At 38.5% G+C, this 72,089-nt stretch overlaps 1 protein-coding gene across 1 annotated transcript; it reads right to left on the reverse strand.

Moving 5' to 3' along the window:
* Positions 1–4,527: 4,527 nt before the first annotated feature.
* Positions 4,528–51,938, reverse strand: LOC139711539 (uncharacterized). The gene is made up of 17 exons (XM_071623415.1): positions 51,719–51,938; positions 44,339–44,525; positions 42,399–42,614; positions 33,008–33,373; positions 32,439–32,568; positions 31,749–31,922; positions 30,041–30,443; positions 29,718–29,829; positions 24,626–24,772; positions 23,757–23,923; positions 23,085–23,164; positions 12,902–14,392; positions 12,152–12,373; positions 10,921–11,408; positions 8,023–8,322; positions 5,782–5,884; positions 4,528–5,333 (listed from the first exon to the last, which is right to left on the reverse strand). Exons 1-17 carry the CDS (start codon positions 51,877–51,879, stop codon positions 5,311–5,313), a joined length of 4,770 nt encoding a protein of 1,589 aa, XP_071479516.1. The 5' UTR covers positions 51,880–51,938; the 3' UTR covers positions 4,528–5,310.
* Between the last annotated feature and the right edge of the window lie 20,151 nt (positions 51,939–72,089).

Below are 72,089 nucleotides of genomic sequence, written 5' to 3' on the forward strand. Positions count from 1 at the left end.
TACACACCTTTACAGTATACACCATATGTGACCCTGCATCACAAAACCAACAAAAAGTCTCCAGACATGGATTTTTAGTTGAGGGCAGATTCTGAAAGAGCAGACTCTAAGCTTTACAATGATATACATATTATATAACTCATTTCAAATGGACTCTCTTAATCTATCTAAATAACGGAAAGAAAGCACAAAATCTGGAAAAGTGTGATCTGAGAAAAGAGGCTCTGAAGTACATGGTCTATTCAAGCTGTTAACCTTTACCAAGCTGTGATCGCTGTGCAATGAATGGGACAAAAAAAAAAAAGGAATGTAAACCACTGTAGCAACACAAATGAAGGGACTATCAGATTATGCTGAAATTGTGCATGCTGTATTAACACAATCTGTCTATAAATAATGCCAACTTTCAAAGCAGTAGCATTATCCTTTCAAAAGTTATTAGAGTTAAATCGTAAGTGAAGAGTGTGCACAGGATTTTCAAGAAATGAAAAGGGACCTCTAAGACATACCTGTCATGATCACACTACTCTATAGACAAAAAAAAAAAAGGTTGTAGAAAAACTGCTGAAGACACACTTTCATTTCATTTGGTAGAAGAATAGCTCTATGATAAACTCAAGATTGACTTGGCTGACCGGTTTCACCATTTTTTAGTCCTCACATAAAATCAAGGGGTGCAACTTTTTGTTGGTTTTGTGATGCGCACAGTCACAAATATTTTATGAGTCTACATGTATTTATCCTTTTTGGTGAATTGGGACTTCCCGAAAATTTTGTGAGTACATGTAGTTAAATTTGCGATTGCCAAGTACAGAATGGAAGGGAGACATGTACATGTGCATGCACCTCCCATTCATGTCACGGTCAGAGTAAATAAATTTGCATGCCGAGTAATTCATGAATAGCACCCAACTGGCAAAATTTGTGAAAATAAAAACCTCACAAAATATACAGCCTGTACAGTACATATTCCTGTCGAAGAACCACTGTACTGGGGCTTCGATCTGGTAGTTAACATCAGATAATAAAGGTCGCATGTTCACAGTCTCCAGCTAACACAGACATCAGGAAATTAAATCCAGTGATACAACAGAAACTTCCCATCTCACCAATCTGTTGTTTGATTTTATTTTATGATATAATGCAATGAAAACATTTCTTATATACAAGGACAGAAGGTCACTGAGATCGACACACACAAGATGCATGTACACTACACAGCATGGTTAGAATACAAAGTCACTTCGTTCTCACTGATGGTAAATGATAAATGTGATCTTCAGCTTGCAGTTTGGAGTGGATTCCTATAAAGTGGACAAAAAAAAAAAAAATGGCGCACGATATTTCCACTGATATTTTGTCATTACTTCTGACAATAAGGTCAAAATTCAAGGCACTCGTGTTTTACAGATCAACCCCAAAAGCCAAGAATGAATAACTTTGCTCTGAGATTCCCGCTTCACAGTACTGTATCAATCACAATGCTAGAAAACAAACAAACAAACAAAAAACTTGTGTAAAAAAGTTTTCTCTCTTCTGTATATTGTGAGAAAATATATAAATTGGTACACTGTGATTGATAATTTTCTGATTGTAGCACAAAAAGGAATGGATGTTTTTTTTTTTTTTTCCCCTTTCTCTGTCAAAAAACATACTCGCAGCCAAAACATCCTAATAAAGTGGCTCAATTGAATATCAAATTGTACGGTTGGAAGTCACAATTTCAATGGGAATGCATGAACAAATATCGAAGGATCAAACTCAACCTCATCACCTGTACACTGGGAAAGAATACATATTGACATGTCTATGAAAAAAAAAAGGTGCAGTATATTGTATGTAAGTGTAGTTCTATTCCCTTAGAAATATATCAAAATATTGACTGGTTAAGCAAAGAGCACTACATGTATCATACTGATTATTTTCTGACTTGAGGCTCAAGTTTGCATTGTGCATCTTTCTTACATTTCTTTCGATCTCTTGGCAAAACGTGGTTAAGTACAAACCAACATGATTGGTTGATTATCTTTCACGCATGGACATTTCGTTGGTGGTTGGAATACAATGATGGAAGACTTTACAGAATCTACACTACAAAGAGCATGGATCAGGACTTCATACAAACATTCATACACAATTATACTGACATGCCTTTGAAAAATCAAACTATCACAACATGAGAGAGGGAGAGATATGTACAAATTGATAAAGAAATATACACAAGTAAAAATCTACCTCAATAATATGTTAATATATAATTTCACTTCTGTGATTAACACCCAATTGCAATTTTTGTGGATGTGATGAGTTTTACAAATGAATAAAAAAAAACACACAAAAGAACTCAAAATCCCTCTATACATAACAATATCCATTGGTAGCACTAAAACACAAAATATAATAATGGTGTGGTTTTTCTTTTCACACTGATCACACACGATATACAGTCATGGATAATGTGAATAAGTGGATATTTGACCTTCATTTCCCATAAATATTGAGCTATTTAAGCTTGATTGCTGAGCCAAATTCAAAACATAAGCTGGTGAATGTCATGTCTAACATACCTTCACAATGTCTCTACTTTCATTAAAACACATCAAATTGGATACATTGCTCAATTTGCAAAGCAAATCTGTACAAACAAATGCTGTAAATCAATATTTCCAACCACCCACTACAATACACTACTACTTCTTTAAATCAACACTTTCTTGCAACTTCACATACACAGAATCATCAAAACTATATAAAAACCAATATAGTCATAAAAAATGACAAACTTTACCGAAACTGTTTTCTCAAATGCAACACTTTGCAAAATAAACATGTAATTGATAAATAGAAACATAACTATTATCCATATCAGAGGCCAATTTCAAACATATGTCTGCAATTGTTTCAAGTTATGATAATTGCACTTATCACAGCTCAGAACTGAAATGAGGCTGATAGATGGTTGCCATGGTAACTGCAACTATTCTAACTCACAATAATTGCAAACACCTTTATGAAATAGCCCTCTTAACTAATATTACACCATGCCATATATATATTTTTTCTTGGTTTTGTACACATCATCCCTTGTGCTATTCATTAAATGATAAATTGCTACCACTACAGGAAATTGATGAAAAAAAAAGTACAAAGCTTTGGCTTTTCTCATAAAGGATGAAGAATACAGACTGGGATATTCAACTATCCAAGGTATCAATAATTTGCTTGCGATATGAATACCCACTTGCACAAAGGTAAGCTACCTTCTGAATACTTAATACGTGCTTCTCATTCTGGTTATACAACATAGCTCCTTCAGGTGGAGTGAATATGTAAAGGAGGTATCTATGACTGTGCCCACATCAGGAAGTGACAGCAAGAACAATTCTGAGACTGCAATGCATGGTGTGTGTAATCAGCATCAACACACACTCTGAGTCAGCAATCTCAGTGCCAAAAGCTGGTATAATCTGTTCAGTGTCTAGATAATTATGGAAATCTTTTTTTTTTTAAGGAATATCTCAGGACTATGTGACATAGGATTACCCTACGTCTGCATGGCATGTGACCCACATAAGGGTCATCATATCCTACATGACCGTTCATATCACTGCATGTTTTTGTGAGTACAGGCAACAATTTTCATGTTTTTCAAGAACTCTGGAAGGTGCTAAAAACCCACCTGCTAATTTGCCGAGGGCAAAAATTCACAGACAGCTAAGGACTATGAATGGGCCCTTGATACCCATTTGGTCAAGTTGGAGACCACTTGCAATCAAAATACAAAGAGTAAGATGTGACCACTGTTTACAAAACTCTTTAAAAATTTCCATTCATGACATAGCTACCCCACGTAGCATCATTGTATAAAGTGACAAAAGCCAGGAAATTATGAGATCTGAATACAAGTCATGAATACAGGACAATGTCAGCACATAGATACTCTGCGGGACTTGGCAGACTCCTATTACACCTGACACTGAAAATGACAATTGGCAGTTCAGCATATTCAACCTTAATAAAATGCATTATTCAACTCAAAGCAGGCTGTCATGATTTTTATGATGACTAAAAGTACTTCAATGCTGGAATATTGTGGATAAAGCATTGAGATATTAGCTCCACGGACAAGACAAGTCACAAAATTTCCAAACATCATGTAAACATGTAAAGGCAACAAGGTATAAAGTACACTTCAATTCTTTACTATAGACACAGGATACGATTTGGTCAGTCTGAATAAAGGAAATATGCAGGCCCGAATTCACAAAAGCAGCTTAAATCAAATCCATGGTTTAAATCTATGGACTAAAACAAGCACGATATAAGTACATGTTGGTGCACGTCCATTATTAGATGTCTGTTGACATAGGTGATATGTCATGTGCATTTATGCAATCAGGATTGGCATAAACCACAGACTAGATTTAAACTGCCTTTGAGAATTCCTGCCATAAGGTTGTTGTTGGGTTTTTAGCATCATGAAATGAAATGAGGAATGAGCTAGATTCAACTGAGCTTTCACTCATAGAATGTGCTGAAGTGTGTAAAACAAAGTACCTCTTTTGATAATACAACTTTGTGCTAAACGGATTCCATTCATCAAATACACTACAAATGTTGGGAGGTCATATTGGGTACTACTCCTGCCTAATGAATACACACTGGATTTCAGTCGATATATGAAAAACATTGTAGTTTGCAGCCACTTGGACAAAAATTACACTACACAACAAACAGACAAAAAGCCAACTGGATGCTGACACATCCACAAATCTCAAATTTGCACCTCACCATGTATAAACTTTTACCACGCCCATCCTTAACAAAAAAAAAATCAGTCAATCAAAAACCACTCAGAATCTTGCATGTTTATGATTTGAGAGTGCAATTTTACTGATGTTCATTGGAACTTTCACATTAATGACTTATTTCCATAATGATGAAATGTGTGCAGACTTTGTACTTCTATCTGTCGACGGAAGAAAACAGCTGTGAATGTGTTAGTGTTGATGACTTTCCAACGGCACGAAACCTACGTGTTCTACTAGTTAACTCCTAATACCTTATAACTGGCAAAGAAACACCTGGCTGAGAATACATCTTCTAAACATGTGAAAGTTCTTTCTGAAATAAGCATACATTTGTGTGTCTCACATTTGCACCATCACACACATGTTAAAAAACAGGACTCTGTGTCCCTCGCTCTCATTCTTTTCTCAGTCGATCTAGACTATCCTCGCAGCCTTCTCACTCCTTGAGGGCGCCCTTTCCTTCTTCTTTAACTCCAGCTGCCTCGCTCAGTGTTTTCTGTCATACTTCTGTGAACTCGAAGCCTGCCAACAAGAAATTAAAATGTGGGATGTGTAGAAACAATGGTTATTGGAACTGAACCTTATGAGATATATAGTCATAATTTGAAGCCAGAGGGCAAATTTAACTTGGATGAAAAAGTGATTGCAATAAATCAATGCTCTTCGCATTTTTAAAGAAAGATGATGCAGCAGTGACTCAATGACTTGATTGCACTAATCTAATGTGATTTTAATAAGTCATCCATCTTTCCACTATAAATGAACAGTACACCATCAGCGACTGAATACAATGTGAATGGTATGGCTGTTATCCCCACCAGTTTCTCTTCTATAAATATGGTGCTGCTTTTGAGATTGATATCTAGGTCAGTTTCATTCTCAAACTTGGAGAGGTGTGGGATTAAGACACTGCGAGGCAAGACAAGACTTGGGTGAATGTGGGGGGGGGGGGGGGGGGGGGGGGCCTTACCGGCATCGTTGCTGTAGCAGTTTTGGCAGTGTAGCTTGTTGGCTCGGATCCGAACGTCAGTGCCCTTAGTTCCATTTCCGAGCTGGATGTTGCAGACGCAGCACTGTGGGCACACAAAACAGTGTACATGGGTGAGGAAACTCGTCATGATGGATATTTCTCAAATATCTCTTCTTTAAACTTATAGGCAGGTAGTAACCTAGGAATGTTCACATAATGCTTTGATTTATGAAGACATTAAGTATGCTTCTATCAACAACATTCACTAGACACACTGTTGCTGAAATCTATGAGGGATACAGATTGAGATAGAGTTGAGCATTTGTATTTTTAAACAGCTTATGAAACATACGCAACAAATTTAGTGATTTCAAAATAAATTACTGACAAAACATGCAAACAAACCAAAAGATCTGGATTCCTTGGTAGTCAAACAAACCTAGAATTGCCTGAAATTTGCTTTTTTTATTTCTTTTCATGCAGGATATAAGATAGCTTACTTTTATTTAGTTTTCCTTTTTGCTTATGGTTCTACAACACCCACATCAGAAATTATTGTGATAATTAATGAAAACTTACCCCGGACCCTTCTCCTGACCCTAACCCTAACCCTAATCCTAATCCTGAACCTAATCCTAAAACCGTAACCCAAACTCTAACCCTAAACCTAACCCTAATCTTTATTTTAACCTTATCACTAACCAGTATTTAACTGGGGGGTAATTGCCCTGATAAGGTTTTCTCATCATTCAAATAACCTTCCGCAACAGTTTTTGTGCCATAAATATTACATATAATGAGCACAATGCAATGATCACAAAATCCATTTCACTTGTATCCATAAAAAGTGCACGCAACTTTGGAATGTTTTAATTTCTCATGTTAGTGAGACACACAGGTGGTGAGATCTCAAAACATGTGTGTTATTTATTGACAAATGAAATCCAGAGGTAAATTTTGTGGAAAGAGATAAGGCTGGCAAACAAGCGCACTGTGTTTCAATGATTAATCGAGCACAATGTTTGCACAGAGAATTTAGAATTGAAAATCTAGCAGCAAAAGGGGCACCAAGTCTAAGTTTGCAGTAAGGGAGAGCAGAAAGTACTAAGGCTTTTCATTTATGTCTTTTCTAATGATTTCTACAATTTCTTTTTTTCTAAACTGGCTTTCTTGCATTGCTTTTGGGAATATGTCAAAACCAGTAGCATAATAGAGCATGAGTGTTAAAATCCAAAGCATTTGGAAACAACATACATATACTTTAAGTATCTGCAAGGCCAACTTCACTATATTCTGCTAAAATGGGCAAATTACATAGAAATTGTTGAAATCAAGAGAATTGCACCATCCATGGAGATATCCTTATTTAGAATTATGCAACTGCTTACGACATTATTTATAAAATATTTCATCAGATTTGAAGGAAAATTGAGAGGAACCTCTGCACAAAGAAATAGTTGCTCTGCATTCAGAAGAAAGATAAAAGGATCAATTAGTCAAGCTTACTATTTCAAAGACACCAATGTTACATGAATTCTTTGAGAAGTGTTTTCTTTTTTTTTTATTCCATTCTGTACAGCCAAGAGTAGTTTAACAGACATTAAGAATTTGCAGAAAAATAGATTGAGTCGAGAACGAAGGCTGCAAATCAGGAAAACAATCCACAAACACACAGCATCAGAAATTGCAAGAAATGAATTTAGCATGTGAACATTTGCAGTGAATTGTAAACAGAATCTGTTCTATATTCATCATTCTTTTCTTTTTTTAAAGTTCAAATTACAAAGGATGCTTGCAAGATGTAGTATCCAATGATGAAAATCAGAATCACCGCATTTTATGACATTGTTTTGCTTTGCTTTCAAAATGGTTGTTTTGTGTTTGGTGCAGTGTACGTGACAGGGTGATAAGGATTGCATGAAGTATGAGTGACACTCCAGAATTTGAATTCTTGGTGACATGAGGTGCTTTTATGAGTGATGCAAAAAAAAAAAAAAAAAAAAAAAACTACCTTGCGTGAAAGCCTGGCATTTTGTCATTAAAGAGACGCAGAATCAGTCTTACAAGTTCTTTACTGAAACAAAAAAAACACGTCACACTGGGATTTGGTTTACAGTGACTGCTTGAAAACCTGCTGAAAAATTCTATTTTGTTAGGTGTATGAACAGTCAGCAGATACTACAGAAGAGATGTTGCATGTTAGGAACCTTTATTAACTAGCATTTTATTTTTTTTACCCACCCTAAAGCATTCAAGGTGAAAGTGAAGGCCCAGCGACTCAATGATCATAGCAGCGCCCCGCCCCAGTGATTTGCCACAATTGGAGCACTGGACTTTCCCGCTCACTGACCGCCCCGGAGGGGGGTTCTTATTGGGCTGCTGGAAGGCAGATGATCTGGGGCCAGGCTGGCCCCGCCCTGGGGCTTGTGAGTGAAGAGGCTGTTGTTGCTGCCGGGGTGGGGCACGTGACTGGGGCGGGGGACCTCCGCTACCTCTCACCTGGACCGGTGGGCTCTTTGGCCCCCTACGATGGTCATGGGGCTGGGATGTGGGAGAAACGGAATGAAGAATTGAGGTAAAGATTATCCTCTTAGATTTTGTTTCGTTTCATGTTTCTCATGAGGGGGAAATGCCTCGTTTTTCCTCGAACTTTAGGAAGGCATTGACGCCATTTGATTCAAAGTCACATTGAATCCCTGCTGGGATAAAAACAGACAGGTTAGTTGTGTCAGTAGAACAAAACAACTGTATAAGCTGTTAGATAAAGGGAGAAACCATACTTCGGGGGCATTGTATCTGTGTTCCCCTACGATACTTGTCAACACCTATAAACTAATGTTTACGTTTTAGCTCTCCATCCATGCCTCAGAAAGAGATATACCCCTGTGATATTAGTAAGGGGAAGAAGAAACTACATGCAACAAACGAAATGCAGCTAGGTTTGAAAGCTCACCTCCTTTGCCTGCTGATGGAAATGTATAAATAAGCTAGTGTATGCGAGACTGGAAGAAGCGTACTTTGGAGTTATACACTTTGCAGGAGAGAAAAACAAGCTACAAAGGCTGCATGATATTAAAAAGAGGGAGCCGGCCAATTGGGTTAAAGTGTAGACAGAGCCAGCTGCCATTGGTTGAGGTGTGTCTACCTGTCGCTGTGTGAGGACAGGGAACTGGGAGGCCGGTGGGGGGACTCCCTGCCACCGAGGGCCTTCTTCTGGGCAGCTCGCTGCACGATGCTCTGGTCCAAGGAAGAAGGTGCACATTGGGCAACATCATTCCAAATACACACAAAGATATAGAGTCAGACGGCAATGCATTCTCAGAGGATAAGATCTAGCAATTATGCACAGTGACGTGAGAAATATCAATCACGAAGTTCCTTTTCATGTCACAGTTGTCTATCGTAAAAATCTGTACTTTTGAAACCAGGGCATTACAGTCTGTAAATGGTTACTTTTCTGTTCATCTCTAATAAAACATCTCTTTACCTGTTGTCCCATGTACCCATATGCACATTGTCAAGTTTCTACATAAGTGCTCTGTTAATACATCAATACAATGTTAAATTACAGTTGGTGTAGTATTAAGTTAATGGATGTAAGGTGGGTAACTTGCCTCGTTATAGATGGGTGGGAAACAGTAATTTGGGATAATATAAAAATTAAGGACAGTCTTCTGCATGCTGTAACTGCAGTAGTTAACACAACGGCAAAAATTGTCAATCCATGTAGCACGCAAGCTAGCTTGTCCAAATTTATGAATTGTAGGAATTAATCCATTTCAACACCAAATGAAATAAGTGGTCATACTGTAAGTGTATTTCATTTCTTTTTTTAAGGAAATGTGTAACCAAGAACAGAAATTGAAAAAGAAGAATGATTTGCTTAAATTTAGAACACAAAAAGCAGTGCAACCTCAAGAAATATTGACCACAAAAAAAGGGGAGTTAGAGATTCTTTAAATCATAGTATCTGACATGACAACCTACTGGCACCTCATTACAGCCAATTATATCACAAATAACACTGACTGCATTTCTCCCCTTTCAAAAATGAAACTAACTCAATTAGTCCTCAAAGGTTTACAAAAAAACATAACATTTTTAACATATCACAAAAGAGCAATTTTCTTTTCTTTTATAAAACTTTTCTAAAAGAAAAAAATGTGGGCAAAAATTTGACAAACAAACAAAAATGGAGTTTTAAACTTGCGATATCCCAGAAACATGACAAAAACTTCCTTGAAGTGCCCATAATACACCACACTGGGTAATTCATGTCATTATTCTCACTAGTCACATACTGGTATACCCCCAAGTTATCTTAACACTTCAATTATCAACTCTGTAGTAACACTGACGTCATTTTTTACCGTGCATTGACAAATAATTAAGTGTACAGTGCAGTATATACAGCATGTGTAGTGTTACGATGCATGCTATCGTGACATACAAATATAAATGAAAATTACAGAAACAAACATCCTTTTTTTCTTAGTGTCCAAATCATAAGATCTCTACTTGATAAGATTATGGTGGAGAGATTTAGTATTATACATTCACCGCATTAGACTTCTAAAATGATTCCAAAAGAAATTGGTACTTGTATGCGCACTTGTAAGCTACAAATTGAAGATCAACTTGACACAAGACAAAAAAAAAACCCCCAAAAAAACCCCATCAAAATCTATGCTGATGATACACTTTCATTCTTGTCTTGGTGTTGACTTTTTGAAAATGACATGTGTTTCTTTGGACAGATCTAAAATAAAATTTGACAATCATGACAATAAACAAATAAATAGATAGATGAGCAGTTATTGTGCATTGCCACTGTTTGAACAATTTTCCATAGAATGTGCAAAAATACCCCCCCCCCCAAAAAAAAAAAAAAAAAAAAAAATCTGACATGCAGTTGATTACAGTGTGTGCTTGTTGAAGGTGAGGAATGAATCACTAGAAAACAAAAGCTCCCATGAGTTTAAATTGGGTCTCATTCATGCCCTTGATGTTAGTCTTTTGCTGGGAAATCTTTTCCTATTCTATGCTCATAGCCAACTGGCTAGCAGACACCATCATATGCACACAAACTCTTCCATGCTTAAATGGGGGGGGGGGGGTCATTTTGTTTCTGACACTCACCTGAATCAAGCTATCTGGACCTGGGGCTGGTCCCCCTCGCCTCTGGTCCCCAGCTGGTCCCATATGGTGTGGTGGGCCACCCCTCGCTCCAGGAGGTCCCGCCCGCTGCTGCTGCTGTAGCTGTGGCTGTATGAGACCCCCTCTGGGTGGGCCCCCGACAGCGGATCCCCTGAGCGAGGACGGCTCGTCCATGATGCGAGCAGTGGGTGCCATGAAGCTCCGCTTATCACTCAGGTCCGGCATGGAGCGGCGGTGGTGCATCTTCTGCTTGCGCTCAGGGTCGGGCTGGCCGTGCATGCGGCGCTGAACTTGTCGGAACTCCGGCTGTGTCTCGTACTTGTGGCGGGGCGCATCCCAGCGGTTGGTGTCCGCTGACGTTGGGGACTGCTGCGATTCATGAGGGTGCTTTGCAGGGCGGGGAAGAGATCCTTGATCCCGATGAGGGGGTGGGATACGAGTGGGAATCTCTTGCTCAAATCCTGGGGGCTCTGGAATATGTAACATAATTTCCAGTGATAGTGATTTTCTTTCTGAATATTGCAGTTGAGAAAGGTAAAGATAGATAATCTAACCAAAAGGATTCTACTTTTGAGTGCTTACATTTAGATATTTACAATCTGGTCCTCACTTAAACCAGTCTGGCACTTACTTCTTAAAAATCTAATACCATATGTCCCACCCAAAAAAAATACAACGGGACCCTCCGCAATGATTACTTTAAAAATAGTGAATCAATCCAAACAAAATATCAGGGTATGAAACTATAACTTATTACCCACATCTTACAGAAAACCCCATCCGATTTGCTTCAGTGGTCACAAAGAAATTTGGAGTTTTGTAGGGCATGTCAGGAATCCCTTCCCTCAAAGTTCTGTCCATTGTGTTCACACATTATGCAGATCCAAGAGCATCCATGTGCTACACTTTGAAGAATCAGACCCATGACATGATTTACAACGATCCACATTTCTCTGTGACCACTTAACCAAATTGAACAGGGTTTTCTGCAAAATATAGCTTAGATGTCATATTTCATGACCCTGAAGTAGCTTTTAGACAGTTTAATCATATTGGTATTTACGAATGCAATAATCCGATTGTAATTTTTTGGGGGACATACTGTATAATGAAATCAAGGCAAAGTGCATTCACATTTCCTGTGAAAAACTTACAAGCTTACATTGTATGTGCTACAATGTATATGTGTTAAAGCATATTATGGCAAATGCACCTGGTTTTCTGTAGTCTGTTTCATAAGGCTTGGTGTGGTAGATGTTTGGGGTGGGGGCGGCATTCTCTTCACCGTAGAGCTTTCTCTCCAGAACTGGCTCGTGATCCAGGCTGTCTTTCCTCGGCTGAATCACCAGGGAGTCTGTTGATTTTGAGATGTAGTTGTGGTGTCTCCTCTTTGCCTCTTCCACAAGCCAATGCTTCTCTACCGGTAGACTGTCATCTGGGGAAAAAAAGGGATATTTTGGCAAGAGACATATAACAATGCAGATTCTACAATATGGGGTCATGGAATCGTGATGTGCCGTTTGTTGCTAGAAGTAGACAATGCTAATTTCCTTTTTGGTACATGCAGCATGTATACCACAACTCTCTCTGACTTCTGCATTTCTGAAAATTTGCAGACACAAGACACGTCAACAGAAAATACGAAAATCTGCAAGAGAAATTTTGAATTTCCAATTGCCTTAGGAGAGAAACCATTCTCAGATTATGCATGAAATATCTGATGCAGCATGATATCAGCATATAAAAGACTGCATGAAAATTGAGGTGAGGGCAAGGAGGGCTACAATTACTGATAGCTTGGTTAAAAGCAAAGAGTGCATTAACTCTGCAAGTCTTCAATATGACGGACAAACTTGGCATACGACATATATCTACATAAGATTTACAAAGACCGCATTTGTGTGTATGCTCATTTGGCTGACTCCTGCTGATTGAAATGGAGATTGAGGCACACTGAACTCACCCCTGTGCATGGACATGTAGACTTGTCCTGGCTTGCTATCCCTCTCTGGAACCATCCTCCTATCAATGATGTCCTTCCCTGGAGCCTGGAGGTGAGTAGCCTTCAGGGGCGGGTCCTCCTCAGACAGCTGCTTGTTCTTCTGATTGATGCTGTTCATCTTGTCCAGGTTGTCATCCTGGAAGACCTCGTCGCTGGAGGACTTCAGGAACGCCTCCCTCTGCCTGGCCAGTCTCTCCTTCTCCTCCTTCTGCTGCTGCTCCAGCCGTTCCCTCTCTCTCTGGAGCTCTGCCTGCTCTCTCCTCAGGCGCTCCATCTGCTCCTCCTCCTGTTTGTGCCTCTCCTGCTGCTGCAGCTTCTCCTGCTCCAGCTGCTCCCACTCCCTGCGGAGACGCTCCCTCTCCTCCTGCCTGATGCGCTCCCGCTCCTCTTCCCGGATGCGCTGGTACATGTCGTCCTCTGATGGCTGTCTCCTGTGCGGACCACTCGAAGGAGGGGCAGATTCCTGCCTCTGCTGCATTTGTGGCTGGATGATTTCGCTGGCAAAAGGTCGATGTGAGCTGGCTTTCTCCTGCCTCTCTGCCTGTTCTTGCAGCAAGCGTTGGCGTTTTTCTCTTTCCCGCTCAATACGCTCCCTTTCCTGTCGTTGTCTAGCAAGCCTCTCTTTCTCCTCCTGCTCCCGAGCCTGTCTTTCGCGTTCGTCTTTCTCCCGTGTTGCTCTTTGTCTTTCCTCCTGCTCACGAGCGATCCGTTGCATCTCCTCTTCCCTCTCCTTCAGTAGCTTTTCATATTCCTCCTTCTCTTTCTGTATTTTCTCTCTGGCTTTCCGCTCTCTGGCTTCCCTTTCTTCCTGAATGCGCCTCTTCTCTTGCTCCTCTCGGCGCTTCTCCTCTTCCTTTCTCCTCTTGACGAGCATCAGCTCCTCCTCTCGTCTCCATTCTGCCTCCTTCCTCTCCCGCTCTTCTTGCTCTCGCCTTTCTTCCTCCTCTTGCTCCAACCTTAACCGCTCTTCTTCTTCCCTCCTGATCCTCTCCTTCTCCTCCTGCTCCATCTGCTGGATCCGCCTCCTCTCTCGTTCCTGTCGCTCCTTCTCCAACATCTCCTCCTCCCGTTTCTTGAGCTCCTCCTGGGCCTTTTTCTGCAGCATCCGTTTCCTCACTTGCAGGGCTTTCAACTCCTCCTCCTGTTTCCTCCTGGCCATGATCTCAGCCCTCTGGAGGTCCTTCTCCTGTTCTTCTTGGAGTCTCCTCTGCTCCTGCTCGTACTGCTCCTGCCGGAGTCTCTCTTGCTCTTTCTGCCACTTCTCGAGGCGCTGCCGCTCCTCATCAATGTTGAAACTCTTCCGATAGGTATTATCCCTGCCGCTTGCGGGTTTGGAACGCATCTGGACCTCATTCTCCGAAGCAGGAACAGTCTCCACGTTAGGCTGCTCCACCCGTTTCCACAGATCTTCCACGTTTTGCTCCTCTGGAGTGGATTCCTCTTGCTCAGCAGCTAATTTAATGGAGGAAAATGACAAACAGTGAGATGTATACTTGTAGGCTGAATGTTTGATTCTTTTTTTTTTTCATGCAGAAGGTCCACTTATACCTTTTTGTTAAGCGTCCTGATACGCAATGGCCACTGTAACATACAATTTACAGAATATATTTTACATCTCACTCCCCCAAAATTAAAACTGAACAAAACAAAACAAGCAACACTGCAAGTTATCAAATCAAAGGATGCTGCAATACCTCATCTCAAATTAGTAAATTTTCTGAGCTCTTCACAGCTAAGGAGTGTAGTATAGGGCCTTTAAAGGGAAATGTTATCACTTTAGGCATCACTTCGGGGGAAAAATGGGAGAAGGGGATGGGACGGAATCAATTTTTTTTTTTTTTTTTGGATATCTTTTCAGGCAAGGAATATATTGTTTCCCAGCGCACTCAGCTGAAATTCTTTTTTAATGCGAAATGTCATAAAACAAAATACATCTTTCACAAAAATGTACACCAGGGGGCATAGCAGGGGCAAAATGAGTTGAGCAAAATCACACAGGGGTAAACACAGCAAAAAGACCCACAGGGTTTTGTTGAGGTGCCCATCCAAATTCCACGTTTGATGATTCATTAACATTCATTGGCATTCATTATGTAATTTGATGTTTTTTAAAGTGAACTCGAAATTTTATCAGTTTTGCTGATTGGATCAAATTACACTGTTCGAATCTCTCCTTGGATACATTTCCATGAAGATACTAGACAATAAATATAATAAGTTTTGATATTCTTCAGTGGCACCAGAATACGATCAATATCAGCGACGTCAAGCATGTGACTTCCCTCTAAAAGGTGAAAAAAAAAATATCCCCACATCCACAAATGATTTCTTTTTATCCCAAAATAGAATATACATGCCATAACTTCACACGTCCAAACATGACGTGGGAAACTGGAAACATGCAAATTATGACAGTAGCATGCACTCATGATCTGACATTTGAGGAAAACAGATATTGATCTTATATGTAGTGTTGTTTAAACATGCAAGCATTTGCAAATGAAGTCAAGCCTTCTATAAATTTTGGCCATGTATAAGCGAGGGTAGTTTTAGATGACTATAAAAATGATGCAAAAAAAAGACAAAGACAAAGAAGAAGACAAAGCTGCACAATGGTCAAGGCCAGATCTGTACTAGACATGATGCAAAAAGTTTACTATTATCATTATTAATCATTACAATAGCAGAATAAAAATCAGATTTTAAGCTCTTTCTCCAGCACATTTGCAAAATTTACATGTCATTTTCCTGGCCATAAGTTCTATTGACAATTTAAGAAGTCACCTGCCAGTGTACTTATCAGAAGCAAATTATCCAGCTTTCATCACAGGGAATGTGACAGAATTTACTGCAAATTGCACATTGCTTCACTACAAATTTAATTTTGATCGACTGCTTTCAATTTCATAAACTTTTTCCATATCTGGTAAATGATTAATGATATCAATGTTTCTTTACAACCACGATATTCAGAAAGCATTTCCATGCAGAAAGACGTTCTTACTACACAGAATACTATCAATTTCAATGACTGCATTACAAAATTTAAATAACAATTCCAAACATTACCATATTCAAGTAATGAACTGAAATCTACACCTGTACAGCAAACTTAATGAAGTATTTGAGTATTCACGGTGAAATTACATAAAAAATGATGCCAACCCAACATATTCATAACTAAAAGTAACAAAGAGCACTACAAAATATTATGACAATCATTTAGGATGATTACAGACATGCTTACTTGCTTCTTAAAAATAATATTCACACCAAACTACACTAAGAAAATCAAAAATAATATTTACCCTGTCTCTGGCTCAGGTAGTTAGTAGAGCATGCAGTGTGTTTGATTTCATATCGCATTTCTAATGACAAACTTACCAGGTGGAATCCAGTTGCTATAGCTACAGAGATCATTGTCCCGATGAAATGGCTCATGGGAAGGAAGGTCGGAGAGATGGCAGCTGTGGTATTATGGGTAAAGCTAAGGATTCTGGGTATTAGGTTGGCAGGGTACTAGTGACATCATCTTTGGGGATCATGTTGGAACATAGATGTGGTAATGGGAGTGTTGTTTGCAGCATTGCAAAAGATGCTGAATGTGTCTTTAAATATGCAATATATTTATCTGAAGGGAAGGGGTGGGGTGGGGTGGGATGGGGTGGGGTGAGGAGAGGGGAAGAGGAGAGGGGGAGGGGTGGGGTGAGGTGGGATATGGGAGGAGGGCATGCAATGGGGTCATAGGTCAGGATGGATGATGATACCTCACATACATCCACACACATTCACTAACAAAGACCCACATAATCTCCATGCAGGATTCCCACACATGCCAACAAGAATGAACACAAAGGCATTGCCAACAACCTTGGAGGATGTATGTATTATGTGGCAAATGTAAACGTCAATGACAAGGTAAGAGAAAATCAAGACAAAACTCATGTTCTCATTCTGTGATGAATATTAGTATCAGAGAACTCTTTTCAGGATTCATCATTGCATTCATGAACACTTCCAGGATTTCTTCCAACACAACAGGAAAATCTTTGTGTCAACTGTACAAAATTCCACATCACTGTTGCTGGTATTTGATCCAATCAAACTCAAAAACACATATAACACAAATACACACACACACACACATGCACACACACGCACACACACACAAAGCATGCATTCAGTTGCATAACTTCACACTGCATGGCAGTTGTATGTGAAATATTGGTATCTATCTATGGCATAAATTGGGTGTTATGTGTCTTTTTTCAAGCATTCCATTTTGTCCTATAGATGTCCTCAGTCAGGTCCCCCCCCCCCCTCATTCGCACACACACATACACACACATACACACACGCACACACACACACACACACACACACACACACACACACACACACACACACACACACACACACACACACACAAACATACACACCAAAGCTACGGTTGTAAGACACACAGATACACAGATAAACATACACATTTCACATCACAAGTACCACAGATACAGTAACAGCATTCTACATGATTACACAGGAGTCCTCTACTCGTTTGGAGAAGTTACTTCAGTGTTTCTTTTTCTATCTAATTTTGCTTCCCTAAACTCACTTTGCAAAGGTACTTTCATGGCAAGGAAAAGAAAGAAAGAAAATAAAAGAATTGTAGAAAAGTGAACAAGCAGATAAGTAATATGATGCCTGCACAATGAGAACTTATGTCATTGTCTAATTGCAATGGCTTTGCAATATAATCAAAAGAAAATTTGGAAAATTAAGATGGCCATTTTAATAGAGAAAAGTCATGTCCCGAAAGGCCACAGCTCCTATTGTGTCTTTCATTCTACTCAATGCATGATCATGTCAGTTTTATGCATATCTCAAGATTCTGAACGTGAATACTTCACAAGAAGGCTGATCAGTAACAAAAGTTGTGATGAGTGAGCTTGAATACATCGAAATATTTCTTTTAAAAATGGAAAAATTATGCCATGAAGGGAAGAAATGTGATTATAGAGATAGAGTGTGAAGCTCAGAGTAATATTCTGATTTGGTGCCCTTTTCTCATATCATGCTTCAGATGACTCCAAGAAAGGACATTAATGTCCTTGCTATGTTGTGAAAGAATTCCTTGAGATAGATGGCAGGAAGATTAATATCTTCCTTGTTCTGGACAGGTATGTACAGTATATGGTCATGTAGAGATGAAATCAGCAGCAATGCACACAGAAAATACAGAGGAAAAATCCAAAAAAAGCATGACCAGCACCACAAACACCATCGTATGGACACCAGAGAGGCAAGGTACCACAGTGAGCTCCCTGATACACGGTGTAACACCGGGCATGGCTTACACCATGTACAGGTCACACTATGAATGGCCTAAACCAAGTATGCCTTACACCGAGCAAAGGCTTATTGTAAGCATGGTTTGCTATGAGCATGGCTTTAAAAGAGGCTAATGTGCATCACAGGGTTCCATAATTTTCATAAAGCCGCATTGCTTCCTGTCCTATTCCTTGTACTGCTGTTGTCAAATCAATTTTTAATTGTATTTCCTCCAATTGGTGGCAAATTTGAATTAGTCATTATCAGAAGGTGTTGACACTGGTGCACTTCAAACAAGTTGATGTCAAATGTCATATCAGAATGAGTCTCCCACATTATGTCACACATGTAGTATTCACAGTGAGTTTCTCCCAGATTGGGTCACACATATAACATTCACAGTAAGTTGTGAACTATACAGTTTAGCACATTAGAGTTCTTAATAGTAAACCAATTTTGGGCATCTACTTGGGAAATGATATTCATTGAATATTGGCATTAATTTCTGCCTCCCTCAATGCAATACTAGCCCACATACAACAATATTTCACTATCCGGCTCTCAGATCAGGTCTCATTATGTAATCCCAGGGAAAGCACTCCTCAAACAAAAGTTTTTTCATCAATGTTCTATTCACTGAAGTGTGATGTAAAACAGAATCTGGGTTGTTTTCTTCCTTTCTTTGTTTCTTATGCAGCAGACAGATGCTGCTAGTTTTGTTTAAGTGCCAGCTGAATCAAGTGATGCAAATTGAGTCCCTTATGAAAATGAGATATCCCAAGAGAACCTACCCACGATAAGATAACTAGGTATATGCTGACAATTTCTTTCTCTACATTCAAATACTCCTACTGCACTGGGGGTGTGGTTAGTTTCCTTGGGTTGCGACAATGAAGAAAGCACTGCTGAGTTTCTTGACAGGCATAAGTTAAGCGCTTATGAAAGCAGAACTAATTTCTACGTGTTAAAGTGGTGGGACCTTACCTCTTTTGAGAACAAACCAGAATTGAAATATGTGCAAATTGTCCTTTTTCTTCTCTCTCTGGTTTTCAAGGTAATGGTTTATTACAAGTAACATATCGATGAGAAAGACATATAAGTGATGGCAGTCCATGAAAGTGAGCAGTCAGTGCATGACAGGAAATTGTTAAAACTTTTGCTATGGAGATTCCTACTAGTAAATAGCAGAGGATACTAAATTACACATGTAGGATATTACAAATACTGGTACATATAGGTCAAGGAGCAGCAAACATTGTGTTTGGTCCCTATCTCTAGTATTAAACTAATATAACAACCAAGTTCAATTTTTTTTTTCTCTCTCTCTGTTGTATCAATTCATGGTCATACATGTATATACTTCTAGATACATCTATTGTGGGAATTCTACAAGGCAACTTGAGTATTTGGAATGAATGTATAATGGAATGAATGACATAATACTCAATGCACGCTTTCACACTACACAATGATTCTTTGGAAAAAGCACTGCAGTTTCATGTTTCTCCTTCTTCAAGCAACGAGGAGTGACAGTAGAGGAGACATATAGTATGTACAATATATCAGACGCAAATCAGGTCATGCAGCAAATTCACTGAAGGAAAGAGTTTCAACTACTGGTTAAGAGGGGAAAACCTGGAACACATTCATAGCAAACTTCAAATGTGATTTCTACTTGAATGCTATTATCTGTACATGAAATATCAAGAAAGAAATACACAGAACTCTAAAAATCAAACAACACCACAGTAAAAATGTTTCACAGAAGTTATTAGATGAAAGTAATTGATATTTAGTAAGATCATAAACTCATCAACTCTGGACTCTCATGAAATCAGCTAGTATATGTGGCAATAAACATTTTCTCCTCTCACTCAAGCAGAGGATACTTTTGGAGATGGAATTTGAGGCACTCTTTCATTTCGACCATGTAAACCGACTTCTTATCAAAAATACCCATCTTATTCGACTTATCTTGCATTTCATGTACAGCATAAAATACTGGTACAATATCGATCATAATCCATCATGATAAAGATATCTATTAAGAACTATCTTGGTGTATCAAAGTTCACCAGTTTAAAAAGCGATTGCATATAATCCTATTTCACTATAGTTTACTTCATACATAACACTTGAATCACCTAGGATATATCAAGACTGTTACAGTGTTAACTAATCTGTGATGCAACAAAGAGATCAGACGCTGTTAGGAAGAAGGATAGAGAGCAAGCTATTACTCAAAGTGAAGGAATGTGTCGAGTGAAGAAGATAATTTAAAAACCCCTATGTTACCAGCTCATGCAAAAATCTAGCCAGCTGGTATTACTTTCTTCACATCAAGGGTATTGAACAGTCTCAGATTTCCTGGAACATTCTGCCACTTATTTTTCATTACCTATCAACGCTTATCTTTTTTAAATTCAAACTATATCAGTGCCATTAAATCTATGCCACAGAAGCCCAAAAATCCCCCTTCATCTGTTTGGTGGGCATGTTTGTTTGTCTGATTTTTACTTTGAACAAAAATGGGATAATATCAAAGGGTATATTCATGGTGCTTGTCCCCGTTTCATTCAAAGAAGAATTGCAGAATATAAACAGCCAAAAGTAAAGGAAATATGCAGCAGTTTCCCCAAATTATGGTAGGAACAAGAACTTCTTAAAAATCGAAACAAAGTTCATGCTCTTTTTTTGAGGGGTGCATTTAAAGTCCTTATGGACTGTGCTTGTTAAGAGATAACAGAAGACCACTAAAATACTCCAATGATTAGCATTCATCATTCAGATCAAACACAATATTCAAGAGTTGATTATCTAACAGGGGCTCAGTGCATTTGAAAAGGAACCCTAAACACCATTTCATGAAAGTTGTCGGTCTCTGACAATTTCAGTAAAATCTTCAGTTTTGATTGGCTGAGAAGCTCTGGCCACTGACTGTTACTTTGGTAATTGTCAGATACTGACAACTTGTCGGGGCTGATTACTTTCATGAAACGGTGCCTTGGAGCAGTTTGTTACTTGCGACAGAAGGACAAAGCAGGTAGTTGGAGCCATGAACAGGAAGAATGGTGGGTATGATTATGTTTGTCTGACCCTGTTGCCCAAAAGCTCGGCAATGAGTTGTTTTATTTGCTTCATTTGAGCAGCTGCAGGCAGATTGGTCATTACTGATGTTGGGAAATGACAGTGCATTCATGCTTCAGTACAAGAGTTTAGTATCAGCCAGCAACAAACACATGCTCACTTTACACACACACACACATTCATACACAAACACACTCACACAAAGAGCGACATACATACACGCAAACACACCTTCAAATGCCTTCAAAAATGGACTTGTCCGCCACGTCAAATTTTACAAGCCACTTGATTGTGGACCTCACTTTTTGAAGGGTTACAACTAACTGTAGATCTTCATGTAAGCCATACTTTTTTAATTGTGTACTGACACCACACCTTTTGGTCCCTATGCACTTAATTCACATGCCTTTTACATGATCTGAAGCCTAATGTACCCATGCAGCAAGAACATCACAAATTCCAGTGTCTACTGCAAGCTGGTGTGTAAGTGCGAAATGTCCATATTGGAAGGCACTGCCAACTGAACATATAAATTGACACAAACAACTCCCCCCCCCCCCCCCCCCACACACACACACACACACACTCCAATTTTGGTCTACTAAAAAGTTCCATCTGACAATTTGTAGAAAGTTGTAACTAGTATTATTGGGGAGAACCTCACTGTACAAAATCCTTCACAAAGGAAACAATGGCATATATGTGATGCCCGAACAGAAATCTTTCCTGCACAGTTACAAGCACAGTGAAGGTGGCTTTTGGGGGGTTGTTTTAATATAAGAGTGGATTTTTTGATATCATCAAGAGATTTTGAATATGACATGTATAGACAATGAAGCCTGAAACAGATTTACGTGCAATATAAAATGTTTAAACAATGAGTGGATCATTTGGAGTTGAAAGGGGCATCCATCTCATGATAATCCCCCTTGGACTGGGTCATATTTTCTTTTCTTTTTCTCTCTATCATAAATAGCACTTAAATTATTTGTAGCACTGCATGAAAGCATCAGAATGCACTCTTTCTGCTTTTTTATCTGCATGAAGGATTTTTTTACTATCTTCAGTAAAATTAACATATGGCTCAATAAGCCCTCCTCTGACATTAAACTTTAAATCATGGCTTGAATTTCTGCCAAACTTCCGATCATCAATTCTTACAATATACGGGGCAAGAAGTCAGGTATACGGGACAACTGACACTTGCGTTTATCATCACATTTCTTTCCACTCATACATGCTCACAGACACATTTTTTAATAGCTCTAGTTGTATCCCCAAAACAAACATGCACTCCTCAATCACCTTCGTGTATATGCAATATCACTTCCTTCTTCGTCAGTTGCATGCTGTTACGCACCAAGGAAAGGAGAATAAGTATTATTTGGGTTCCATCAACACAGCTAATAAAGAGATAAAGTTATGTCACAATCCGAGAGCACACATCCTTCTTCACAATTCTATTCTTGACATCAACATAGCACACAGAACACACAATTTGCAAAGGGTTGGTATAGGTTGTGTGACTTTCCAGTGCACTGATATCTGAGAGCTCATCGGCACGATGTATATCTTAGGGGGACGGGGATAGGTTGTGGGTCATGTGAGCCAACACATGACTCTGTACTGCGTTCACCTGACTGTTTGGCTAGGGTAACACATCTGCATGACTCTTAGGGACTACCTGAGTAACCAAAGACGGGCATGTCCTTTGGGTCAGGGCTCTTACGAAAGAAGTCGGAGCGGTCCTTCTTCACTTTCTCCTTGATGTCGGTGCCATGGCTAACAACAGAGGGCACAGCCTGCGGTCTGGGTGCATAATGAAACACAAAATGAGACATAGCAATGAACCTGTAAAGAACAGACCAATGGAGCAAAAAGCACACCAACAAATAAGACATAATGTGGTCATGGGCCAACCCAGGTGGTATAATTTGATTGTAATATTTGGGCCACAGAGATAGATAATGATGGAACTCGGAGTTATTCAATCTAACAACAACTGTGACAGAATACCGGAAACAGAGCACACTCTAATCTACTCTATTCTATCATATAATTATATTCTTTATTTTTTTGTTAACAGGAAACAACAAAACAAAAATAAAAACAAAAAGCATTCTTCATAGTCTGCCTGCAAGTGCTATAATGTGCAGCATGATTCACCAAGTTTGTGCAGTACTTAAAATGTACAGCACACATACTTTGGGGATTTTATTTGCTTGTATTTTTGTTACTTTGTGGCATCACTTCTGGATTGGCATGCATACCAGCCATGTGATCTGCTGTACACACCACATGAGGATCCCTCCTATGTATGTCCAGTCACTGCATACAATATGTTCAGAATTGACGAGATTTCACAACATCACACAGCATTCTGCTGGAGTTGATGCCCTACCTGAATGGCTGAGGCCCCTTGTTGGCTGGTATGAATGGCTTGGGTCCCTTCACACTCCTGAATCCAGTCGGCTTCATCTTTAGGGATGAGGAAAAGCTGGGTGGTGGAGGCGCTGATTCTTCAGTCGTCTGCACTGTGGGGGCCACGATGGACTCCTTTATTGGCGACTAAAACATAGGAACAAATACTTTTTAATCTCGGCAAATGATTCATTACAGTATACAAGAGGTGAATAAACTTGAGCTATTTATAATCTACTGAAAAATAGACAGAGGTGTGCACATACCTTTAAGAGAATCTCTTCAAAAATCATCAGAACAACTTTGTCCACTCACACAAACATACATGCCAAGTCTCATTTGGACACCTCAAACAATTCTTTAGTTACGCTGCCCACAAAACTGATTATGGATGGAAAGACAGAAGGAGGGATGGACGGACAACCCAAAAACAGAACGCTTCCAGCAACACTTCATGGCAGAGGCATGGAAAAAAAAAATCACTGTAAGGTAAGTCAAATTGAATGAAACTTGGCAGATCAAGCAGGAGGGAATATTTTGCTTCCATGGTAACCTATTATGTCAGACTATACAAAACAAATTGATCTCATGTTACAAAATAAAAGTGCAGAAATACCAACACACAACTTTATCTTTAATAGCATACATACAAAGTGAGATACACTCTTTTTGTGTAATCACATTCTATTACAAAAAAAAATTGTGATAATTAAATACTAGATAAATATGAGTCAAGTTGTGATATCTACTCACTTTGACTATTCAATGAGATAATATAAAATGACGGAAAGATGGGAAGATTTCAACATGTTGAGTCATATCTCTGGCACCATGATGAGGGTGGCTTACCTTATCCTGCTCATCTTTCTCAATCAACCGGTGGACCTCTTCCCTCTGGTCCTCCTCCTTCTCCTCCCGCTGGAGCCGATCCATGATAGCCTCCTCCAGCTGCTCCTCCTTGGTGAACTCTTCCTCCTCATCCTCCTTTGTCTCCTGCTTCACAGAAAACACGGAGACGGGAAACCCAACACAACATGAGACCCTGATTTCAACATACATGGATATGCCTCATATACTGCTCTACAATGCAGTCCATCAAATGTTTCATCCATTTGACCACATTTTAAAATTATCTATGCACTATAATAGCCACGACCTCTGCGTAACTGGCATATGCATGCTCATGTTTCATTAAAATATCCATTTGATTTATTTTTTTTCGGGAGGGGGGGGGGGGGGGGGGAGAAGGATCAAAGATACATTGTGTGTTCTTTTTCCCTTTACCAAAAACATTAAGTTACTTCTGCAAAATGTTCTCTTATGACTTTGATTGATCTAGCCCATAGGACTGAGCCCATTCATTTTATTTCTTTGAAACTGTTTGGCACTTTAATATGAGGAGGTCTTGATGAGAAGTTAAATGCACAATCTACAAATGCTTGAATATATGCACAAATCAAATATGATCAGGAAATGGAGTCAGTCATATAAAATTTCCACTGACTGAACAACAGTTTCTAAGGATAATTTACTTTGTTATTGTTGTTGTTTGTTTTTAGTGCACCTATATCAACATTGATTCACCAATGTTTTCAAAGACCATATAATTGGTCTGGTAGGAGATGAATGGCACCAAGGCTTAATGGAGCACTTCTTGTAAAAGGTAGGAAGATAATAATAAAGTCAAACACTCATCGTGAATGCCATTCATTAAACATGTTATATACAAAATCAGTTAGTGGTTGACAATACAATGACAATGATAAGTGGTGGAAGAAAACATCACAGAAATTTCTAACTGTGGGGTCTGAATGCTTACAACATAGGACAATTTGAAGTCCTGTGACACACTCAATAGATTCATCGCCAAACAACATTGGCACTTCAAACCCTGCGTAAAAACCTCTTAATGTGACATTATACAAACAGTGAATGGTCACGAGTGCAATGGCACAAGATTTTGCCCGAGGTGAAAGATAGAGGCGCTCGATTCAACGAGGCGAAGCAGAGTTGAATAGACGCCTCATCTTTCATGGAGTGTGAAATCTTGTTCCACTGCATGAATAAAGACCATACATTATTTGTTTTATACAACACCTCAGACTTCAACAGATTCTTAAATTTAGTACAGAAATGGCAACCATTTTTTGATCTTGAAAGGCGAATTGGTAGCAAAGTCAAACAGTCTCTGGTATGCAAAACTGATTGAAGTTGTATACAGTACTGATCGAGTGACCAAAATGCGTGTGTGGCAAAGGTCTGTTTACTGTGACATCAGAGCTGTGCAATGGAACAAAAACTTTTGAGTCAATCGTGGAGTTTAACATGGGAGTCACAGGAAATTGGTGATGTCAGTTGTGCGACATCCATTTTTGCTTAAACAAAATTGCATAGCTGAAAGCGACAGCGTGCAATGGAACATTTAACTGCATGTCACATGATGAGCAATCGACCAATCGGATAGCTACATTCTTTTTAGGTGTTGTATAGTTGAAAGTTAGTGATTAGTGTACATGTAGTGTATGGGTTAATCAAAGAGTAACAGAAGAATTCATGACCATCCTCAGGGCCTTGATCATGTTTCCAACACCAAGGTTAAATTGTACTCAAACAGACAGGTGGTAAATCAATACAGATACTGTTCAAAAACAAAAACCAAACAATCTCATCAATGATGGTAGCAAATACAAATATCTGCAAAGATCTTTACACATGAAGAATGTTTTTGTTAGAGTCTCATCAATCCATGTCCCCTCACCTTTGATGTGATAAAAGAACCATTCTCTCGAAAACGGCAAGAACATGCTTATCAAAACGTCGGGAGTGGTTAGGCCCTTTTCAGTGCCACATAGATACCCAAGAAAGAATATGTGGTGCACCATCAAGCCTTCCATTACCCAAAAGAACACACCATATCAAGTCCAAACCGCGTGACTGTACATATCCAGTCAGTGACACATAATGGATTATTAAACCCATATAATTAGGCACTGTTTCCGGGTTAAAAATAGTTTCAGCCAGTGGTCAGTCCAACAGTGGATAGCTAATATTAGCTTCCAGTGATCTCTTGATATATCGTATGCCAAGACACGGCATGTGAACACTGTATGCAGGGCCCATGCATTTCCAGACATCAAAACGATTGTTAATTTCCCCAGACCACACCAGGCGGAGTGTAAGACACACTCATACACCTATTTCCAAAGAAACAAGACACTTGCAGTCGACAAGCCTGAATGAATCCAATTAAATTTCACCTATTGTTTACATGTTACATAAGAAGTGGACCCCAGGGAAGATGAACTGTGCCAAGTTGGCAAGACTGTTCAAAGCAAAGCATACTCGAAACCAGCCATTTCATTTCCCTTTCTATGCTTGTATTTTGTGTTTGATTGTGAAAAAAGTGAGTAGTAGGTACCACTACTACTTTTTGATGTCAGAACTTATGGTTGTATTCATTAAGAATATGTATACCATTGTTGCTCTCTCGTGCAATCAGTACAGGCCAATGAAGAATAAAGCAATTCCAAAGAGGGAGATATTTGAAGTGAAATCTTCAAATGCAGAATGCAAACAAGTTAGACATCAAACAACATCAAACTATCACTATGGGATTCATGACTATACAACAGTCAGTGTACCAACTTATAAAATAATATGACAAACCCGTGGGATGACTATGAAATTTCCTCTACATTAGTCCAGCATTGACATTATACACAGTGTAATCGAAGATTTTATGGGCAAATAAATGACTGCAGTTTCTGAAAACCAATAATCCACATATATATCATGGATATAATCATTTAAAATTGTTATATTTTAGAATAGATAGAATGTAATATGTTCAAGAACAAACTGATGGATTTGCACTACCAGACTTGCATTTGATGTAACAGTGGATTTGCACTACCTGAGTAATTGTACCATTTTTTATTGACAATGATCAGACTCTGAATGGCCAATATGGCCTATTGTTGATTCCCCCACATTTTAATGAAATAATAATAATAGAGAGACTCTTATAAAGCACTCATTCTACCTAAAAAGATACTTGTGGCGCTGTAGAACAGAGTACATATGGTACATACATTTTATATATTTATTGCATGTTGCATGATGTAAGTTGCACATATTTTAAGTTAATATTTCTTTTTTATTTACCCTGTGGAAATAAAATAAATAAACTGCATTGCTATTTCACAACAGAAGCTTGTATTTCACGATCTTTGATAGGAAATTTTGGTTGTCGAGGTTCATCCGACCAGCCACAATGAATGTTTTTATCAGATATTATTTAAAAGTGGGGTGCGCTGTCCTATTAAGAGTTTGCATGACTAAAAACACTTCTGATGAAAGATGGCAACAAAATGTATTTGTGAAATGATACAAGACAGAGGCTACAAACCACACAGAAGGAATTTCTGTCTTTTCAATAGAAGTGGAGAGAACAACACTTGTCAGAACTTCAGAACAAGAACACACTGTAACACTGGTTTAGTTTTTCCCACTCACTGCAAAGGACACTGAAAGAAATTGCACTTGGAATGCAAGACAAAGACACACTACGCAAACACCAAAGTTTGAAACATTTGCTGAAACTGCACTAATTATAACACAAAAACACAGCAAGCAAGATCAAGGGATGGAAGTGGGCAAACACCTTCAAGGCTCTTGGAACTCACCTCGGAGGCAAAGAATGAATCTTCAGTGCCGAATGTTTCATTTAGGTCATCCCGGCCCTTAAGAGCCTCCTCCTCCTCCTCCTCCTTTTCCTCATCTAACTCCACACCACCATCCACACACTCTTCCCCACTCGGGGTCGCATCGCCTTCCCCGGAGTGGAGGGGGTGTTGGTGGTGGGGTGGTTGGTCTCTTGGGGTGGGGCTGCTTGCATCAGCAGGGGGCATATCTTGAGGAGGTGCATCGGAGAGAGGGAGGGAGGGAACAGGCGAGGATATGGGAGAAGGAGGTGGCGAGGGGGACTGAGGGAGGTTCTGGGGAGAAGGGGGGTTAGGAGATGATGAAGACAGTGCATTGGTAGGGGGCTCATGGCACTCTACACTACCATCCTCATGGAGAGGCTGAGGGGTGGGGAGGTGGAGGAATGATGTTTGTGGGGAAAGAGAAATGGAAGAGTTGCATACATATATACAAGGAACATTTGGCATGCTCATCACAATATTTCATGCAAAGTAGAGAGGGCATCGGGATAATATGCAAATATTTCTAGCAGCAAAGGAATTGACTATCTGATGGCTCATGCAAGAAAATGAAGGCAGAAGACTTGACAGAGTAACAACTAGTTTTTTACACAGTTTTTTTTTTTTTAAAATCCAATGAAATTTGAAACAAATTGCATCATCATCATCTTATACCTCAACACAACAAAAAGATGACTGGAAATATAGTACATAAATACCTTTTGATGGCAGTCCCCTATGACTGCACACACACACACACACACACACACACACACACACACACATACACACAAAACCTATCAAAATATGTTGCAACAGCATGTAAGTTGATGTAGTGAGAGAAAAATGCATTTGCAGTTAAATACCCCAACAGATGACCATAGATATGTATATCCCCTTGCATGAACTGTATGGTGATTTAGTATTGGTGTATAAAAATGTTTAAGTGCAAATTTGTGCAGATTCATACTGAATGGTTCATGTGCGGGTGACTTGTAATTTGGTAGTAATGTAATAATAGCTCTGTCAGAGTAAATATTCTCTTATTTGAGGCCCTCGTTAGTGCATGGCATTATTTCAAGTTACAATTTCTAGCACTTGGACAGCTTTGTGCAATTCACAAGTCACTTGACCTACATCCATATCTACACATATTACAGAGAGATTACAAAAAAATGTTGTGCATCTATGATTGGTGCTTGTCCACTATGATGTGCTTTGACCCAATTTGATCTCACCTCATCTCTCTGGTTGGATCCATTCCAGGAGTTGGGTGCCGTCCCGTTGAGGTCACCATTGGTGTAGCTGTCACCCAGAGCCCCCCGGTCCTGACGAGGTGTCTCCTCAGAGCTATGAGAGAAAGAGAGCAAGGGAGCAAGAGTCAGACTTGCACTTGCCTTCTCATTCGACCAAAATTCATGTGATCTTCTTCGCATGCTTTATCGTACCACTGGTGGCTTACAGAATCAATAATATTGAATATTGTAAATAATCTACCAATTAAGGAAGTTACTGCAGTGAAATAAGCAAACATTTGTTTTGTAAGCTTCCGAAGACTCACCTTGTTTCATCGTCACCTAACTCATCCAGAAGCTGTTTGGCTCTAGAGAGAGCATTCCCGGATGGGCTGGAGTTCGTCGAGCCATCTTCCCTCTTCAGCCGCTCTTCCCGTCTCCTCGCCATCTGAATCTCCTCTTCCTCCTTTCGCCTCCTTTCCTCTTCTTCCTCTCTCTGCCTCCTTTCTTCTTCCCGTCTTCTTTCTTCTTCTTCTTCTCTCCTCCTCCTCTCCTCCTCTTTCCTCCGCATCTCTGCCTCCCTCTGTCTCTCCTCCTCCCTCTGTCTCTCCTCCTCTCTCCGCCTCTCCTCTTCTTCCTCCGCCCTCCTTGCAGACAAGCGAGACTGGGCGTGGTCAGTGTAGGAGGATGATGACGATGCAGAGATGGTCCGGGGTTGGCTGTGGGAACCTGCCCGAGGATTCAACAAGGATGTGTATTACACTTTGGAAAAATGCTGTACACACGCATGGCTTGTTCTTTAATTGTATTTTACATGCAATATTACTATCCAAATTTACATCAAATGTTTTTCACTTAGCCAGCATCAATTAGTAGAATCCATCTTCATTGCATCCAAACTCAACTTACAAATTGTTAAAAGAGTAAACAACCCTGTTTGCGACAGGCCTTGGACAGGGTACCAATTTGTAGCAGGGGCCGTTTCATTCATTGATGAAAAGGCCCAATCAGGTGTCACTTTCCCATAACACTTGCAAGCAACTCCTGCTTGTGTGCTTCAGTGGGACTAAGCACACAGGTTCATTAGCTATGTTATTAATGAATGACACTGCCCCTGCTACAAACAGGCACCCTGCTGCAAACTGGGTTGATTTCTCTGCAGCAAGTTGAAGCATTTTCTCTGAAGGATTTTCCAGAACCTTGAGAAGAATTCTTCTGACTGCTTGAGATCTGGATCCACTTCTTGAAAACAAGATTTTTTTTTCACAGTTCTCACAAAGCATAGAATCTGGAGAGGTGTAGAATATCAATCAAAGAGGGTGTGGGGGATGGGGAACCACAGGAAACACAAATCATATAAAATCTTGCAAATGACTGCTTGACCTAAACCAATATGGAGACATACTCCCTGTCAAAGTAGACATATGATGCATCACGCGCTACCCCGGGGTACCGTAGTACCCCGGGGTATCACGTTGTGTAGCGCCACCTCACGTCCACTCGAGGACAGCCGCAGAGAAATGCATGCACTGTGTGTGCGTGTACATAGTCATTCCCATGCTACTGCATGTTATACTATGCATGCATGGTACACTGTGCTAGCAATAGCGCGTGCTTCAGTGCAGTGCAGTGCAGTGCAGTGCAGTGCAGTGCAGTGGCTAACGCGCGCTAGCTCCAGCACCAAAATAATTGCCACTTTTTGGCAACCCAGGGTACAACCTTTGAAAAAAAAAAATTCAACAAAATGGCTGATTTTTATTTGGTACCCCGGGATACCATTTATGTCATCATATATAGTGTGTGAAGATTCAATGATATTTGCTCCTGCGACAATTGCTCCCATAAAATATATACATGCTAAGCCAAACATAAATTCTACCCACAAACATAATCCTAACCCCAATCCTAATCCTCACATCAAATTACTGTAAACCAAAAACCCTGTCACAACCCTGACCCTAAGCCCTTGGAGAATATAAGGCGAGAGCAATTGTCGCAGTGTCACCATGTGCGGAATATTGTCATCATCCTCACCGTCTCCGCCAACATTAGAGTCGTATCTCCGCACTTTCAGGTCGAGATTGCCCGAGAGCACAGCCTGGCTGATGCTGTACTGGAAATCGTCGTGATCAAACATCTTGGTTCGCTCCCCATTTATAGCAATGATTTCGTCACCGACCATCAGCTTGCTGAATTTCGCGGCACTCCCTGAAATGAAGAGACATGATCTCATGAGATTAACAAGGACAAAAACGAGCTGGACTACCTTTGACACAAGACAAAGAAAATACTGCAAACATTGATATTTTCATGTGATTAATTTTTTTTTTTTTTTTTTCACTGAGAAGCTCAAAAACGTATTCACAAGTTCTCAAATTCACGCTGTGCAATGGTCAACCCATTCAAAATATGCAGAGAGAACTGTGAAGATATATTTGCGGGTTCTAGAATTCATGCCAGCCAAGAGTAGCATGAAATATGCAAAAATGAATGAACCGTGAAAATTTCTGCATTTACAGTAATCTGTCAAAAACAGTGATGATTAGACTACATGATTTGGCGAACATTATACGAGACACAACATGAATGTCCTTAATTTTTCCCATTCTGCAGGGATCTTTCATTACTGGCATTCATCAAACAGCCTCCTCCTCATACGCTCCACACCTTCACCATTGTTTCTGCACACAGCTTGCAATGTCCCTGTCTACGCATGTTACCCACCTGGTTCAATGTCTTTGACCACGATAGGTTTCTTCTTGTCAACGCCTCCAGTCACTGTGAAGCCAAAGCCTCCCTCACTCCTGGGTCTCCGGCTCATGCTGATGGTGAGTTCTGTAAAAGCTCCCGGCTCCTGCAGTTCATGATTGATTTAACGGAGGCTTCTTCTTTAATTTCATTCATTGATTGCCAGAGTGATATATCATCCAACGAACACAAACAAGCAAACAAGCAAACATGCAAACCAATTCACTAACACATGCTTGCAGTTTGCTCCATTAGTCTGGGTAGGACATAAAATTTCAAGATGAGAGATCTAAAACAAACAACAAGGAAAGACTAAATACTTTGACCAGGGAAAAAATTTCCTATCTCCAGACTGAATAGCAATCTAATTCTCATCTGATGGATATGTGTTTCGTACATACAGTGTAGCAGTTTATAATTCTAAGTAATGAAATTGCTTACACAAATGTCCTTTTGTACAGCAGTCACACCAAAATGCACAGCAAAGTGCTATGCAATACCAGGAAAATTATTCCCTGTTTGATCTACACATTGACCTCGGTTACCTGAGGCGCCTGCTGCTTGGGTGGTCGAGACACCGAGGTTCTTGAGGGTGGTTGCTCCGACTCCTCATCGCTGTCCTCTCCCTTCTTCTTGAACGCCTCGCCGCTGTTGAAGGCAGCGATGCGCCCCATGATGCCGAGGCTCATGCGCTTCTGGGTGGGGCGTCGGGCCGTCTCCTGGCCCACCTTGACATCCTCCTTCAGCTGCTTCTCCTTCTCCCGGTCCCGCAGGATCTTCTCATGGAAGGAGCGGGCTGGGAAGGACTCCTCCGAGGGCGTGGTAGCTGCAGTGGTGGATGGTGACGATGATTCCCCGCGCCTGCTGTCTGCAGCATCACCATTCTCTGGAAGATCCACGCCTTCATTAAGCTGTTCAGATGGAGAAAATACAAGGTTCATCAGATTTCAGACCAAATAATATAAAAACAAACCTGCATCAACAAGTAATGCAAGTAATTCACTTAGGGTATTTGCAGTTCTTTCTGACATAGTCTGTCCCCAGTGATGGATCACATGCTTAATTCTTTCTCTTTTTTTTTTCCTTTTTTGTAGGTGTAAACATTACCTGAATTCATAATTACTCGCAAAACATCTCTAGAGGATGCACAGGAATTAAATGCGAGCTGAAGGCTGGTGAGCTAAAAAAATCCACTCCCCATGAAAATCATACAAATCACAAATTACACCGAGTTATACCATGATGAAGAAAAGTTAAAACCAAACTGACATTTTCTACGTCAGAAGATAGGAAGAATCAGCAAATGCATGCGTTAATTTGATGGAATCATAACTGTACACTAAATGTGAAATAAAATCTCACATAATTACCTGGTAACATTCTTCTTTATATGGTACGAGTTTAACACACAATGGTTATTTGTATAAACATATCTTTTTTATTAGTCTACATTTTCAATCTCTTTAATTTTAGGGAGGGCATCAAATGCCATTAAATTGTTGCAATGAATCATGCAGTTGGGCTCACAGAGATTCAGAAAATTATCATCTCCCACATTTCCATACTGATAGACATCAGAGTCTATACCAGTAGCATGATAATCACAGGATTTCTAATGAACAATTCACTGTCTATACATAACAAGCTCATGCACATGCATGCTTAATCGGAGAAGTAAAAAGCAGAAACAAGAGAAATTAGTACAAATGATGCCATATAGGTGTGAAGTAAAGCATAAGACATAGCAGTCCATAACTTCCTAAATTGAAATGACATATGACAGAAAATTACATGAGGAAAATGAGATGAAATCAAGATAGCAAGTGCACTGTGTCATAGATTTAAGAAATGAAAGAAAATAAAACATTTATGGATTCAATACCGGTACCCTATTCATTTCATTTGATTTAGAATACTTAAAATACTTAGTAATCAAAATAAGATACACAAAAAGTGTAGCAAAAACCATCTAAAAGAATCCACACCTAGAATTGAGGACTTACATATTTTTACTTACATGTTGAAATCAAGAAGAGAATGTGTACATGAAATGTGTATACTGGGTTTTAAAACAATGCCAAACCATATTCTGCATACGTTTGTATATCTAAGAATGGTTTACTTATGAATACACCTTATTATAAATGTCTTAATGTAGCAATACTGCATTTGGCTGAAAAAAGCTAACAAAAATTCTGAGAATGACATAACATGTAAACATATTTCTGGGACTGGATGGGGTGAGGCATTATAAATAGAAGCTAAAATATTACCAGGCTCTTAGCCATACTTGTACATAAAAAAAAAGAATGAACAAAATCAGTTGATGGGTTGTTTGTTTGTTTTTCCTGAAGAAAACTAAACTTGATTTCAGTTAGAACATGGCATATAAACCAAGACCACTAGGAAGCTGATGGTTCCCTTTAATCCATCCATTGACTCCAGCTGTTGATTTGGCCTATACGTTAATGAGTACTACGCAACACCTAATCGTCATATCAAAATCAGTCATAGAGGCTCATGAAGAATTGTCCAAAATAGAATATATCATGCGCCGATCCCTAGCCACAAATCCCTATTGGTTCTCCTGGTTTATGATTAAGCTTCATATCGCGGGTGCTGGAGGGGAGGGGGTAGAAAAGATACAAATACCGTACTATCTTCTCTACAGGTAATTCACTAGGTAATTCACAAGTATGCTAATCTACTTTGTGCAAATATAGTCAGGTGCGACAAAAAAAAAATGTAACAGGCATTGAATATGGCATCAACCCTGTTCCACATTGCATACAAAGGCCTACATCATTTTCCTTTTTACAGACACTATCAGGAAAAGCAGGCTACCTTAAAGAAGCATTTTCAACACAGATTTTTCATCCATAAACTTCACTACCCCTTTCCATTTTAAAACAAATATGATTACATGGTTATTATATTTTTCTGCTGCCATTTTTTATTTATTTATTTTTTTTTTTTGGGGGGGGGGTGGTTTTTATCAATATCACAATTCTGGACATTTATTCAGAAAGGATTTTGTCTTGTTTTTTAAAACACAATTTGGTATGAACTACTCTGTGCAATTCCCTTCACTCACCGCTGTTATTTTCTACCAAAACAAATGCATCATGATGTACTGCACAGGAGAGAGGTAAGAAGCTGTCAGAACTTACACACTGAGTATCATTATCTGCAAATCTATGACAAACACTTGAGAATCTGTGGAAGTATATGCTATATTAAGTCAAGAACACCTGCACACACTGTATAGTACATATGTACATGTTACTTAGTATGCCTTCTAACTGAGAAAAGGCGGGATTCACAAGAAAAATTATTATTTTTTTTTTTTAAAGAAGACAAAAAGTACCCTCAACAAAACATAACTTGTGAGCTTTCATCTTCAGATTGAGCTCACAATTACTGCAGGAAATTTCTATTTCCTAATGTTAAATGCCCCTCTCCCCTACCCTATACTAACAGTCAAGTATTCAGGTTGTAAGTGGCTCTCCCACACCACTCATCTCATTAGTATGGTATGCTCCTCTCAGACAAAGATATTGTCAGCAGAATTTATGAGCCTGCACTAGATTAACACCTGTTGCAATGGTGAAATGAAAGCCAAAGAACAGTGCACTCCTGAGGCAGTGATCATGTGACCCAGTTTTGAAGCACACATAAAGTTCAGTATAATACAAGAAAGTTACAAGAGTGTGGGTAGTACTATAAGGTCATCCATACATATTCCAGGAGTAAAAAGAAAAGCTCACTGAAATACATTCCAGAAAACTCTCACTGCTGAAATAAAAGTCCCCCTTTCATTTTGCCGACACTGCAATAGGATTGTATGAGCACATATATATCATCAATCTTTGGCCAAGACTTTGCACATATTTTGAATAAAGTATATTGATCTATCCATTTACCACAATGTACATGCTTTACACAAATACAAAATTTCAACAGATTACTTTAGAAAAAAAGACAATGATCCTTTACAGGCAAAGTGTTCTTTTATGATGTTCCACAGACCTTAATCTTGATAGTTCATCTTAACTGATGACTTACATCTAATCTTGTTCAGTCACTGAATAATTGAACATTTTAGAAAATTATTTTTCAAAGATATTTTATCATCATTTATCATCATACTGATGCATTAAAATTGTAGGTGGGTTTTCTATTTTTCCTTCAGTTCATTTTCTGAGTAAACCAAATTTGATCTATCTACCAACTAGGGTTCACAAGATATTGTGATGAGTTTAGATACAGGTTTACTTATTTGGCCAACCATTGGAAATTCCTCGTTAAAAAAAAAAAAAAAAAAAAGTACAGGAAATGAGTACACCAGTGCATCAATATAAACAATTGGGGGGGGGGGGGGGGGGGGGGATGAAACTAATTGCTTACAGCCAACAGCCCTACACACAAATGTTGAGGTTGATCACTGCTAATCATAGATCCCATTAATAAACAATAGTGCATCAATTTGATTTGTGCCCCGATGTGATTCATTTTCCCCTACCACTACACATCATTTCACCGTGTGTATATCCCAAATTTGGAACAGTTGTATGTGGATATCATTAGATATAAATTTCCCCATTTCCTTCCCCAATTATTCGCAAAGAGTTTCAAGGTTTGGTAATGCAGTGAGACTCATCTCAATGGCACATTGGCAATTGGTGATGGTATTGTGGGTCGGTATTCTATAAAAAGAATCAATGAAAGCCTTCAATTTCTTTATGAGTAATTTATCAGTGATTCCAGATTGGGGAAAGTGAGGGAAATATACCCAAGCGCATTATATGAAACATTTATGACATGCAAAACAATATACCAGCCCTAATCAACCATTAATGACAACTGATGAGAATGGGTTTCATATCATCAATGATTTACGTTGGAAGTCAGAATTCACTTTCATGGCTGCCTGTCACGCATCGCAAATCCAAATCCATAGTGACATAGAGTAAAGAACATACTCTTGAAGCAAAAATCAGACACATACAACAATTGAATTTGGGAAATAAAAGCAATTTTACCTTTCAAAACCACACTTACACTGTATTTATCTCCTTGAAGAAAAATAAACTTAAGTTCGAACGAATACATTTGTTCACACTTTTAAAAAATGTTTACACATGGGTTGTGTATGATTTTGTTGTAACAAAATAATAGGGTATACAACAGTACTTGAAATGATAGTATGAACAGTACAGAAATCCATCACCTGCTCTTACATCATGTACGTCAATCTAGTTTGGATGACGCAACTTGAGCTGCATTTTACTGTCACATTCTCTGCAAAACAACTCGTAATCGCAGTGATTTTGTGGTACGATTTAGGTGGCTTTGAGAGGGGAAATGAGACAGAGCGGGTAGCGAGATTGGAGAAATTCATGATGAAAGTTTCAGGTAATCTTTGCACCAGACAATAAAGACTGGCTCACCATGTTTGTCAGCGATGTAATCTCTACCTACAACTACACACAGTTTAGATCAGGTGTCACCTCCATTTCCATACTATTCCAGGTCAAAATTTGGCTTCCAAACTCACCATAAGCACATACCACTCATGCCTCCCATTTTAAGTTTTTTTTTGTGCATTTTTGTTTTGTTTTGTTTTTCGTTTGTTTGTTTGTTTGTTTGTTTGTTTGTTTGTTTGTTTTTTAGTGTGTGGATACAAAAAGCACAGCAAAATATTTGTAAGAATGTTGGAGCACTTCATAGATGCAAGAACAAAATGCGCAAAAAAAAAACCAAACAAACAAATATAAATGCATACATCACATTGCTCAGAGAGACAAAAACTGCTATCTGACCTCATACAAAATATTCGCATAACTTAACACTGTAATTCATGTGTTGACCAGATCCTAAGAACAGAAATAATAATAATAATATGATGATGATGATGATAATAATAATAACGAGACATGAAAACTCGTCACATTGAGGACGAGTTAGGTGATACGCTTGTGGTCATCAGATGACGGTCATCTGTGATCGACAAGAAAAGAATGTGATATAGGCACCTTGAAGTTATATTGAGCGTGCATGCGAAACCGTTTCTGTAACCACTCGGCCACGGGTCATCCACGGAAATGGTAAGACAAAAAAAAACAACAATGTATAGATATAACAGGGGGAAAGTCAATGCCCACTCAACTAACGTGGCCGTGTGAACATCTATTGCATTGCTAGACGGAAAAGCGGCCTTGTAACGACTGAGGTCGCTATGCCATTTCTGGCAACTTGGGAAAAATACGTCCCGCAGACATAAAACCTATAATCGGCTGGTTTTGATACCTTGCCTTTAATCACAATTTTCAGTGTAATGACGTCATCAAATTACAAAACAATGACATCGTCTTGAAAGACAATTGTTCAAAGTACAACACCTCAGTCGTCGTCATTACATACTATGATCGGTTTGACAAAGTCAACCTGCAAAATTTTGCTGCAGTCGAAGCAATGTGGTCTCCAACACACAAAAAAGAGGGATATGGCGTGTGTGTGTGTCTGTGTCTGTGTGTATAGGTGCGTTTATATACGAACGTGATTTCTACATGGACGAATATGTAATACAAAATTGAAGAAAAAAAAGTAAAATAGCTAAGTATTTTGTTTCGTGATCTTGTGGGGTTCGAACCCGCAACCTCAAGTCTCTGAGACGTCGCCTTTATCCACTCGGCCATACGTCTCGACGAGAAAATATGGGGAACGTAAACTTATGTATGTGAAAGATACATGAGGAATCGTTTTGTCCACATTCCATTTTCATTTTCAGTTTTAAACTGCAAAATTGTCAATCTGATGAGAAGATTTTAAAGAATAAAATGCATGATTACTGCAGCTTATTGTCTCAGCTACAACATACCAAAGTTTCAGAGGAAATGAAGCAAAATCAGCTGAGATAAAGGTGCTTAAACGTTGTTAAGTCAATGCATGGTTTTAAAAAAAATCACCTCCCATAGACAATACACGTAAACTTGTCCGATTTTGCGTCTTTACCTTTAATCACAAGTTAAGGTATGATGACGTCATCAAATATCAAAAGCATGACATGGACTTAAAAGGCAAATGTTCAAAGTACAACATATCTGAATTTGGGATAATATTGAGCTTAAACAACAGAGATACGAGTAAATGAATGTCAGAAACAGTACCTCAAAAAAATTAATTCCACTTTTTTGATTTCAGATGATGATATGATGACGTCATGAGTTTTCCTGGCAATATTGGTACTTGAAACGTTATTTCCAATTCATATGCTTTTGTAATATGCAATAGAAATATAGGGTCACCAGACGTTTTAAAGAGCTATGGCGACATAAACAAAAACATGTTTTTTCACTATATTTGCAGAAAGACGGGCGCGCGGAATTTCAACTTTGACGCCAGCGCATTCCTTTGTTATAGGTCAAAATCGATCGGAAATCAATGGATATTGTTACTCAAAGTATCAGAAATCCAAATCAGTAAAAAAAAATTGCATTTTCATGTTGGTTACGCCCTCTGCGCGCGAAATTGCGCGGACGGACGCGCACGCGAGAAAATGTTTGAAACGCTTAAAATTGTCTGAAACTTCGAGATTTCCCATTGGGAAGTCGTTTTGAGCCTTTTAAAATTTTGACGCGCGCAAACGCGCGCGTAATGATGACCTTGGTAACTAGCGTTAAAAAGTAAGATAGAGCCTGACCTGAACTTTATGTCCACCGAAAATGATACAGAAATGATATCTAGTTATGAAGTTATGATCGATCATGTGACAAGGTCCGAAAATCACAAAATGGCGCCTAGATGACGTCATAGATATGTTACTGTCATGAAAACCTTATTGTGCCCAGATATTGTTATGAGACATGTTGACTGAAAATGTCAAGTCATTCCGTAATGTCATTGTTGAGATATTGACGACACAAAATGTGGCAGAAAGAAAGAAGAATAAAAAAAAAGAGAAATTTTGACAATCACAATAGGTGATACGCTGATAGCGTATCACCTAATAATAATAATAATAATGATAATAATAATAATAATAAAAAAACCAACTATTTTTGTCAGAGATTTCATCCCCCTACCAAAGTGCTTTAAAATTGTGCAGGGTACAGACATGTATCAAAAGAGACTTGGAAATGCTCTTCAAAAATGTATACTGCTTTATTCTCCTACCCTACACTTCTCTTACAGCATTCCTGCTCCACACATCGTTCCTGTTCTGGAGTGAGTAATAATAACATGTCATGAATCACATGTTCTGCCAGCTCGATGGGGTTAATAGCTTATCACATGATTATGAACACTGATCTAATCTGAAGAAGCTGGTTTCCAACATGAACACCGTGGTGCCTACACCGCTCAGACAGACATTAAATCAACCTGGCTCCAATACACAGCCCTCTCTGCCAAAGAACTTTGTGACTCAACCTAACTCACAGTGGTGCCACTGAAAACTTGATAAATCACTGCTCTTTTTTCTACTGCAGAGAACATCCGTCAAAATAATTTCATCTCCAATAATATCTTTTTTTCTTCGTAACTAAGATTCAATTCTCAGAGATAGATTTTGAACGTAAAGAAGGCACTTTGTCTTTCCCTCAAACAAGTTGATATGAGAGCTTATTCAATGGTATGGTTGGTTATTGTGGTTACCACTTTACGAAACTTTTTCTTTTTTATACAACACCTAAAAAGAATGTTGCTATCCAAAAGGTCGATTGCCCATCACGTGACATTTAGTTAAAAGTTCCATCGCACGCTGTGGCTGTCAGCCGTGCAATTTTGTTTGAGCAAAAACATGGATAGCACATGGCTGACGTCACCATTTCCATTGACTCCTATGTTAAACTCACGATTGACTCAAAGTTTTTGTTCCATCGCACGGCCCTGATGTCACAACAAAACAAACATTTGCTGCACGCTCTCAACAATTACAAGTGCGTACTTTTGTCACTCATTTTTGTAAAAAACTTCTATCCATCGGCTTCGCATAAGTCCGTACATGTACATGGTGACTGTAACTTTGCGGTTACTCATTCTTCTTTCACAGAAAATGGTTGCATGTCTGTGCTAAATTCAAGAATCTGTGTGGACCACATTTGTTGACGTTCGAGGTATTTTTTGAAGATGTAATAATTCTGTGTCTTCACAAAGCCTCCAGCCGACACCCTAGCCCAAGATGTAGAGTGAATTAGCACGGGCCAACATCTTGGCAGACTAGGTTTGCACAACTTCTGCAGCATATTTAAGTTGAAGTAGGAAAGAAATGATTTAATCTTTTAAATGTGTTAGGATCATAGTGTAGGAAGTATTCCATTCTTATTCACGGTTGGCAACTGAAGATTGTGTGAAATGTAGAGAAAGGCTTTGCAAATTTAGAAATCATTTTCCATCCACTGAATGTCTTTATGAAATGGTACTGTAACCTTTTGAAGGGAATTACAGTGTATGTGATATGTGAGTATAATCGTCATCCCACAACTTGTCCACTACACTGAATGTACAGTAATCTTACCGACAAATATCAGCAAAAGTAGATTTACAGTTTAGATCGCAAGTCCAGAGATAAATCTCATATGCATTGTTGAGAAAGAAAGTTTTGATTAGTTTCGACAAGAAAATGGCATGGGATACAGCAGGGACGACAAATGCAAGCAAGACAACAGAAACATGCTCAAATAATTAATGAGAAAAAGCCGCCTTCCACCAAGACAAAGTGAGTAGTCAGAATAGATGTTAAAGCTGAAATAATGCACATTATTCACAAAAGGCACTATTTCCACATGCAAGAAACATTCAGACATGTACACAGGTATTGGATACAGGTATTGGATACACAGAAAGACAATGGCACACTGTGACAAGACAATGAGAGCAAGGGGGAAAAAAAGGAATGGGATAGGAAAGATAACCAATATGGGGGTGTATACTAACGGATTGACTTCGCCGGTAGGGTTGAAAGGCTCCTGCGCTGGGTCGGTACTTAGGCTTAGGGGCAACAGAGGGGGGAGGCTTGTGACTGGTTGTGGTAGTACTGGTAACCGTGATGGGTGCAGGCTTGTGGGGAGGTAAGGAGGATGAAGAGGAGGAGGAAGAAGAGGAAAATGCCCTCTTCTCCCTGGTTGGAAGGGTGTTGGATCTAGGTTGGCTCTGAAGAGGGAGAGGGCAAAAGGAAACATGTGTCATTAGAGGAGTACTGAGACAAACCAAAAGCTCTTTTAATACAAATATGAATGCAATAAAACACAAGAATACATTGAGCTCAAATTAAAACATGACAAACCAACAAAGCAATTCAAATTAAATACTTGATTTCATCAAAACACAGCCAAAGCAACAAGATGACATCGATGCTATGAGTATACTCTACCAACAAAAAACAACAAAACTTCAATGAATATATATACATGCACTTTCACACAGAATATATGAAGCTCAATTTCCATGTAGATCACAACATAGATGATATAAAACAATTGCAACTCTATGAATGATGTTCAAATAAACCATCATGTCTCAAAAATCACTTTTGTGTGGTTTTGCTGCTTTTTGGAATTATTGTTTCAGAAGGTATACTGTACCATCAAAACTTGTTTGAGCCTTTTATTATTCATCTATATTTTGTTTTGTTTGTAACAGTACCCTCTGTCTGTAAAGCACTAAATTTGTAACTGATTCTCAAATTGGCAACATATTCAAAAGATTAGAACTTCATCATTTCTGTTTCAATTTATCAATTTTCTATAACTCACCTTTTCTGATTTTATGCAGATTTCATCAATCTGACCAGTTTCATCTAAACTTTTCCCACTATATGATATGCACTAAGATTCAGTATTGCCAATTTAATGAGAACAGGATTATAATTTCCACAACAAAATTCCCTCAAGACACGTCACAATGATATCCCCATGTGTGCATAATTATCAAGACAATAACAGTCAGTACTGGGCAACATAGGTGCTGTTACTGACTAATCAAGGCATGTCTAAACAAAATAACCACAACAAAATCATTGCAATGTCTTCTCCAAGTCAGTTTCTGTGCTCAGTGCATTTACTCCACATAGAACAAGGCAGGCTTTGGGCACTGTCAAATAAATAAAAATCAGTGCAACTTCACGGTAATCATGTATTCAGGATCTATCATAATGCATGCTGGGTATACATAGTGTACTCTTTATGGTTGTCATGCTAAAAATAAAAATTAAAAATTCCCAAGATAAACTTATACACTTACAAAATATGTTTGAAATTCTACCTTTTTGTCTGTTTCAACTTTATCACACAAAATAATCTTGATAAACTAAAGAAAACTAATAGCCATCACAGGCATGTGCTCTAAAAGTCTGTTCCCATACATAATTATGACTGGTATAATTTTCATGACCAGTGAAATTCCATGCAGCCAGTCATACTTACGACCAAGCAAGGATAGAGAGGGTGTAGCATTAAACTAACAATTTGCAGCTACAAAATGTACCTCAGGGACCATTTCATAAAAGATGTTAGGATAGCAACTCTCGCGGAAATGGCAACTACATGTACCAACAGCAACAGCCAATCAGGAAGCTGGATTCTTGTCATTACCATGACATTTGCCATTCCAGCAAGTTGCGATCATATCAACTTTTCATGAAATGAGCCCCAGGTCTTCCAATACATATTTCTTTAAAGCACATCAAAATCAGGCAAGTCCCACAACATTTTCAGAGAGACATATGTGTACACAAGTGTTACAGGCATCCAGTGGGTAAACTGTGCTCCCCAAGTCAGGAAAGTTATCATGTGAAGAAAGCATACACATTTACAGAGAGCTTCTTGCAGGAGCTGGGAGACACGGCTGCTCCGGCTAATGTACCTCCATGCCCTTACCTCTGTGACTGGTTCCAAGCGAGTATGCTGCTCCTCCTGTACCTCCACCTGAACCTCTGGCTCCTTCTCCTCTTCGCTCTCCGACGAGTCCACCAGATCCACCGAGGTCAGGATGGCGTGAATTTCATCCTTCTCCAGGTCCTTCCGACGCTCCAGTTTCTTGGCAAGTAATTTCTCCCTCCTTTGTCTGATAAACAAACAGATATGAAAACAAGAACAGGGCATGAAGATCTTGATATATGATTACATCTGACCATGATGTACTGTTGTAAACAGAGAATATTTCACTGTGGAAATTTTTGCTTGTTGCTTGTTCCATTGTGCTATCACAAAAATATCAGAACACAGAATTCTTTGTGTGTATCACACATTGTAATCCATGCAATCACAAACAAGCAATATTTACTAATGTTGAAACTAAGTGTACACAACAGAAAGCAGTTGCACAAAAGTTCCCCTACCTGCAATACTTTTTAAACCTTCTTTTACACACATTCCTGTTGCTAGAATTTGTTTTCATTGTACAGTAATTCTCAGTCCAGCACAATTCATGTACATCTAAAGGTACGTCATACTCTAGGGTTACAATGGAAACTATTTATGATACAGCTTGCACCAGAAGTTCAATTTACTCTACATTTGAAAACTCAACAGGTTCTAAGCTACAGCTGAATTTACATACAGAGTGTTTCAAATACAATGCAGATCTACAGCATGCAGGGATGCCAACCTTGTAAACAGCGATACAGTATTCCGGCTGAAAAGGCATCGTTTTGGTAGACATGTGTAGTAAATACAATTTTGTGAAAACAATATTTTCTATAAAACTCTAAGTATTCTTTAGCCAAAAAGAAAAAAAAAACAGTTCAAAATACTGAAATAAGTCTACAGTCGGCATCTCAGAGTGTAAATCATTTGGCCACCATGTTGCACAGAGGTTCATGCATCAAAACAAATTAATGTTGCACTCATAAAGACAGCCATGGCTCATATACTGCATAATTGACCCAAACTCATCAGCAGCACCTTTTGCGATAAAATGGCTTCTGCACAGGAGTATTGCACAGGCAGAGAGCTATCCACTTTCAAAGCCTTTGTGATCGTAATGTTATTCTACAGTATGTTGAAAATGGGAATCTGACTGCAGAGATACCATACTAAAATGTAGGATGAATTTCCCACATACTTCTTCAATATAAAGGCTTAATCACTTGTGAATTCCAACATCCAGTACGCTGTACACAAAGTATCTCGCAAAAGTAATCAAATTAGCTTACACATTGAATTATGATCATTTCATCACAGCCATTGCCAAGGAAAAAATCACACATGACGGACATTACATTTTTATCTTGTACCTATATTGATATGCGTTACACAGCCATTCCCCTTAAATGCATAACTGTAATGTACATACTGCACATTGAAACTGACAAGTCCATTACTGGACAAGTCACTGTAAAAAGGATCCAAGCTTAATTTCCTTCCTATATAATTCCTCCAACTAGTAATTTGAATCAAAATGCCACTTCAGACAATGAAGACACCCTGTATATACGGAATATAGTTATAGCTACAGTGTATATAAGAGGACAGTGTATGCTGGTGAACACATTTACTGTCATTGCCACAAGACACACATCGCCACAGTTACTCAGCTTCTCATCAGAAGAGGGAGATCACTGGGATTAATTGGGAAATGGACTGTGCAATGTTGTCTCTGCATGATTAGAAGTCTGGATCCACTGTACAAGGCAACATTTGGCTGCCTCCTCACAGATCTTTATCAACCAAGCACATACCTACATGGTCCCTTAGATCTCATTAAAAGGTTCAGATAGTTAAAGATAAGAATAGTCTATATGATGTAAAAAATTTATAATCACATAAGGATCTAGTAAAACACACACACAATATCAATTTTGCAGTGTGGCAATTTGGGGTTTTTCTTTACATAGTGACACAGGCACAGTACAAAAATAAGACCAAAAGAAACATTCACTATATTCATCTTGTTCACAATGCATGAACATAATGTATGACACATAAAAACACACAGACAAAAACAGATTTCAAAAAACATGAAAATAACTAAACCACAATCAAAATGAGCTCTTTATTGCATATAAAATCAGAGCACACATAGGCCTAATGCACAAACTATTGGATAAAATGACAAGAGGGAACTTCATTTTGTTCAAAATAACCTGCAATTTCATTTTTTTTTTCCAGTTCTCTAATTCCTACAAAGTCTGAACTTCCCTAGTCATTAGAACAGAATTAAAAAAACAACAAAAACAACAACTTTAATGCTGGTCTACCATTCTCACTTCAAGTATCAAATCAGTTGACTTTTTCACATCTTTTGCTCGAGAGTTTAAAATCTATTTGACCTATCTCTTTACTGCATTCAATTCTATTCTCTTGTATTGTACCGGGTACCTCCCTACTGCTTACACTGTTACGACTGTAAGTAGAGCATGTTTTTTTTTTATATAGCCAACGAATCCTTTTTATCTAATTTTGCCATCTGGATGGAGTGCCTGTACAATGTATGCAAACAGATGCAGAGATAATGTCAAAACGAAAGGTCACTCACTGTTAGTTTTAAAGTTAGCAGTAACATTCCTACATACCACAACTTAAGAATGTTTGCAACAAGATACCATTTGAGTATAATTCTTTTGAAAAGTAAATCCTTAATGTCCTGCAAACTATTTTCTCCTTCTTTTTTTTTTTTCATCGAAAGTGTAGTGCTTACATCCCAAACCATGTAACGTGCTCCAGAAGATTCCAATTCTTGCAAGTTTCAGAAAACATGATTGGGAATCAGAGCATTCTAGCTAGGCAATTTCACCTGCTTCCACTTAATAAAAATCACTTAGAGCCTCATTTACAAACATAGAAAGCAGATTATAATATAAATTTGTGGAAAAAAGCAATTCTTTTTCACTAGTTTACAACTGCATCCATGAGTAATTAAGAACACTTTCGGGTTTTTTTTTTTTGTGTGTGGCCTTTTTTACCCATCAATCCCACCATCCACATTTTGTCTGGTTGATGTTTTTTCTCTTTACAATGTTTATTATATCCCTCACAAATTATTTCTTGTCCTCTGATTGGTCGAGGGCACTGAAAGTGACAAGACATACTTTCAACAAAATCCTTGTCAAAAAAAAAACATAAATATCACACGAACATGGTGATATTTGATATTCGAAAGCGCACACGCACCACTCTAGTCACCAGTGCTTATTTTAGTGCATGGGACATCACATCATAGTATGGTTTTCCACCAAACGCGCGACATCTACGCTTCGAGAGATAAAGGGCATCGCACAGTCGATGCATACACTTTCACATTGTAATTTTGTGCGTGGAAAAAAATGACTTTAGATCAGTCAACCACCCACTTTACTTTGCTGTTACTCTTAAAAATTCATTGGGACTGCTGGGAGGGATATAAAACAAATATACCAGGCCTTTGTTCAGGGTTCTCGTTAGACCATGTGCCTTCGGTGACTTCAGTAGCACAATTTTCTTTGGGGCTGTACCCCTATTAAAGAAAATAGTACTACTGATGTCACCTCATGCACAGAGTTTCAACCAGAACCTCTCAGGCCTGGTTTATTTGTATATTATCCATTGTTAGTTTTCATAAGTCAGAATTAAAGCTTCTTTTTCATTTCAGCCCTAGTATACATGCATGTGGTTATGAGTTATCAAAAGCCTATTGCTAAATTTATAGCTGACACTTAAACTGGCAGTACATTTTAAAAGACTAAACCTAGGTTCTCTCTTTAAGTTGGCAGTTTTTTCCCTTGATTTTGTGAAGATTTATCAAATTTAACCAGTTTCATCTGACATTTTTCTCCAATGCAGGATATGTAATACAATTCAGAGCATTTGATCTAATGAGGACAAGGTGATAATTTCTGCTGCAAAATTACTCCATGACCTGATGTGTTAATTAGCACTTATAACAGATAATATGAGATTCAAAAATAAATAAGATGTTCTGGATACAGAGGATATAAACTATTAGGGGTAATTCTGCACAGTGGTAATGACAACTTTCCATATCCTGCATGGCTTAAAGGACAAGTTCACCTTCATAAACATAAGGATTGAGAGAATGTAGCAATATTAGTAGAACACATCATTGAAAGTTTGAGGAAAATCAGACAATCCGTTCAAAAGTTATGAATTTTTGAAGTTTTTGTGCAGTACCCGCTGGATGAGAAGACTACTGCAGTGTATGAATAACTTAGATGTCACATGCGTACAACAATATAAGGAAAATATAAAGAGAATTTCACAAAATTCCATCTTTTGAAAAAAGTACACATTCCCCTGACTCGTTACCGATAAATGTTATGGGTAATATTATTCCCCCTGCCTTTAGAAAGAGGCAAGTCAATTGCTCTTTTATTATGCGAAAAAAGTGAAAATATGTTGAATTTTCTTTTATATTTTCTTTATACTGTTGTACGCATATGACTCACAAGCTGTAGTAGTCTCCTCATCCAGCGGTTCCAACACAAAAATTTAAAAAATTCATAACTTTTGCATCGATTGTCCAATTTTCCTCAAACTTTCACTGATGTGTTCTACTAATATTGTTGCATTTTCTCAATCCTTATGTTTATGAAGGTGAACTTGTCCTTTAATGATACTTTGGTGTTAATAGTACACACAGCCCCAAAGGTTTGCAATATCAAGAATTACTGTACGTCCCGGCTCTAAGTTCATTACCGAAGCTACAAAAACAAATGCAAACCTGGCAAGGTAATCCTCTAACTAGACACGACAGTAGCCTGTACTTGGGCACATCATGAACTCTTACATGTACAACACATTCTTCTGAAATTACCAAGCCTCTCCTTCAACTGGTGATGGCACTAAATGTCACTTGCCTTCAACTTATTCATGGATCAGACTCAGGGAAGGGCCAATTAATTATCTGTTAAAGGAGCTTACAGCTCACCAATATACAGTAATTTCTGCAATTTGCAAAAACACACACAAACACACACAAAACAGAAACAAAGTAACAAAAATATGACCAGAATACGTTGAGTCTACATCAGATGCCCTAACATCACTTCTGCCATAGCAACTTTAACAATGTTTGAGTGTACAGAAATATTAAAAAATATGAAGTGTTTGAATAGGAGTGAGTGAAGTCCCATACATATTGGTGCACAAGAAAACAGAATATATGTCAACAGGCATTCCTTCCATAAGAAGTATAGTGCATTAGTAGTATATTATACAATATAACATAATGTCTACATGTACAGTGTACTTGTACGTCCCATAATCTCCATATCAGTTCTAACTTGACAAATTAATCTCTAACAACACCCAGGTCCAAATCTCACCAACACAAAAACATTTCTGTCTTCTTCCTACACCAAATGGGAAATATCGCAAAGCACATATTAATATCATATCAATGGCATTCATCCAGATGTTTTTCAAGTTATTACATGGCCTTCATGAGCCGATGAACAGATACTGCCTGCCAGGCACTGTAGAGCACTCCATCTGTCTATAATTCTCCAGATTTAAAACACTCCACCCAGTCACCTAGAGTAGACTGGGTGGGTGATCTTTCCCTCTTGATCCTGTATTAGTCATCCCACTTTGATACTAAAATGTCACATCACTCTTGTCTTACTCTGCACATAAGTCACATTCACACACACCCAAAATTAATGGTTTTGAAAATCAACTTTTGCATCGCGAAGAGAATAAACTCGTAATTCATATGTACACAAAAAGATGTGCTGATTATCACAACTGGCAATGCAATGCAAAAATCTGACCCACAATTTCTTTTTTTTTTAAGCATTGCAATAATTTCCCTTGCAGTGTGTGAGTGCTTATGTCAAGCAGAGACTTTTGCAATATTCTAAATCCCATAATACATATTAGTATGCCCATGGTCGTGTTCCAGATACGGTTGGTTTTGTGTTTGAAACTCTCATGATAATATGTCCCGCGCAAGTGTGAACGATGGCAAATAAAACAATTTTCTGCATCACAATGCAAACGCTGATAACTCTTGTGTGTGAATATGGCTGTAGATATCAGGCATGGATCCATGTGCAATATGTTTAAGCCCTTCAGATGACACTGCAAAGATGTCAAGCCCATTGCTGCCACTTTTTCCTCGTCATAATACAGACATCAAAGAACATATCCTAGAGAACTTTTAAATCTGCATCAGAAGAGAACTTTTAAATCTGTATCAGATCTGGAGTAACTTCCTAATTTTTCAAAGGTGATTTGAAACATGGGTACTCGTACACAGTCAATAATCCTATCAACCACATTTACTGACAAGTATAGGCAGAAAGAAGCAAGGGCAAACAAACAAAGTCAGCTAAAATCTAAACGGCTGGCAAAGAAGTACATGCTAACAGGGCAATGTGTAACACAATAGGACCACCAGATTAATTCAACTTTGAGCAAAATCTTGTCACAGTATGTTGTGACCACTTGAACAAGAGCATGGGGACTAACAGGGCAAGCTATGGGCCCCTCAAAAGGGATGCCTTTATCATGTGAGCATGTTTAATAGTTGCATTGTACAACTTACGTACAGTACACATGATATGTCACTGATGCCACAAATTCTCATATCCAGAAAATTAAGAACATACATACTATAATGTAGATGTCAATGTTTGTGTTACATTTTGAAAATAGAGTGGAGTCAAGAACTTCAAAAGAAATGCATCAAAAAATGATAGCTCATCAGTCGCCTCCATGTATGGAATATGTACTACACTGTATTTGAGTAATGCTTGTCTATTTCAGATACCAATGAGATACTTAATTTGGCAGTCATGTGTTCTTTTTTATCAAACTTTCACTGATCTGCTGCTCTTATTTCTTGTACTGGTTACTCAAACACAACTGTCTCTTTGGAACACTTTCTTTAAACGAGCTGCAGAAAACTATAGATCTGATATGTAAAGTTGAGGTTCACACAAAATTTATTCAAATTTTCTGGTATCTGGCATTTTGCCCGGTAATACAAGAGTCGATGTGAAAGGGATACACTCCATCATGTGAGCCACACAAAAGATGAAAGTGCAATTTCTCTATATACGCATATATCGGGTTTTATTGGATAATATACTTGGCATAATGTGCTTAGCTCCATATTAACAATGACTTTCAGATCTAGTCCATACTTCAGAAATACAAAGTAGAATAAGAGGTGCTTATAATGCCGGAGTGAGAATTTGCAAAATGCATCCCTCGCTTGACAGCTTCCCACACAACATGACAATTGGGGCATCCAAGCCTCGGTCCCAAGACAATATCATGTAGAGTAATTCACATGCCATTTAAGGAAGTACTTACTTCTCTTCCACGATCTCTCTGAAAGTCTTGGGTTTCTTCTTGCCTTTGTTCTGCTCCGCTACCTCCACCTCCTCCCTGAATGCCTTCCTCTCCAGGACGTTGGAGGCCACCTGGTTACGCTTCATCTTCCACGAGTTGAAACTCTGCCAACACAGTGACATACATAAGAAGACATGGATTGCAAAAAGAAAATGGTAAGGACATGTTTCATATTTACAGATCATACACACAGACAGACAGACAGGCAGACACTCACACGACACACACCCATGCACAGAACATACCAAGTGCATAATACAACTGTAAGTGCATGAAAGTGGCACATTGGCACATACAACTTTGCTCTGAATGCAGTTTGAATCTTTAACAAAGATTGATATTTTGAAAGTTTTTACATATCAAATAGTTCATTTTGAATTAGTCATGCATAATATACTTGGAATATTAAAACTTGGAGGACGATGTTGTCCTGAAAGAATCATTTTATATCACTGAGAATATAATGCATGCATCATGTATTTCTTCCTTCATACCCAGGGCTTAAATTAATCCTAGGCCACCAAAGGTCATGGCCTTAGGCATTCTGATGTCCTTTGCAGAACTTCTTATCTATCCTATAGTAAAATAAATGTTTGTGTGTTTTTTTTATGCCCTATCCTGTAAAGATTCTTAAAAGACAAGTTCACCTTTATAAACATAAGGATTGAGAGAATGTAGCAATATTAGTAGAACACATCATTGAAAGTTTGAGGAAAATCAGACAATCCGTTCAAAAGTTATGAATTTTTTAAATTTTTGTGCAGCAACCGCTGGATGAGAAGACTACTGCAGTGTATGAATAACTTGCGTACAACAATATAAGGAAAATATAAAGAGAATTTCACAAAATTCCATCTTTTGAAAAAAGTACACATTCCCCTGACTCGTTACCGACAAATGTTATGGGTAATATTATTCCCCCTACCTTTAGAAAGAGGCAAGTCAAGAGCTCTTTTATTATGCGAAAAAAGTGAAAATATGCTGAATTTTCTTTTACATTTTCTTTATACTGTTGTACGCATATGACTCACAAGCTGCAGTAGTCTCCTCATCCAGCGGTTCCAACACAAAAATTTTAAAAATTCTTAACTTTTGCATCGATTGTCCAATTTTCCTCAAACTTTCACTGATGTGTTCTACTAATATTGTTGCATTCTCTCAATCCTTATGTTTATGAAGGTGAACTTGTCCTTTAACTTCACAATTCACAGCTCTACAATTACATCCTTTGCTGTAAAAAAAAAAAAAAAAATGCATCAGTCAGCACTATACACTGCAATGATTAAGAGGCTAGTTCAAGAGGCTAGTATGATTAAATTCTTACCGATCTCCACATGTCCTGGTCTTCATCGTCATCATCAAGGTCCTCGTACGTGGCACTGTTGTGATTGGAGTCCAATGCATTCTGCCTCAGCATCGTCACATTGGAGGACTCCGGCAGACTCAGGCTGCGGGTGTGCGGCTTTGCCGAGGTGGGAGGACCCTTGCGGCCAGCTCCAAGTTTCCTCTCCATTCTGCGTAATCGCACTGCGCTCGGTTGTCTCAGAACAACGCCGCTTCCAGTTTCATCTGGATTCCCGGCACGAGATTCGGTAGAGGCAACCGGTGCGTGATTGTCGACACCGTTTGCCCTCCCAAAGTTTGCTTGAATAGATTCCACTAATTGACCACGAACAGGTTTTATGGGTCCTTCTGGGTCAGAAGTCTGTAATGCTTTCAGATCAGTTTTCCACTTTGGTTCCTTGTACACTATCGTCTCGGGAAGATTTAAAAAGTTCTCCTCAAAGACACTATCAGATGGGTCGTCTTTCACCTCTTGACTTTCGTTTTGTTGATCTGTGCTGTTTGCTGTTGACTTCGGGGTCTCCTGCAGAAAAGGACACAGTAGCATTGCATACATGTTCACAAAAGTCTCTTTTTTAATGTGTCCCCATTTCTAAGCACACTGCTGTCCACTATAAACTCCCTATGTCGTATGACCATTGAATAGTATGGTACACAGAGTTCCTGCAAAGATAATGCCATTACTTTAAAGGTGAAGTGTAAGTTATTCCATGCATAATATTTCGTATTAGGTAGTTTGTCAAGCCTGATTTTTTCCTACTATTTTTGTATATGTGATAAGAAAAATTTGCATTGTTGACTGCTTTTGCACTGTTTCTAAAAAACAAATCACAAATATGAATAAACTCTGTAACTTGTGTGGGACCCACTGCTGTTTTCTAGTGATTGAGATTTTCAACATATATTTTGGAAATTCAGGGTGCGTTTATCTACAAATTTTCTGAGGCAGAATCCCAATCCTAAATGCATTTGAGGCATTTTAGGGTGATAGATAAATGCAACTGTGTTTTCAAATGCATTTAGAAATTCTGATTTGAAACAATATTCAAAGGGCCATTTGAAATGCGTTTGAGACCACGATCGCCTTTCTGCGAGGAGATAAATGCAATGCCATTTTGAAATGCATTTACATCTCTGAGCTGCCATGGTCAACTTTCAGCTGTTTCCAACTGCGGCAAACAGCCCCAAAATATAATGGAGTTTTAAAAAAACACACATTCAACATCAAACATTATCCCAGTTGTTTTCGATGCATCATTGAGCCTCAAGCGTTACAAGCAGAAAATTTAAGTCACAAACTACAAAGGTACAGGTTATATTTATACGGAAGCATTTCACTTGGTAAGACAAAGACTTTGAATTCCTATGATTATTCTTGTAAGAAAAAAGTTAAAGAAGATATATCATGGGAGGGTCCTTGATTTAACATTCCAGACAGAATCATCAAATAATGTGATATAACCTTGAAAGTAAATAAATCTTACACCATTAATTTTGTTACAACACATGGAATATGAAGGTAGAGAGAACTCAAAACGGAAGAGGTCGTTTTAGAATGAGTGTGACTTTATCACTGTATGCTCCTCTCAAGATCCTTGCAAAAGATTATTAAACATTTCCCCATAAAATCCACATGTAAGGTCACTCTCCCATACGTGCAGAATTGAAAGGTTTAGACCTAAATCATGAATGCTTTGAGGCACCAGCTGTAAAAAAAAAAGTTTACTGCTGATTAAATGAGTAATCATAAAAATTCACATCTGTGATTCAGTAATCTATTAGATATCTATCATCAACATGGAAAATCCACAGATCAACATCGTGAATATTATGTTTTCTAAAGCAACATGCAGGGAGCCAAGTGATTGGAAATTATGAAAACATATTCCTTTTTTTTTCTGCCCAATAGATATTCAGGTAAAATCAATAGCACTAGGATTGTACTGTAACCTGTGACACTATTTGTATACCATGACAGAAATTTCCAGAAGTCCTGTTAACTTCTTGGTGAATGCATTGGCTGTCTTCCAACCCCTTCAGGATGTTGCCTTCTGAATGTCACACATCTCGGTGAAATTAGAGTTGACATCTGTTTTCCTACCTTGCCTCTTAATCAGACTGAGATACAAAAATGTACTATGTCCCCTACTGGCCTGAAAAAAAAAAAAAAAAAACTGGTCACAGAATGAAACAACACAAAATAGACCAACACTACATGTACCTAGCTTCCTCCTTCTCCAATGGTTATACAACAAAATAAAAAGTCAGACTGTCGCGTGTCGTTCAAGGGGAAATTGGCAATCATTGCGGGACAGCACACTGTTTACAATGATCATCTGTGTCTTACCCTTGGTGTGTAGATTCCAAATATGACCGATTCAAAGGCGTATGAATCAAGCTTTGGCCCAGTGTATGATGGAATGTTCTCAGTGGCTTCTGCTATCCAGTACACAGTGGTAACAATCTGTAGAAGAAGAGGGTAAACTGCCATCATAAATGCATAAATACACTGAAATAACTTAACTTATCACAACAGCATAAACTGATACAAAAGATAATCAAACTACACTTTGTACCACTACAATAATGCATTCACAACAGGATGGATGCACTTACCCCCAGGGCTGCACACTAACCCATTTTTTTCTACTGGTCTGGCCTGTCCATCGGACCAGTAAGTACCCAGTCTTTCCATTTTTTACTGGTCCACTCCTGAAAAAGTTACTGGTCCGACAGTGATTTTTACTGGTCAGGGACCGTCGGACCAGTGCCAGTGTGCAGCCTTGACTTACCAGTGTGTGTGCAGGGCCACTGGTTTGTGTACAACAAATAATGTTCAAGTGTATAAACAAGTATGCAAAGTATCATGCTAAGTGGACCTACACAATTCATTTGGAGTGAATAATTCAGATCACTCTTAACTTTTTGAGGCATTAGTTCATGAGTGATTTGCACAGATGTTATTTTTACAAACAGCCTCATGCACACCTACGTTGTGTTAATGAATATCAGGGTCAAGGTATGAACAACTGTGTGTATGAGTCAAAGATGCAATGAACATCACTAGACATACAGCACTGACCTTCAAACAATAGGGCTCATTTAGGGGGTCATTGACAGAGCTCCTCACTTCCATTCCATTTCTCTGTCATTACATCAAAATTTGGCAAAACTTGGCAGAGCACACACTTGAAATGCAAACCAATAGTAAGGAAAGCAAGACTACACAACTAGTGCTTCAATATTTTGTTGTCTTCTGTACATTTTCCGCACAGTGAGTTCGCATGTAGTACGCCTATATACTGCGTACTGGTACATACAATGTGTACATTGTAATGTAAGTGAACAACATTTTATTCCAAATGCAATAACCATTTTCATGACAAAATCTAATAAAGATGTTAATGGTCCCAGATTTTAAGCACTCTAATTTGACAGAAAACTGCTACAAAGCCTGTTCATTCAAGGGAATATTAAGCCATCAAAATAGTAGGCCTACAGAAGTTACACATGTCGTGCAATCCGACCCCATCAGCCTCTTTTCTCCTTCATGTATTGTGCATATTGACCACCAGGAATGTTTTGACATGCCTACAGTGCATGAAGGTCATACCCCTTGTGATATGGAGCTACCAGTAGCTCCATGGACATACAAAGGGCTTGCATTGTATAGAATGGAGTCACAATGGGAATTTCGGTACAAAGTTAGAATAGATAGATTTTTCTTGCATTTGTCATTGAAAACCCTCTTCCACTGGCTATAAAGATACCAGACATTTTCATGATTACAATGCAAAGAGCTCACATTCCATGACATCCAGGATAGGACAGCATAAACATTGTCTCACGGTACAGTAAATGCACAATGAACTCAAATACATTAGCACTACAGAAGAATGACCAATAAATGCATCATGTGTCTAAACTGTGTGTGTGTGTACATGTACACTGGATGTGTGTATCAAGGCTGCCAACATTTACCAATCAAATCAGGAAAATTCCATTGATAGGGAGATACTTGCATGTCACATGCATCTCAGTGGGCTCAAATAATTCCCAAAACTCTGATTTTTATCTTCCCTTTTTCAAACATGGTTGCAGACACATCAACATCATGTATGTACTAGGGGATGCAAACCTTGTAAATGGCACTGCAGTATTCTGATGGCTGCAAAAGCTTTTTTTGTTTGTTTTTTGAAAAACAGTATTTTTACTGTTCTTCCAACAGACATGTATGATAATAAAATTTGGGAAAAACAGGATTTTCTATGAAACCTGCATTATTTTGGGTTTAAAAAAACAAACCAAAAAACAAACCAACAACACAGTACTACTTGTAAATACAGCAAAAACAGTTGACGCCTCTGCATAATGAAAATTTTAGGATGCCTCAAGAATCAGAAGACTTGGCAGCTTTGGTGCATGTGTGTGTGTGTTGTGTACCTTGTATAGTATACCCTGGGGTATGTACCCTGGGGTATGTACAGATGTTTTTATACCATTCTTCTACTTTTCAGCTGAGCATGGTCCCAAAGCTACAAAGTGAAAAATAAAAACACTGGCTTACACTCTTCAGCTTCTCTCTGTCTGACTTGGGCGAGGCTGATGCTGGAGACCAACTACAAAGATGTGAAAACAGGAAACATAGCATTCGTTAAGATGTGATGAAGATGTTCATTTAGTAGCAGAGGCGTGTCGTCCATTTAGTAGCAGAGGCAATTTCACACATTTGGGGCATTCTCATTACCTAGTTACTGTCAAGCGAAGTTTATAAGCCTTGCAATGCTATTCAGGATCTTACAAGGTACTATCTTACTGCTTACATAATGTGACTCACTTGAAACTTTGAAAATTACAACATTCATTGACATTCTTTCCAGCCAAGTCAATATTTATCATACATGTACACTGTAGTATGTATGGTGGTGACATGCCAATTGTAAGTCATTATATCCGGGTCTGGAGACAAAATTCTGACATACTGGTACTACAAAATAGGCCCTACAGTTGGTGTTTTTTTAAACCGAGTAACTGTCAACTACAATTGTACCACTGCCTTTTTCCATGTGCCCCATTTGGTATTCAAGATTAAAGCATGCTAGCAAACTCACCCATTGACACACACACAATGACACATACAGTGAGTCTATAGAATACTGTGCTGCAGGACACCATGGGTATGGCAATCAAATTTCGCCATTTGCAAATATGTACAGTTTGCTCTTATTGGCTGAATATTGGTATTTGCACCCTGATTCTGGCTATAATCAGGGAAAATACACTGTTGATATCACATGACTGTACACCGTCACTTGGTATCATGCTACCACACACAGGCTGCACACACGTAAACTCACATCTTTGCTCAGAGATTAACCTTCGCCCATGCACTCACAGCTACATACTGTATGTGAGCAAGTACAATTGTACCAAATGAACATTACTATACATGTATCACTTACAGAAAGGCTATTGTACACATATTAATCAACAGAATGTATGTAAATACTGAAGTTTGCCAGTAAATTTTAACTTTCAAAAGTGCTTGCCTTTGTTTAGCAAATTAGTTATAGTTCAGAGTATTTTTTTTCAATAGCCACCTTGCCCATGTACACTTTCACAGAAGGTGAATCATTTTGTCTGTTGTTTCCACAGTAAGTCAGAGAGAGATCTTCATTGCAAAACAAAAGTCTCTGCAAATGTTTCTGCAGTCATTACTGGTTGTGTTTATTGACTGATCATCACATTTCATCTTTTACATGAAAATGGTTCATTATATCATAATGACCTGTTGGGTATTATAGATCGCAATGTGGATACATGTGCATTGTACTATACTTAAAGGTGTGCAACAATAAATCGAGTTTCCACAATAAGCTGCATAAATTAATGCATCGCACTCACAGATTTCATAACAATTAAAAAAAACCATACTTCTTATTACGGGAAGCACAACATAAAATCTCACTTCTGTAATCACTTTCCATTTTCTATAATAAAACAAATGTGACCTCTGATTCATCAAACTACATATCTCTGGTTGAATAGTTATGGACAGAAGTGTACTGATTCATCAGATTCTAATGTGTCACTCACTGTCTCCTCCAAAAAGTCTATTAGAACCATGTGAGATTGTGTGGGTGCATTGAAAAAAAAAAAAATGGTCACTATCTATCATGTACACTTGAACAACATACATCCACTACACTCTGCACACACCTCACAAAACTGAATTGCAGTCAGTAGATGTATACAATGTAAATATGCAGAGTGCTTTGGAGGAGAAAAAAAGATCGGCCCTCCCCGGTAACCACAATATCACGAGCCAGCTGCCCTGAAATGGAATTTCAATTGATAATGAACGTATATCTGGAAAGCACATTGACGCTGGATGAATAATGCTTCAGCCGAGGCAAGACATCAATCAATAGCCCATTTCTCATATCGGTGGCAGCTATTGAAAACCTATCAAGTCTAAATTATTCTGTCAGATGTTCAGCAGAAATACACAGTGGCACCTCAACAAATTTGCCTGTCAGTGGGTATGAAGCATGCTTGAATGTGACCGACCCTCATTTTTGTCCACAATACTAGTGGGGCCTCAAATAAATGAAAAGAAGCTAAATTAATCTGAAATGACGACCAATACAATTATGAAATCAATACAGAAAAAAAAGGCTTTGAAGATTCATATTGGAACTTTATCTAACATCTTAACAAAAGTGCTGTATGATGTTGTAATAACTCTTACTTTGTACATGATCAAAATCTTTGTTGAACAACCATTTCTTATTGACAAAAAAAAAGTGTCATCATGAATAGAACTACTTGTACATGCTATTCTGACACCAATGTTATTGATGTTTGTTTTTTTCTTTTTACTACATGCACACATATCCAAAATTACTGTCAGGTTGACATTATGATATGTTCACATGATGATTAGCACTTTTTGTGAACATGGACACAATATTTCATGAAGCATTAAGACAACAGAAGTCCTCAAGAACTGGTTCAAAATAATAACATACAAGTACAATGCATGGCCTATAGGAGCTTTTGAAATGATATGACTTCTTCTCTTCATGGATATTAAAAACACTGACATTAACTTTCTCCACTCAATTTCACTGTGCAGAGTCAGTGTACCAACACAGAGGAGTGACTCTGTTGAAGATGATGACTGGGGGAAGTTTTGGAAAACATGCTGTATCAATGGCAACATCATTATGACCTATATGACATGAAAATGTCCCATTCTCATTTGCAAAGTACTTTGTTTTTGTTCATTTTTTTGTGTGTTTGTTTTTGTTTACATCCACCCCTGGGTTTTCCCAGGCCTTATGGATCGTCAGGTTTATAATGGCCAATGTAATATACTGGCTAGAAAAGCTAAGGATATACAATTACCACTGCTCTCTTCTTTAAGAGGCAACACACAGTGCATAAACTGACACGACTGAGAAGATATATGATACAAGGGAGTCACATGATCCGATATGTAATGTTACTACAGACTAAGAGAATAAGGAAGAATGTGTGTGGAATGTCTTGCTCATTTCTGCACAGCCTGCATCGAATTCCCCACTAGCTTATCACTCAATGTCGCACTTTACGCCCAATGCGACCCCATGAAATCCCCTGCAAGGACATCCAGGGAAACACAATACCCCATGCCTAGTTTACGGTTACCATGACGACAGTCTTACCTCAATCTCCTGGAGGTGCTTTCTAGATCATCTGGAGCAAATAACTGGGAAGGTTCCAATTCAAGTTTTTCCTTACAAGCCTTCAAAAACTCCCTGACATTTTCCTGCAAATCAAACGAAAGAAAAGAAAACAAACATTTTTCACATTTTGCTGCAGAGAAGAGCAGACATTGCACTGATAGTCAGGAGACTTCACGGAGGAATTTACACTTCATATTTTTCTGTTCATTGAGCTTTTCCACACAAAAACCCAAATTGCATTAAATTTAAACATATAATGCGAGATCACTCTAAGGTTTGACTCAGTTAGACATGAAACATAAAACATGGTAAGGTTAATGTTCAAACATAGGAATGCTGCTGATGTTCTGATCATAGTACATTATGTACGTATTGCTGAAAAGGGAAGAAATAACTTGGTGAGAGCGAGATTTACATGTACATTCATTTGAGGCAATACAGAAAAATATATATGTACAATGAGTCCCATTCAGCTTTTACCTTTGTCCTCAAGGAATTTTGCCTATAAAAAGTACCTTCTCATCTATACTGGTAAAAGTATGGGCCTACCTCATGTACTCATGTACACGTACTGTACAGTAGTACACTCTGTATGTATATATACCTTGGCCAAGTATAAACAAAATCGACGATAAGCTCTATCATTTTTTATCACACAAACCAGATTTAAGGCATAAAGAATAGACACTACAGGTGGATGGACAAACCCAAAACATACATGCCTTCTTAACACTTTGGCAGTAGAGGCATAGAATGTGAGGTACACAGAAAACAAACATACAAAGAATATTTCTTTATATACTATATGCCATATCAGAAATTTATACAGGACATGGAATAGATAGACTAGCAGTATACAGAAAAACTCAAATACCAAATTGGTTTGTAAAATAGGATAGAACATGGAAATTATTTTACTTAGCTCATAAAAATATACCATTCATAAGCTTCTGTTGAATATTAGGGAACATCTTGCCTTCAAGTGTGGTTTGATATGTTTTTCATCACTACACTATGAAATAATGGGAAAATTCTATATAATGTATTTTGAGGATTTTTTTCAACACCTAAATACTGACTGTAATGATACATGTACATACAGTACCATTGTAACTCATGAAACAACTGTCCACACTAACAACAAAAAATGGAAAGTTTTCCCATGTTTTGGGGACATTACATGAGAAGAAAGACTTTATCAAATTTTCATATGCCTAAATTGTACACACTGTAGCTATAGTACATTCATATGCCTACAATTGTAGCTATAGTACACTATGTGTACATGTACATTTAGGCCCTACATTGTACAAATTTGTATGTAGTCATACATGTACATGTATCATGCATCTATAATCTAAAAGCACTGACAACTAGGAATGTTTATACAGTGTAGAAGCATGATTGATGAATGTGCTTGCACTATACTGTTGATTTACAACGACATTGCTTACTCATTCAATCACTGCAGGGATAGATCATATTCCTACTGTTTGTAATTTATATTGCCAGTCAAACTACATGTACACTGGAGCATGCAATGGAAGCCGGCAGAATCTGAGCAGCTCCTTTACAGGGTACCTTATAAAAATGTAACTTCTATGCTGTGCGATGGTATAAAATGTATCACCCTAAACAACAGACAGCATGGATTTGTACTGGTATGTACACTGTAACACAACAGACTGTGAATCCCACCTCTGATGTACAATTTACGGTATGTAATCCTCAGTAATTTACAGATGTAATCCTCAGATTTTGTACAGAAATCTTTTCAAAATAGAACGTAGTTTCGAAGGCAGTGATATTAACACAGATTGTACAAGTAGTTCTAAATGATGAAGATAGAGGTAAAAGAATGTCATGTAATTATTCAAAAGGTGAAAGTCTTGTTGAAATCAAACAAGTTTCATTCCCAGCTAAAATTACAAAATCAGGAAAAGATTGGGAAATTAGACCTTTTCTTTTGAAAAGTGATAACACCTCTCTCTTGTTTTGTCAATGTGGTCCTTGATCGTCAATTCAACATCCCACAAGACTGTGATACAAGCCCCATTTTGTGAAATACAATACTCTAAAAATATGTTTGTATGATGTACAGGTGCCTACAGTATATGAACACAATGCCTTGGCGAAATATCGAGCTATGTTGAGAAGCACACTCATAATATTGTATTATTATTTACAGCATGTAATCTACTCTTTGATTATTGATTGTAGTAAAAAGACACACGAAACCTCCACAAACAGTGCAAATTTTCCACGTACAATTGTAATGTGCACATATACTCAAAGCTGACTGCAAGTGCAACACCTTTGCACCACAGACCAAGAACTGGAGGTAGCAGACACCTGAAAGTATTCTCCAACAATGACATCTGACCTTCATCACCACCATAATGAAGCTTGCTATGAAATGGAAGTAGAGCTCCTGCACATGGGGGTAAAGTGCACAAACTGGAATGCAGCGTTCTGCGGAATATACCTCTTCTTACAGAGGAGCACAACATTCATGTATTTTGTACATGGCAAGTGCAGGTATTGTAAAGAGCATGGTAATGCTCTTTCAAAGATTGTTGATTTATATTGTACATGTAGGCAGTGCAAGAGCAGGAAGCAGATGACATCTGAAGAACTACTGTAGGCAGGTATTGATATACATACAGTATGGTGGATATTCACCCTGATGAAAACCTCCCACAGGGAAAACACACTCTATATCATAATAAATCATGATTTATACACGATGTTGATGCGACAAGACTAGTAGGCCTACAGATCTACATGTATGTACATAGTTACATAGTTCTAAAGGGTAAAACAAGGCGAGGTACACATGTAAATCATATTGTCTAACAGAAAGGATAGGACTCAAGTTTTGACATGACTGACAAGTCTTTAGTTACTGCACTCCAAGCTGTGTAGAAGCACCCTTCACTTTCATAATTGACATAAATCTGACACTACAGTGTTTCAGACTGAAAGATCAAATGAACATGACTACAGTAATTAAGTAAACAATGAAACTTGATTCCATGTCTACGGACATATTCTACCACTAAAAACACTGTCAATGCTTTGCTTGACTGAAGAAATTAGCCACGAAGGGCCTACAGTATAACATGTACTGTAAATCAACATGGATAGCATGCAAAACCATACTCCACATCCCCTCGCTCTTGGGGGAATTATGCCAGATTTTAGCATAGATATCTGCCAATGTTGTCAGTAAGGAGGTGAGAAGCAGGATGCAGAAGATTGTAGAGCTCTCTGAGGTACTATACACGTATTCACACTATTAAAGGACTTCTTTTGTTACTGTACATTGTTTGAGACCACTTTCCCATGTTTGAAGTCTGTATGTAGCAACGTTATGGTGTGACTGCTTATTGTATTATGAAACAACCAATTGTTTTGACATTTACAATGCACACATATAAAGAAAATAGCACACACTCTTTCTTGACTGAAAGATGTCATACTCAAACACTGTATAGCCTCAGGCCTGAGCTGTGTTCAGACACATATTAAGTTGACCTCCTAAATTCTATCTCCAAAACCAGCGAAGATATGTCCATATCATCAACACAATGTACAAAACTTTTTCAAAGACCATCATGGGCAAGTCTATACCATTAGCCTTCTACTCCTTGCACAATAATTACACTTGATTTGTCATAAACCAGGGCCTGTATACTGAATGCTCTCATATGATTGTTTTGTGTGCAGTATGGTTAACAGAATGTTCTCGAACTAAAACAATGTACAGTACTAGTAATGCACCATGCGACTAGGTGAACGCACACCTCATGTGAAAGAGCTCCTAATAACATACAGGAAGGAAAACTGCTTGACTCCTAAGGGAAGAGATGAATGCACCAATTCCAAACAGGTGAATACCCATGTGACTGTCCCGGGTGACACAGCAAACAGCCTAGAGAATGCCACTGTTATTCAAGCCATGTGTTGACAGAACTGATTCATGTGGAATCCCCACATAAACTGACTCAAAGTTCTGGTGACAAAGACAAATCCACGCATTCTGACGAATCCACAACCCTCCCTGCACAGTGCCACTGAGCCAACTCATGTTTACCCACCTCCATTTCATGTAAATGTCAAGCTGTTGACTCTCCAACCTTCTCAAAATTTTAGTCTCATTCCCAAACTCTTTTTCTAGGAATTATTACTCTATTGTATACGCTACTCCCTGATGAAGAATTACAGTATTACGAACTCATAATCCTAGATATTTAATCAGAAATATAATCATGAACAAGTCAGGTTAAAGTGTAAATCCCTTACTGGATTCTAAGTTTTTATTGGCACTCTGTTCAATCACACAATGCACATGTACAATGTAGCTGGTTTCCTCCTGATTAAAATCGGTTACAGTGTCTGACACTGTTTCCTTCATCACACATTTTCCAATCCAAACAGGAGTCTTTTGTTGGAACACACAAACCCTGATTCTATACCCTGATATCCTGGTCCTAAACCCCTTCATCCTGCTTGTGCTAAACCTGACATAACAGGAAATACAGTGCATAGGATTAAAAAAAGTAAACATACAAATGTACTAAGGTTTACTGACTACCCATTAATAGGTCTTTTACAGGAGAGCACAGGAAATTTACATTGACTTTGGCGCCAAAATTGTGCTCTGACTTGTCTGGGATATTGCATCCAGGGATAAACAGGAAAAGCATTAGGCCTATATACGGTATACACATTGCAGGATATGCATATGAAATGTATGGTTAAACTTTCATTTTTTCCCACAAATTTCCTTTCCCAAGGAAGACTTCCTGACTTCGACCCCTGAGGAACTACAGGCATCATTAAATCACATTAACAGTACATAAAAAGTGAATAGCAAAGTCAAGAGTAATTGATAGCATTTTCACACTTGTAGTTCTCATTGCTATTCTGTCTTATCGGGCTGTGATTCGGAAGGGGAGAAACTCTTTTTGTCACAAGCAAGATATTTTCCACCAAAACTTTGCAAAGACTGAAAAACGATGAAATGCAATGAAAATATTACATGCACAGAAACATAAATCTCTAGCATCAGATAGATGTGTGCCAACATTACCTCAATAGCAAGAGTAGAGTTCAGTACTGAAACCCCATACCACAGCAGCATATCACACTCTTGTTCATTTGTAGAAATGCACTAATTAATGAATACTGTATACGCTGTTATTTTCGCGAATTTCGCGAGCTTCGGGCAGATTGCGAAATTAAAGACACGCAAAAATATTACCCTGTTATACCTTATGTGCAAATTGATGACAAAATGCATCCAACGCTGGCCGGACCAGAACGCGGCTGTTACATCGCCCAGTCTGTACACATGTTATATTACTATATGTAGTACGTACACTACGGTGCGACCGATTGTGGAAGACCTTTGAATAGTGCAGTACGATGCTAAACGTGCATTAAAATGTGCAATCTCCGTGCTATGTTACCCTACGTGAACGAACATCGGCTTGACGTGGTTGGGTACACGGGTGAGGCCTAGAGATGCATGTAGCCCGACCAGACGCCGTGTGCGCAGGGCCGTGCAGACGCCATGCGCAGCTACAATGTAGGTGTAGCTAGCGCGACACTTGTGTACAACGACAGGGCCGTGTATATAGGATACTGTATGTAAAACTTTCGCTAGCGCTAGCGCAGCTCTGAAACTTTGTCGTCTATCTGTTGCAACATTTGGTAGGTACTGAGTACTTGTGAGTGCCGTAATTGTTTCACTTTATAAATCTTCTACTGTGCCGTTTCTATTTTCATGTTTGAGAGTCACAATGCAAATGGAAAAACGTTATGAGTGCGTTGGCAAGTGTTTGAACATGTTTCTCGGACTTGGCAGTAGACCCTACTACTACTATCAATCGCGAATTTAACAACACGGGAAAATGCCACTGATACCGTGATTTGCGAAAATATCTGTACGCGAAAATATTGGCGTATGCAGTAGTAGTTACTACATTTTAGATAGGAGTCTCCCACTGAATCACATTGATTTTTTTTTAAAGGTTACCCTATTGGAGGAGGGTATCACTTACTTCAGCTCATTTTTTAGCAGTTGTTCCTCTGGATTAAATCCAAAAGATACACTGTATTTCACACTGAAAAAAAATTGGTAAGTTGAGAGAATTGACTTCAGTCTGAACACTTCTTTATGATTTGATATCAAACAGAATGAAGTTCCGCAGCATTCCAAATTGGTACAACTGGTCTGTTTGAAATGAGTCCTAAACCACTGAAGTCCATGGTATTCCTTCCTCCTAACAGTACCTCCCCTGTGAAAGACACCACTTCTACACTGTTTTGCTACACACACAAACAAGCACACACAGTGCTTTCAGATGTTAAATTTGTAACAAACATGTTCATTGGTCGCATCAAGAATTCTGTGGTTTGCCAGTAGAACAAATACAGCTTTGTTCACAAGAAATTCAAGACATAAAACAGAAATACCACTGTCTATATTTCTAAAGCTCTTAACAACAAATCTGAAAACGAGAATATTGTCCCCACATATTGGTGTTATGCCCCTTTTAGTGAAAACTCATGTCTGCTGAAATTATGAGGAGCTTCAATAAAGAGGTTTACTGGTATACATCGTATTTTCCGTAAATTTCCATCAATTTCACTATTTGCAGAAATGCTACCAGTTGTACAAGCTCTGCTTTATCTTTACTGCAAAATGCACATGCACTGTATCCACAACAAGCTGTACAGTATGCACAAGTATACATCTAGTTTTTGTGTTGTAATCTACAATTAAGTCTATAAAAATAGCATAATTTATATCAGATAATCTTCAATGAAAATTTACAAGGCACTCTAAATACTGCTTTGTGCCCTAGTTTACACTGTAGTTTTCCTGGATGGTTTTGGAGTAAAATTTGCTTCCTTGTTCTTGTTAGTTTTTGATTTGCCTATAGTTTAATACAGCAGTGTGAACTCGATGAAGTATTTAGTCAATGTCAGCATGGTCTGCTGCACAGTTAATCTGTTTGCCATGTTATAGGTCACTCCATAGAAGGGCAAAGTTAATACCTTCTCCTTTTTGTATTCAGAGGACAAAGGGTCAAACATTCCAATCCTGATTGGGAACAATAGAACTGACAAGAGAAGAGCGTGCCCAGTCCAAACAAGAAGTCTTGCCCCACCTCTGAATGAAGTATCCATCGATCACAATTCACTGGACAGCTCCAGTGCATGTGAATCACTAATGAGTGCAACGAGTAGTATAACCCATCCCCCTACCCCCAGAGTAGCGTAGGTTTTTAATTCAACTGGCTAAAGTAGATGATATATTGCATATTTGATGTCAACTTCAAGATTAATGACTGTGTGCAACACACCATATCATGACAGTTGGAACCATTTTGTAGGTTAGTCAAGAGGTCAGCACGAGAAGCACCATAAAAGAGTTAGCTGGGTTCCTTGACTGTTGCTTGCTGGTTGTGTGCCTTTCTGTTTAGTGCCAAATATCACTGATTCATATATTTTCAAGATATAAAGTTACTTTGCTGGAGACGTACATACTAAGTTAAGCATTCCAAATTTTGTTTTTGGGTGTGGTTTTTTTTTTTTCAACACAAATTCATTAAAATTCAACATTTGATGAAATGATATGGTCACATGAAAAGAAGGCTATAGTAGTTCATGGTATCCTTGGATTTGATTTAGCATCCATACCAAAGACATTTGCCCAGACAATTTTTTATGCACATTTTTACTTAAAGGGATGATAAAATATTGGTGGAGATGAGGATTGGGCTTTTAACTTTGAAATTCTATACTATCTCACATCATGCTAAATGCAATGTCTATCATTCTGTTCACACACTTGTATGGTTTCTTGCTTTACTCCAGTCATTAGTCAACTTACATATAAATGTGGATTGACATATTTCACTTAAAAACTCCTTCCATGTGAGTAGGCGATGAGGACTTTAAGTGCATTGTCTGTGAGCTCTCATGCTGCTGCAAAGGGTCTGAGAGTACATGGTCTTTACTGAGCTAAAAATGTACCTCACACCATGCTACATGTATACAACAGCATGTTTTGTTATCAACAGTAACACAGGATCTGTCTACCAGTAAAAATACAAGGATGCAAACAAATTTCTTGTTTCAAACAGATCACATTCACGACAAACTAGACACAGCTACCTATACATATTACTCTCATGTTTCGCTTTCCTTCGATATCCTGGTGTAACATTCCCCAGTGGGACAACAATGAACTTTTTTGCTCTTTTCTATAAAACACTGTGAAGAAAGTCTGTGATGGTAAAATTTGTACTTCGAAGTTGTACTGTTCTTACCTGGTGATAATTGGGAACTGCAGTGCATATTGTATGTAGGCCTATGCACTTCAGTGGAGACCCAACTTTAATCATACTGTAAGTGCACCAAATTTTCAGTTGCATGATACTGTATAGGTCCTAAAGATATTAAATGTATTAGTTTTTATCGCATTATAATCCAATCGACCTGCCTAATCAGGCATGTTTTTAATGAGAATCTCTATCATTCTCCGTGGAAAGTCGAGATCAAATATATAGTTCTAACTGACTGTGCATGGGAGAACCCACCACCAACTCTCCATGAGAGCCATATTAGTGGCCAAGATCAAGTCTGTGAGATGTGCACTACATTTACTGAGAAATTCATATTTGTCATCTATTGCACGGCAAACAGGATCCAATGATGCCTGCAACTGTGAAAATACAGTCAAACCTGTCTATAGCGGCCACCCAAGGGATACGGAAAAAGTGGTCGTTATAGACAGGTGGCCGCTATAGACAGGTAATCCAACTTTGTGTGCATTGCCTACAATGTACATGTATCATTGTTGTATTTATGTGTGTACGTATGCACACGTGTGTATCATGCGTAGAACAATATGCTGGTGTTTATGAAATTGTTGCACAGTACACTAGATGTAGCATGTGCACAGTCATGAATTAGTGCATTATTGTGACTGAATAAGTGATGAATGCAACGGTGGCGATCACTGAATGTTGCCCGGAAATGACTGGCACGGCTAAAAAGCAGAAAAACACCCTGAATTATCAGCTCGGCTACGGCTCCATCGGATTTTTGGCCGCTATAGACAGGTTAAAATCTACCGCGGGAAACAAAATTTGTGGCCGCTGGCCGCGTTAGACAGGTGGCCGCTATACACAGGGTCTTTAACATGGCTTTTCTCTCGGGGGGATTTTTCAGTGGCCGCTATAGACAGGTGGCCGCTATAGAGAGGTGGCCGCTAAGGCAGGTTTGACTGTACTGGTATTCTAGTACTTCCTCCTGCTCAAAATGCCCTCATCACTGGTCAGTGTAGCCATTGATTCTGAGAAAAAAAAAATTGGCAGCTTAAAAAGAAAGAAATATTGATATTGCACTGCTGTAGCTGTAGTCATTATGGGGAGTAATCGTGAGCTCCATCTTTCCTCTGCTCTCAAATTAAAGACAATACTGCTTTTTAAGGATTTCTGCACAGACAAAACCTAATAAGGCAAGCTCATTTCAGCAGCAGCACACATGCTTCCAACCAAGGCACTATCCAGACTTGCTGAATGAAACATCCAGGCATTACATACACATACTACTGTATGTAGTACTGTAGTCTATCAGTCGCAGACCCACACTTTGAAACATGTACATCAGCCGAGGATGGTTTCCAGGTAACACACGGGGATCTCAAAATGAAATTAGAACTCTTGATGTTTGTGTCAGATTCTAAGAACTAATGGTTCACAAATAACTTTTTTGTTTACCTGCAATCCTACCTGAGCATTCTCGGTTGGGGGGGGGGGGGGGGGGGGGGATGGAATGTCACTTTAAAACTTTTGTCCCTGTTATGCTTTTACTGTCAAAATAAGTTATATACATCACCAGCCGGCTTCATCTCCAAGTTATCAAGAGCTTTTCTTTTACCTCTGTTACTTACTGTACAACAGTCATACTGTAACTTGTTCTCATTTAATCCTCCTAAGGCTACAAAATTGTTACTTTGTCATGTGCCAATTATGAAAATGAAGAAGCGAATGAAAAACTGAGGCAAGTAGAAATGCTGATTCCAGCAAACAATATGTACTCGGTCAGAAAACAAGGTAATGCCATCCATCAGCATAAAAGGAGAAAAGATGAAATGGGAGAAGTAAAAATTTGTAGTGGAGAGCTTCCTTCCTTACATGCATTATGATACTGTAATGCAAGATATTTTTGCTGCATGAAATTTTTACGAATTGGAGCTGATGGCCTTTTCCACAGCATATATATATTTTTTTTTGCAAATTGCCACTGGCATTGAAAGCATACAATGTAGACAAGAACTTTTGTGTGTATTGTAATTTCGCGAGTCTTGGCTCTCGCAAAATTTGCGAGATTCGAATGCATGCGCTTTCTGGTTTTACCTTTACCATTAGTTTCATCCTTTACCACTTCTGCTGAGTTACAAACACACTTACAAATTTCACGGACAGTTCACCATCTTTCAGATTACTGTTCATGTTTCGAAGTTTGTGTTCATGTTTTTGTGTATTTATAAAATCTATATGACAATACATATAATGATGCACTTTCAGGTGCATGCTACATTGGTTTCTTTATACCTGACATCACAAACTACATACTGTAGCACTCCTGTATGTATTATGGCTACTGCAATCTTTGCCTTAATGGCATTAACATCAAAGCATTAATTGCTACATTAAGAACAATCAGTAGGCCTGAAAATATCTTATACTATAAAGTTACGACTTTACTTGGGACAAGACTACAATGGGTTAATTAAAGACTGTGAATTACAACCTACTGGTTCAGGAGGTGAACCTCAAACCTCTACTGACTTCTACCTCATTGTGATTAAAGGGTTTGCAATATCATTACCTCGTTTTTAGAAACCAACCCTCCTGCCCACAAAAAAAAAGAAGACTGTAACACACAAAGCATTCAGTGATACAGTGGCATAAAGTAACAAGTCTTTGCATGCTAAACTACATGTACCTTGTAGCAAAGAACCTCTCCTGGGAAGAAAACTGAGGGTCCTTTGTCAAATGCACTGGACAAAAGATACGTGATAAAAGAAAGAAAGAGGCAAGACAAAGGGACATAATACTTGTAGGTTGGTTATGTAATACATAGTGGGAGAGGACAGAAATGTTGGGGCTTGTTCTGCATTCTTTTCGATCACTTTACGAGGCTTGCATTTTAATAGCTCTAAAACCTTTTGA

This window comes from Diadema antillarum, unplaced genomic scaffold (assembly GCF_040938485.1).
Source record: "Diadema antillarum isolate AM-2024a unplaced genomic scaffold, OU_Dant_1.0 seq00001666_RagTag, whole genome shotgun sequence".
NCBI classification, from domain to species: Eukaryota; Metazoa; Echinodermata; class Echinoidea; order Diadematoida; family Diadematidae; genus Diadema; species Diadema antillarum.

Bases quoted from the DNA above. Each gene is read 5' to 3' on its own strand.
- LOC139711539 (XM_071623415.1), bottom strand. From the start codon at position 51,879: ATGTCACTGTGTTGGCAGAGTTTCAACTCGTGGAAGATGAAGCGTAAC. The intron at 33,374-42,398 runs GTTAGTATACAC...CCATCTGAACAG, and splicing joins CCTACCGGCGAAGTCAATCC to CTTAATGAAGGCGTGGATCT. The intron at 24,773-29,717 runs GTGAGATCAAAT...TTTTCTGTGAAG, and splicing joins GATCCAACCAGAGAGATGAG to CAGGAGACAAAGGAGGATGA.